The following is a 70,313-nucleotide window of genomic DNA, read 5'->3' as shown; positions in this document are numbered from 1 at the left end:
TACTTGCTGATGAGTTTTTCCTGCATTTCGAAGAGCAATGGCCCGTGCACAAATCTCAGACTCTGAAAGAGTAGCTTTTCCACCCTTACTCTTGGCCATAGTAACAACACTTCCAAACTCTGTTTGTGAGTGTAATACATTTTGGTCAAGCAAGAAATTTATTTACTGAGACCTGACAGTTTGACCAGATAAACAATCAAACAGTACCTGACTGGCCAGGTGTAACCCATTTTGGTGACAAACAATCAAACATGTTGTCCAGTGGGGAGAACAAACTTTTGTGACACATTGTACATATCCTTTACATATGCAAAAGCCTTTAACAAAGCAGCAGGCAGTACACATGAAAGCAGCAAAAATAACGTTGGGTGTCCTAGTTTTAGTTATTAGTACTTTTTTTCACCCTCTGAGCTCAAACGTGTGTTTCGTTAGAGATATGAACTCTCTGTGAACCCGGCCATGCTGCTAGGAATGGCTGATACTGCTATATAGCATTAGTCACAGTGCAGCGTTACTGGAACACATCTCAGAGAGCCTTCTCATGGTTCACTAATTGTCCACCATATCTTCACCATGTGGTGCACAATCACATATACTTTGTTTGTTAACTGCTGCAATTGGTTCACATGATCTGAGTGTCTTAATGCAGATCACCTGCCCTGACTGTCTCCTGACCCGGCTGCAGAACACAGTGTGTAATCCACAAATCCTCAAACACAGTCAACATGAAACGTAGTGCGGGTGGAGGGTTTTTATTTTGCAGTCAAGATTTTTGTCCATACCTGGGATCGCTCTGGAGGATCAGCTGAGGGTTGTGCTTCCATCTGAATTTTTGCAAGTTGAGGTCAAAGTCTGACTTCATTTGTTTATCTGTGACACACTCTGATGGAAAAAGTCCAAACTCCACTATAGTCACAGTTAAACATACAGTATATTACCAGTCACACAGGTTAAAAAAAGAACTGATAACACATCAGTTTTTTTTATGTGTGTGTGCACATTGGTATTCAAGTTTTGACTTACTGTTTTGATCTGGTTCAGGATATGACATTAGAAACATGATTATTTATACCTCTGTATGCATGATCATAACAGTACTTAGGATTTATTACAGATGTGTCTTGATTCACTCATTTCTGTACTGACAGAGAATGATCATTGGTGGAAGAAGTACTAAGAAACTTAATTTAATTAACAGTAATGATACAAAAACCTCCATTAAAGGGCAAAATCCTGCATTTACATGCTACTTGTGTAAAAATAAAGAAGCATTATCAAGATTCAAAACCGAAATGTGTCATTCTGCAGAAGAGTCACCCTTTGCAACTGATATGTTATTACATAGTAGATTAATACAGATGAATCAGTTTGTAAGCAGCATTTTACCATTGGTGTAAAACATTAAGTAAATTTACTCAAACACTGTGATTAACCCTTTAAGAGCCACCATTGTGCAAGTCTGCCAGGACATATTTTTACATTTTTACATGCTGTAGTACCATTTTTTGGAGTATTTTTATTTGCTTTACATCAAAATAACCCTGATATCCCAAATTTTAATATGTATTGACTTATGTCTTAACTACTACAAAAAATTGCTTAAAAGTGCAATAAACCTTAAAAAAATGAAAATAGTTTTTGTTTTTTTCACATATATTTAAAAATACAGAAATTGCATAGCTGTATCCCTCAAATTTGTAAATGTAAAAAAGTTGCACAATATCCTTTGGAACCACAGGAAATTTATTTGGAGTCTGTACATAATTTGCTTTTTGAGATATGGTCAATTTTGTAACCTGTAAAAAAAAAAACGAAAATAAACAAAGCTGCAAAATTTGCAAAGAGACAACATCAACATCAAAACAAATTATTTACAATAGTGCAATCAAATTTCTAAGTGTGCCAGATACTTATGAACACACATATTTCATGTACAAAACCATGGTCAGACCATAAAAAGTGCATTTGAAAATAAAAGAAAATCGTTTTCACTGAGTTGAATCAGAAACAGTATTTTGATGGTCTCCTGGTCCAAGTACTTGGACAGGTCTGATGGAGAAGGGCTGTCCACATATTCTGACAGAGGTGGCTGGACACCTGGCCTCCTTTTCGGCAGGCAGGAAATGTGGCAGAGAAGGTAAGCTGTCAGGTTCCTTCTCAGTTTTCCAGCCAGCTGTAGGGAGCGCCTCTGGCCCGGAGCGCTCGCTGGTGGAGCGGCTGCTGCAGCGTCTCCTGGCTGGAGGCCGGTCTGTCCCTCTACCTCTCGCTGGGATACCAGGACAGCAGGAGACCTCCATTCTCTCCTCTTCCTCCTCCTCCTCCTTCACAACATTGTAAATGCTGCACACAAAAGTTACGTGGTACGTTAGCTGTGCGCAGCACATGACTTGTAAAAATGATGCGTATTTTGCGCGGAATGCTTTCGGCGGCGTTCCATGTATATTATACTTTCTTTACTTTCTCCAACTCAAAACAAACAACTTCTCATGAATACAGACTTACATGTCACTGGAATGATCAATTCCTTCCATAAGATCGGCTTCATCCGCGCTGGTGGCAGAATCCGGGCCAGACGAGTGGCTGGACTCTTCATCCGACGCTGTAGTTTGCTGGAGAGCTTCGTGCCAGATGTAAAATAGTTTGGCGCGACCAGGTTTTCGCGGCTCCTCAACTAATGTGTGGAAGTGTGTCAAAGGTGTGTGTGGTGGGTCCGTGTACGGATCTGGTAATTGGATTTTCCGTTCTGAAACGGGTATTGAAAAACAAATAACGAGTGGTTATTTGATTTTCGTTTTAAAATACAAAAATTAAAATTGAAATACAAGGCGTTTTTCCTTTTCATGATCAAAAAAGTATATACCATTTTTTTTTACAAAATGCTTTGATTTTCGTTTTATATTTAGAATAACAAGGAAGTAAAATCAGTAAGAGACAGAAACGAAAAAAGGTCCGTTTTTTCATTTTCTCAGACCGGAAGTGGTCATCAGCAAGCGTGGAGCCAAACGACAACAAGATTCTCAGAGGGCGGAGCCAGAGAGCAGCGATTGGTCAGACCATAGATAATATAGAAAACAGCGCGCTAGCGTGTCTACTCTATGTATATCTATGGTCGGCACGTCTGGTAGCATCTCTGGCTGCTGTTGATATTGTTTTTGGAGTAAAACACGGTAAGAAGATAAATACTTCTAACCAGTAGCGTTGTTTTGTTGTACGTTAAGTCAGCGACTTGTGAAGAGTTGTGTTTTGTCGTGTTTGAGCAGTTGGTCCGGACGCGTTAGCTAGCTAAGCGGCTAAGTTAGCTAGCGGGCTAATTAGCACAGGTGGCTAACTTACCGCTGAACACCTGTGTTAGTTGCTGCCACAGCTGTCCGTCATTATTAGAATGACCTTCTCAACCTGTATTTCTCTGCTGTGTATTTCAGCTTTTAAAATAGTTATTTTACTTTAAGGTTAACTGAAACCCGTTCAGCTGCACTGAAGTTTAACATTCAGCTGGTTTGAATTAAACCGCCCTTAACATTGCACAATATTACCTCTCTGAATCTCCATAATTTCATTAAATTCCTTCTCTCTTCCACTGCTCAAGTTCAATCCAGTATATAAAATGACATTAATAGTGAATAAACTAACAACCAGCCATTGTATTTATTTATTACTGCATGTATTTGTAGTAAAACATGAGTTGAAACATCCTACTTATGGATCTAGAACTGCACAAGCCGTTCATTTTCAGTCACCTGACGAGATAAACTCCCCTTTTTATGTGAGGTTGAAGCAGAAAGTCTGAGTTAACAAAGAAAGTTCTTTATAATTTGCGATACCTGTTATCTCTGACTGAGGCTTTAGTTTTAGTTGAGCCGATTTACACGTAGAAACTTTGTTCAGGAAGATTTTTCAGTAGGACAGAGGACAGGCTGCTTTTTACACAACCTTGTAAGAGAATGTCTGTCAATGCTTTCAGCAGAATTTAGAAACAACACTTCCTAAACAGATATTTTGAGGCTGTGAGGTTGAACGTTTGAGAGTATATCAGTGTGTTTGTTTGTGGTCTTTGTTTCTAGGTGGAAGGTGAATTAGTGAGGATGACTCCTGCTCCTGTCATCTCTAAGCTCCTCACACATCTTTACCTGCACATGAAGAAAATCACTCCTGTAGAATGCAGGTATGTTTGTCATTATTATAAAAAGATGTTGCCTGGTGACCTGTCAGAAACCCATTATACAGAGTCAGCCAAAATAATGTTTACACACATCAGGAAAAGAAAAACTTGCATAAATATTTCAATACCAAATTTATTCAGACATCACGAGATTAATAAAAGTTATCTTTGGCCTCTACATGGTGATGGTGTTGGATTGTCAGACCGTAATGTTGCAGCTCAAAGCAGCTTTTCTATCTCAGTTCATTCTGACATTCAGCTATGAATCAACACAGCAGATGGTGATCCATGCTGTGGAAGTCTCACATCTCCTGATTTAATGGAGCTGCTTTGCACTTTTTACACTGTTTATTCACCAACACTTTATTTAATAAAAGTCCCATCTAGTTTTTATGAGGAATGTGATGTTTTAATTTCTCTCTGAATAACTGCAGTCTAATGGAACAGCTGGAATTGTAACATCTGTCCTGATACTGATCATGAAGTATTGATCAGAATACTTATGGTTAGCAGTCATCCCTGAAGTTTTACATTAAAATCTTTACTTGTGTTGTGAACTTTGGTAAGAAGCAGAAATGTTAGCGTTGCCATGGATACATGAGTGTTAAATTCTGTCCATGTTTCCATTTTGGGAAATGCAGTCCAGTTCCAGAATGTGGAGGAATTTAGTCTCACAATCACAGACAACAAATATTATTTGAAAGTCGGGTTATTGTTGTTTATCAGCACAATACAAAAAGATTAATGTTAGAAATAATACAGTTAAGACTCTAGAATATCATGATTTATGTAAATTTACTTCAATAATATGAATGTTCAGGTTAAGATTGTACAGTGATATTATGCAAGTTTAGCTGATTAACGTTTATGACTCTGCACTAAAATATTATTTAAATTTACATCATTATTATAATATTTAGGGTCAGACCCTACAGTATTGAGATTAAGAAATCAAATATTCTATAAAATGTAAATACACTGAACTCATTTGGATATATTTAAGTGAGACTCTACAATATTATTTTCTGCTCCTTCAAAGTTGACAACACAATGAATTAATTCCTAAAACACTCAATGCTGGAGAGCGTTTGTGATGCTGAAGTAGTGATCAGTTTTTCTGTTTCTTCTCTGGAGATACACAATGAGGGACGTCTGCAGAGACTGAGAAAGAGTCTCACCACATCCTGACATGAGGAAAAAGACTTTATTGAAGACTACAATGAGAAAAACTATCAGACAGCAGACGGCTGCATTCAAGGTGAGCTCTGAACATTTGATCTGGAACAGGAATTCAATAACGGCAGCATGAGCTTCATTTCAGTCTGTAGCTGCTGAATTCATGGATGAATCATCTGGCACTAGAGAAGAAGACCATCAAACATCCACGTCAGCTGATGGAGGTCCAAGAGTCTCACCAAACAAACAACCTACAGAGTGAAGACCTCAAATCTGATTGGACGGCCTCTTATTCAGCCACACGTGAACAAATGCCTCTAAGTTGATTTGTTTTCTAAAATAAATCTAGTTTGAGTCCTAATCTATGCCTGTGTGTTTGCTTCTTTACACCGCTGTTAACAGTTTAGGCTGTTAGATTGTTCCAGATAAGACAAGTACAAGATTCTTCAGAGCCGTTCTACTACGAGCCTGACAGGAAGAACTCCAACAGCTACTGAATGTTCCTGTGGTTCCCTCAAGGCTACAGGAGGAGTCCTACGAGGACGAGCCGGTCCACCTGATGGTGGCCAGTCGCTGTGGTTCAAAGCCAGCACCGACTACGTGGACTTCTACTGGACCACACGGAGGCCTTCAAACCGGACCAACAAGTTCAGCGACTCCCCGACTCGTGGGTCTGAGGACGCCGCCGAGCCTCGGTCCAGCCGGCCTCCTGTCTGTGGGTGTTTGAGTGCTGAGAAGTTTGTGGATGTAAGTGAACGTGTCTGTGTTGAAACAGCAGCTTTGGACTCAGTAACGCTGGTAAAAACCAAGAGCATCCTTTATTTGTGATTTCCACTAAAAAACTGATGAAAATAAGGTTGCCAGGGTTCTGACTGATAACAGATTATTAAATAATGAAAATAATCATTTAAATATTCCTTTAAACAATCCTTTTAGGTCTACATTTCCTTTACACTGACTTCTTGGTATATGTACAAGTATTTTGGGTGGAATATACCATTAAGCCCGATGTTCAAGGGTTCTTCTGGGAATATACCATTAAACCAACCTTTTAGGTAAATGTTCCAGGATGTTGAGTAGAATATACCATCAGATCAACCTTTTAGGTCTACATTGGAAGATTTTAGAGTAGAATATTACTCCAAACCATCCTTTAGGTCTACATTTAAGGTGGAATACTCCGTTAAACCAACATTTTAGGTGCATGTCCAAGGATTTTTGGTGGAATGTTCCTTTAAGGTGGATGTGTGAGGACCTTGAAGATGGAATACTTCCTGATACCAACCTTTTAGGTCAACATTCAAAGATTTAAGGTGAAATATTCCTTTAAATCAACCTAAATTTCATGTTTTGATCATTATCAAGTGAGAAACCTCAATCCAGACTCCTCATAATGACGTTTGAGATTTATGCTGCTGTTATTTGTTTAGTCCAGACTAAATGACAGAAATCCACAACTGTAATTTTATTTCAGGACTCAGTTATTAAATGTCAAAACAATCCATGTGACTCTAAAAACTCAACAGCTTTACAAACTCTAAGATTAAACTCTCCACAAGGATCCAAAACAAGTTGGACTTCTACATGAGAGCCTTAATTATTCTTCATCTACTTCCTAAAAAGTTTGGTCAATAAAAAAAAGACAAAAACTAATATTTTCAGTTGAACTAAAGACAGACTTTGTGATTTTTCTGCTCACATGTTGTGTTGTTGTAAACGTATTCTTTCAAATAAATAGCCGCCTAACCCCCTGGAAACCAGCGTTTGTCCTGTTTTTGTGTTGCTCCTCGGTGACCCCAGACAGCCGGGTCGTAATGTTTTTTGAGCAACACACCATACTATGATGTTTTTACAATGATGGTTCTACTATGGAACCAGTTTGACATGTTCAGGCGTTCTTTGTGTGAAAACTCAGAGATTTCAGGTATCAGAAGGTGGTTTTCAACTTTCTTTGTTAACTTTCTGCCTCAACTTTAAACTAAATTTACTTGACTAACCCAGCCCTCTGGACTTCCAGTAAGCTGTGTTCCTATTGGCTGTCCAGGTGGCTGCTAGGTGTTATCAGGAACACCTGAGCAGCTCAGTGTCTTCCTGCTTTTAGCTGCAGACAAACATTTCCTCTGCTTCCTTCACCACTGAACCGGGTTTGGCTCTGTTGCTTTAATTTGTTCTTTAGGCGTTGGCTTGCAGCTTCCAGCAGTAAAATCGTCTTTAATGTGTTTCTTGGTGTGTTTTAGGGCTTTGTACTGGATAGTTGTCTTGGTAAATGTGGTTCTTTAGCCACAGTTAGCACATGGTGCTAATGTGTGCAGTGATTAGTGGATTTGGTGCAGCTGAGTTGTGTCTTTATCTTGGCTGTAGTGAGTCTTTAGAGGTTTTTGGTCAGACACATTCTGTATTCTTGTTTGTGAACCAACATTGGTTGTCCAGAAGGTAAGAGATCTTGTCCTGATTCTCTGTTTAAAGAGGTTCTCTGGTAGGCTGCAGGAGACTTTAGCGTTTGGGTTGTGCTAGTTTGGTTTTTGTACGGTTTCATTTGGACGACTATGTTGAGGCCCCTCCATGTGGTTTAGTGAGGTTTTCTGCAACAGTTCTACAAAGCAACCTGCAGCAGAAGAGACTTTGAGAGTTTTTAGGAAGTTCTGGAGACCAGACTTTAGAGCAGCAGAAACATTTGTCAGCAGTTTGAGCAGGAGAAGGTGAGCTTCAGAGTAGAAATGAGATGGAAACCTTCTTGACCCGTGTGGTGAGGTCCTGTACCAAGAGTTTGAGCAGGTTGTGAAGAGTCTGTAGTTCTTTGGTCTGAAATCACAAGAAGAGTCGACTCATTAAAGGAGACAACAGGAGATATTGTTGGTTCTTCTGTCGCTCTGCAGTTTCCTTAGACTGAATATCAAGTTTATATTTTAAATGATTTCCCATGTGAGCCCAAGAAGACTTCAATAAACTCCCTCCATCCCCTGGACACAACATATTTTATTACCATGTTAAATCTTTTTTAAAAATATGTTTTTGAGGTTTAATCATAGTTTTAGCATAGTTTTTTGTCTTTGCTTGTTTAGTTTTGTCATCTGTGTGAAAGGTGCTAAACAAATAAAGTTGAACTGATAAACTGAATAATTGACTAACTCATGATTATGACAACATAAGTATTTTCATTGTGATTTAAGTGTTTAATTTTTAAGGCTGAGATTAAAATCTTGACAGAAAAAAAAATAAAGACAAACTACATTAAAAATAGCAATTAAATCAAAGGAAAAAAACATTTAATACAATAAAACTTTTAAAAAGAAAATTAAATATCAAATATAATTAAATGATATTAAACAGACAAAACATTTAATTAGATAATTAAACAGAAGATACAAAACATGTAATTATGAAATTAAACAAAATTTATTAAACAAAATATTAAACATTAAAGATGAAATATTTTAGATAATTAAACATTTAAAAAAATACAATTAAACAAGAAGAATATTAAACATTTAAACTTTAAATAGGAATTAAACAGAAAATACAATGAAGCATTTAAAAATAAAATTAAACATTTAAAGGTGGTAAAACATTTAAAAAGAAAAACCTTAAAGATTTAATCGAAAAATTAAACATTGGGAAAGAAAAGGAAAATTTTCAAACAAGCCGATAAAATATTTGAAAATACAATTAAACATTAAAAAGACAAAACATTTGGAAATCAAATCAGACATTAGGAAAGAATAAAAGGTGAGAAAAGAGCAAAACTAAACATTTAAGAAGAATCAAACTAAAGACAAAACATTTGAAAAGACACCAGTTAGACTTTAGAAGATCAAATTAAACAGAAGAGACAATAAAACGATAAAAAAGAGCAAAAACAGATAAAGGTCTTCAAGTGTTTTCTAGTCTGAACTGAAAACATCAAGTTGTTTCTTTAAACATTTCCTCTTTCTCTGTTCTTGGTTTGATTGTGGACAGATTTACTAACAACTCATTTCAGAAAACTGCTTTCCAGATAAAGTCTACTAGTAGTTGAAAGCATCAATCAAACTAATGTTACCTTCTGATCTCCACAAACTTTACTGTTCAGTGAAGAGAATCAAAGTTTGTTGAGGATTTCTAAAAAACCCACAGGTGAAGGTCTGAGAAGAACTCAGATGGATGGTCTAAATGTGAAATCAAGACTCATGGTCACAAGTTTTAAGGCTTCTGTTTACCAGAAAGTTCAAACTAATGGAGAAGTACTGAGAAACTTTTAAAACTTCAGTCCTCAGACTGTCTAAAGGTTCAAACTAACAGAGAACTACTCAAGAAGTTTTAGGTTTTCAGTCCTCAGACTGTCTGAAGGTTCAAACTAACAGAGAACTACTCAAGAAGTTTTAGGTTTTCAGCCCTCAGACTGTCTGAAGGTTCAAACTAACAGAGAACTACTCAGGAACTTACAGGATATCAGTCCTTGGACTGTCTGAAAGTTCAATCTAACAGAGAACTACTGTGGGACTGAGAAAATTTCAGCCCTCAGACTGTGTGAAAGCTCAGGTCCTGAGGACTCGGGAGGGCTGGAGGCTTTGGAAAGTCTTGGAACTGAGGGTTCAACCCTCCAGCACAAAGGCTGAAGTCCAACCTCCTGAGAAAAACGGTCGAGTCGAGACTCAAGTTAAAAAAAAACTCGAAAACGACAAAAAATAGATGATAAATGCGCAAAAAAAAGAAGAATTAGTATCTGAGCAAATAGCTCAGGGGATAAGAAGACAGACTACCAAGCGGAGGGTCGCAGGTTCAAGACCCACCACCGGCATTTTTCTTTCTTTGTCTTTGTCAGGATTTTGATAAAACTTAAGAAGGGTCTGGTCTTGAACCAGCGACCTGCAGCTCCATAGGCAAATCCTTAACTCACTGAGCTACAGATCAGATAAAAAGAAATAATTTCGTCGTCCCTTTGGCATCGTAGTTTCCTAAGTGACCACATAGGCGGAGCCAAGGCGGAGTCTGGGTGGAGTCAGGGCGGAGAGTAGGCGGGGTGGTGGGTGGCGGCCTCCCTCCTCTACTCCCCCACCTCCCCCCACCACCCACCACACCTTCCCCCGCCCGACGAGTTGTTCGAGTCTCCACGAGTTCTTCGAGTCTCGACAGGTTTTCCCGAGTTTCTGGAGCTTCCACGAGGTCGGAGGCAGAACTAGTTGTCATGAAGAGGTGTTGAAGTCGGCCAGGATGGACTGACTTTTTACAGCGACTAGAAGCTGTAACCACCATCCATAAAATCCATGGAGTCGCTCCAGAGAAATGAAGGGAGGTCAACGTTTATCAACCTCCATTCACATGTTCAACTTGATATCTTTGAGATTTTTAGCACCACAGACCTTTAGTATCACACTTTATTATCATTTATTAGAACTTTAATGGAATCCACCATCAGATTTAGTTTTTGTTGACAAACCTTATTCTTGTCATTGTGGGACTGCAGTATTTAAAACTCTTCTTTCTATTTGACCTCATGTTTATTAGTTTTAGTTTAGAAAGTTATTTTAGTTGTCCATTAGTCTCTTAAAAACCAAACAATAAATTGGATTAGTCAAGAGGTTGTAATTTCTTACTTTGTCATATTTTAGATATGACAAAAAAATATAAAAATAAAGCATCTTGAGACAATTTGACCTGTAATTGGCATTATATAAATAAAATTGAATTAAAATTGTATATATCTTGTAATGTTGGAGTAATTCAGCCATATATGTTGGAAAACACATTTTCTTTGTCCATTAATCTGTTGATTTTTTTCTCCAGTAATTCATTTATTGTTTTGGTTTATAAAATGTCAAACCCAAATATATTAAGTTTACTGTCATAAAAACCAAAAAGATTTACATTCATGATGCAGGAATTAGGCAGTTTTTCACTTTTTATCTTAGTTTAGTCAGAAAGATAGTTGATAATGTGTGAATTGTTGCAGCTTGTGAGCCGTAGAAGGTTTTAATCTTTGGGGCCGAGTGTCAAAAAACATTTAGAAACAAACATCAACAAAACACTCAAAGATGTGAACATCATTTGCATGACAATGTCAAATTAAAGGACATTTATTTCCAACGTAAATGTGTGATATTCATCCTCTGGAGCTTTCTCTTCACATCGTCTTCCACCTGGACTGGTTTGGTCGGGAGCATGTGCAACAAACATTTGAAAAACTGCACTTTAACATCAATGAATGACACTGAAGTTTAATCTCTACATAAATGAGACTGAGTCTGGATGTGCTGCTCTGTCATTAACTCTTCAGTTTAGGGAAAGTTCAAACAAAAGAGGACAGTTCAGATAAGACTTGAGAATGAGCTTATTTTGAACAAACATCTCAGACTTTCTGAGCTTCAGCACCTACAGCAAGATATTTTAACAACAAGCAACTCAAGAGATCCAGAAGTTGGAGAGAGTTAGCTTTAGCTGAGCCAAAGAACATGTGGGATGCTAACCTAGCAAACATTTCAGACTTTCCTCTGTGAATTCTGAGAAATAATTTACTATTTAATGACAGAGCTACACATCTTAACTCAGTCTCATTAAAACAGACTCTAATTCAGTGTCATCCATCCATATTAAAGTGCAGTTACCCAAAATGTTTGTTGCATGAGCTCCAACAAAACCTGTCCAGGTAGAAGGCCACTTTGACAAACAGGAAGTGGACGATTCCAAGCAGATTTATAGAAGGGGGAACCGGACTGTACTAAGTGTGGTCGAGTATAGAGGGGTGTTTTGTGGGTTTTTAAGGCTGATAATGATTATTAGTGAGACATTTGGAGTATATTCATTTGGATATTCATTTGCAGTAAATGAAAGTATTTAAAATCTTGGAGTTAAACTTACAAGAACACAAACTCTAACAGAAAACTTTGTTGATACGTTATTGTTTTGTTTACAGATGTTAAGTTAAAGGAGTTTTATCCGTGATGTATAACCAATCAAGTCACTCCAGAAGACAGAGCGACCACAGGTAGATAAAGGTTCAGAGCCAAAGTAGCACCATTTTAAAATTTATTAATGACCATAAATCAGTAAAAAATAAAATACTGATAATCAGTAAATCAGTCAGCCCAGAATTACTACAATTCTAGAATGTATGTCTCTTTCCTTTGACTTGTTATTTGTACAATATACGATGTATATGATGGTGTCTTTTCATACCAAAGGCTATACTATGATGTTTTCTAAGAGACATACGATGCTACTCTGTTTGTTCTGGCCCTGGGCCACTGCACTCCTCCTCTGTTGTTTTCTGGATTGTACTCAGCTGCATGCCTTCGTCCACCCGGCCTCCGTTGACTCGTCCCGCCTGCCGTCTCTGGAGCTGAAGCTGGATTGGAACAGACCAAAGTACAGTCCAATCACGATGCCAGCTGCCTCTCAAAAGGCTCCTTCATCTGGCAGGTGGCGGCACTTCTTCTGAGGGGAAGCTGAGCTGGCCCGGCAGAACTTTGGAGATGTGTTCCAGTGGTTGGTGGATGTGTGGGGAGATAGAGAGGGACCTTTGAATTGTTCAGAAAGGAAAACAGGAAACCCACTGGTAGTTTTAGTTTAGGGTGCTACTGCGGTGTGTTTTTGGGCTTGAAGAGGTGAACAGGAAGAGTTTTTTTTCGTATTGATTATCTTTTACTTTGTTCCTGGTTGGAATGCCCATCAATGTCAACGTGAAGTTCACTTTTAGATCTGTTTATTTATTTTTATTTTACTACCACCCATTTGCTTTTAACCCCCTCACATGTTGTGTTGTTGTAAACTTCCTCTTTCAAATAAATACTCGTCTAACCCTCTGGAAACCAGCGTTTAGACTGTTTTGGTGTTGCTCCTCACCTACTTCAGACGGCCGGGACAAAACAACGTTTTGTAGACCAAAGGCCATACTATGACGTTTTTTGGACGACATGCTACACAATGACGTTTCAAGAGCAACATGCTATACTATGACATTTTTTGAGCCACATGCTATACTATGACGTTTTTTGGACCAAAGGCTGTACTATGACGTTTTTTGGGTGACATGCTATCCTATGACGTCTTTAGAGCGACATGCTATACGATGACTTTTTTGGGCGACATGCTATACTATGACGTTTTTAGAGCGACATGCTATACTATGATGTTTTTAGAGCGACATGAGATACTATGACGTTTTTAGAGGGACATGCTATACTGTGACGTTTTTAGAGCGACATGCTATACTGTGACATTTTTAGAGCGACATGATATGCTATGACGTTTTTAGATCGACATGTTGTAGTATGACGTTTTTAGAGCGACATGCTATACTATGACGTTTTTAGATCAACATGCTATACTATGACGTTTTTAGATCAACATGCTATACTATGACGTTTTTAGACCGAAGGCTATACTATGACATTTTCAGACCAAAGGCTATACTATGACGTTTTTAGATCAACATGCTGTACTGTGACATTTTTAGAGCGACATGCTATACTATGACGTTTTCAGACCAAAGGCTATACTATGACGTTTTTAGAGTGACATGCTATACTATGACAATTTTAGAGTGACATGCTATACTATGACGTTTTTTGGGTGACATGCTATACTATGACGTTTTTAGAGCGACATGCTATACTATAATGTTTTTAGAGCGACATGCTATACCATGATGTTTTTCGGACGACATACTATGCTATGACATTTTTTGGACCAAAGGATATACTATGTTTTTAGAGCAACATGCTATACCATGATGTTCTTGGGACGACATGCTATACTATGACATTTTTTGGGCGGCATATACTCTGATGTTTTCTTGAAAAAGATACTATTTTGACAATATACTGCACTATGACATTTTTTGAACCACATATACATGACAATTTTAGGCAACATCCTGTCATTTTGCACTTTTTGAACCACATAATAATCCGTTGGGTTTTTTGCCGACATGCTATAATATGAACTACAGGCCATACTATGTTATTCTTGAAAAGTATACTATACTTTGACATTTTCTGAACTACATCCTATACTATGGCGTTATACACAGACTGCTTTGGTTACATGTTGATTTATAATCTAGATTTTTTTTCTGTTTTGTTTTCTGACGGGATTACCACAGACCTGACTGTGAACACCGTTGACACCCACCTGAGGGAGATGCTGCCTAAGATCTCAAGGCTGCTTGGTCGTGGTCTTTCTGGTCCTGCTCCAGAACGCCTTCATCAACTACGTCTTCTTTTGAAGAGGCCCTCAGATGCTGCAATCTCTGACCTTAAGGAGGAACTGCTACTTTCACTCTGTAACGAGACGGCGGTTATTTTAAAGACCCAGCTCCTGGCGGCTTTGAGTGAAAGTTTAACACCCATCAAAACGGAACTACAGACAGTTAAATCTGAGCGGTCGGTCAGTATTTCAAACATCAAGTTCGACCCGGCTGCCCTAAAGCACGCTGTGGGTGAAACGGAAACGTCACTCTCCACATCACCGATGACATTGTCACACTCCAAAGCAGAGCACCTGTCTGCTGAACTTTTAAAAGTGGACTATAAATGTGAAGAATGTGAGCAGCAGCAGACTGTGAGCAGCGGAACAGATGTGATCAGAAAGAAATCATTTTCTTTTTTCTTTTCTTTCTGGTTGACTTGATGCTGTCAGATGCAGATGTTGGAGCTGATTCTGATCTTTCAGGATAAAAAAGCTGCTTTTCCTTCACAGACTTTTCAGGAAAATATTCTCTCAGGTTTTCTCTGTTATTTATATTTTTATTATCTGTGATTAATTCATTATTGCTTTATTGTAAAAATAAAGTTTGAGGCATAAAGACTCATTTAGTTATTTTAATCCTGAAATCTTTTATGTAGCAGAACTAAACTTCCTTCTTGTACTTCTGATACTAGAACTAAACGTGTCTTCAACACGGATCATCTGCTTTTAATGAATCAGCAGCAGCATCACAACAACAAATGAGACAATTTTCAACAAATTAATGAAACTGATGTCATTTAAAACTATCAGAGTCTATTTTAGTGTCAAATTAAAGCTGAGTACTGACAACTAGAACATTAACGTTACTGTTTTAATCACATTTAAGTTTCCTGAACGTTACATTAATTTCAACCAGCCACAGTTTTATGAACCACATTACAGGAACACAACACACTTCAGCTGTTTACATGAAACTCAACACATTAGCTTGATGCTACGTTAGCTTTAATCAGGCCATGACTGAGCAGGTAGCTCGGTTAGCATCGCTAACATTAAAGCTAATATTTACTATGCTAACTTTCTTCTCTGGTCAACACACACGGAAACAAACTCCACCAACATCTGGAGTGCATGGCACACATTACATCTGACACTAAAGCTGCATATAAAGTGCATTAAAAGTGCCACCGATACGAAAATAAACATTTACTTACCGAACTATCAGAGTCCTTTCAGTGTCTGCTGGTAGAATCAGCCGAAGGTAGAAAACTGGTTAAAACAAGCCAACGGGCAGGAAAACTGTCTGTGGAAAATGTTGTGCTGCTCCACCGATAAATAAACCAACAGTTATTATATCAGAATTAATCCAAACGAGGAGAGCAGAGTCTCTGCTGCCTCCACCATAGGACCTGTCAATCATTCCAGACCGGACTGTCAATCAAGTAGTCCCGCCCCCTGGCTTCGCAAAACTTTAACGCTCTATAAAAAAAATCAATATTGATTTATTTTAAGATCGGCCACCTGATCTCTCATTTTGACCATGAAAACTCACGAAAAAAAATTTATATACAGTCTATGCACCGTACTTTGTTTGGCTCCACACTTCCTGATGACCATTTCCGGTCTCAGAAAATGAAAAAACGGACCTTTTTTCGTTTCTGTCTCTTACTGATTTAACTTTCTTGTTATTCTAAATATAAAACGAAAATCAAAGCATTTTTTAAAAAAATAATTGTATATCCCTTTTTGATCATGAAAAGGAAAAACGCCTTGTATTTCAATTTTAATTTTTGTATTTTAAAACGAAAATCAAATAACCACTCGTTTCTTGTTTTTCAATACCCGTTTCAGAACGGAAAATCCAATTACCAGATCCGTACACGGACCGTGGTGGATGTCTGGTGTGTGTGTGGGCTGTGTCTGAATGTTTTTGTACAAAAAAAAAAGAAAAAAAAAAAAGAAAAAGTGGGACTGAAACGAATGAGAGCTCGTATCTGTGCAGGCTACAGCCGAAAACTACAGTTGTAGTTGTCGGCTGAAAAACGACCCTCCCGGCAACAACGTCACTTCCTGTTGATAGGGACGGGAGCCTCTCCGGTATGGACACATAAGAATCATGTGACAGGTCATGGCCACAACGTGATCACGCTTATTTCAACGTAAGAAGTCCTCCAAATACTGGTGGTCTGGTTTATAAAGAGTTTTGTTGTGTGCGCTTTGTTGTGTATTTTTACAAACCCATCACTGCAACAAAAAAGCACCCTGAGACCTGGTGAATGTGTGAAATGTTAGTGTGACTCCCCAGATTTTATATGCAAAAAGAATTATCGATCTATCTTATCTGGTTTAAAATCTACAGCCAATCAAAAATCAATATGCAAAACGTAGCACCGGCGCTACGCTGGGTTCTAAAGGGTTAAGTACAATTCTGAGGTACTTGTGAGTATTTTAATTTAACGCTACTTTCTACTTTGCTCTGTTCCACTACATTTAGTTGTTGTGGTTTAGTTTTACTTTATTACTTTGCATCAGATCAGGACTTTAAACATCTGTCACGACATAATGATTGATATGAAACAGTGAATTACTATATAGTAAATGAAGCCATATGGTAGTATTTAAAATGAAAATTAGCTCTACTTCAGTCAGCTGCAATATTTACAGTTTGCAACAATAGTGAATACATCCCTGTGCAGTATTGCATAAAACTCAAATGATTTTAAACTATGGCACCTAAAAGTAATTTTATTACTCTTAGAAGAGTTTTGCACTTTGTTTTTTTTAATATTTGTTGTTATGCCATTTTAGCCTGAAATGGCCCCACAGTAGGAACTCAATGCAACAGAAGTCTAAAAAATGTTTTTTTTTTCTTCTATGTTCTGTCATTCTTTCAAGGACATTTTTTTCAGCTGCTCTTTGCTGGAGGAGCTGTGTTGCTCTGTCTTTCTTTTTAAAGTAAATTAAAGAGAAAAAAATTGAAAGAAAAATAAAAAGAAGAATCAGGATTCTTTATTTGGCAAAGTTATTGAACAAAGTTTCATCTCTCAGTTTTGTGCCAAAGAGCAGGCATAGGGGATTTTCTTGGACAGCATCCACATAGACTGACCTTACCACTGTCCTTCACACTGTCTGAGCTGCGACAGAATCTCTGATTTCCATTGATAACTTCTGTGCCAAATCTGAAGCACTCACCCATCTGTTTTTCAGAGCAGATTGTGCAAGTTACCCACTGTCTGTGGTGTCATTTTAGGAGGATATTCACTGCAGCTCTGATGACTGATAATAATAAGACTTGTTCTAGACCTCCTGATTACTGCTGCAACTGTGCTTCCACTGATTTTAGTTGGTCACTGATCTTCCCGTATTATTTTCCATCTTTGTGAAAGCTGACCATCAGATTTTTCAGGTCCTCTGGCAATTCTTTTCAATGCTGAACCACGATGCAGACATGCAGACACAGTTCATAGGTCCCAAACTGAGAAAGTTCTTGTGTTTACAGGTCATTTTCTACCACATTCATGTAAGTAGGCTGACTGGGGATCACAGCTGTACTCAATTTTGTTTGCGTGATTGTGGTTTCCTCACTTGTATGTGAGTGATCACAGGTGTATCCACTTGCAGATACAATTCTGAATCACTTGACATTTAAATTATATTACACAGAAGTGTGCTCACTTCTGTTGTATACTGTAAAATGATGCTTGCATGTTGATGTCTAATGACCAGGTTTTTCATTTCCATGTAAATGTCATAACCTGAATAGGCTTCAAAACTATAATACTGATATGCATGTCACACCAAAGTCATTTTTAACGTAGCTGACAATTTTGAAAGAACTCGAATGACACAAATCATTAACTTCACACATTTGGTTTATTTGTTTCCATTTTGAAAAGTTCATAAATATTGTCAAATGCACAGAAGCAGTGACAGTGAGTCTTTCAGCAGCAGCAACACATGTGCAGTCTGGTTGAAGCCACAGTCCAGCGTCCTGTAAGGCTCTGAGAGGCAGGACGATCACACACTCAGACAAGTCAGTCAGTTCCCCCCATTATCTCATAGTTTTATCAGTATCTTTTACAACATTAAAAGTGCATTTATCAACCCCGAAGCATTCAAACATCTCCCTGTTTACATACCACATACGACCTACTAGTGCTGGCTTCATGATCCATATTCATACATACATCTGATCATTGCTGTAAACTACAGTAGGAAGAGCTGAAGAGAGTTTTCATTGTCCCCTGCAGCTGAGACACAGAATGGCTGCTGCAATATTACAAAACCTGTTTCCTAAACAGGGGTTACTACTCGCAGTACATATGTAAAGTTCAATGTACAGATGTTACAGAAGACAGAAGCCGTTATCAAATCACAAACTGAGGACTCCATGAAACCAAAAAGTAGACACCAATGTGGTCTATTTTTGGCACTGCTCATAGTAGCACCGAGACATGGCCTTCAAATGCCACAAGAGAAAGCAGAATATTCACAACCAAGCTGGGTCTCGCAGAGGAATCTTCACTATTTACTGTGGATTTCAGTTAAATTTCATGCTTCCATTCCTCTGGGACATCCAGCCTGTACTTTTATGGCACTTTACAAGGATGTATTGGCAAAAAAATCATCAGTCTTGTATCAAATCCCTCCTTAAAAATGCTTTTGCTTACATACAGTACAATATTGACTTTACATTGCTTACTTACTGTTGTTCTAAGATTACCAGCTCTGAATGGTAATGTCTAACACAGCATAGGGCATCGTCTGTTGTGCACTCAACATGGCTGTTAGTATATATTGTAACCTGTGTGTGTGTGTGTTCACATATGTGGTATGACACTGGGCTAAGGCACCTAAATGTCCCCCAGATGTTGAGCCAGGCTATTCAGTTCAGAGCAGCCACACAGCTCAGAAGGGAAAGCACCCATATTATGTGCAGATTGTAATATCCGAGCTTACGCCGCTGTGAAAGTGTGTGATTGTCATTCCCAGATTTTCCAACGCAGCTGAGATAGGCTGACATCATTTGGAGTAACGCGGGATCTTAAGTGCGCTGCGGCATTGCGCACGTCAACTTATTTTGGCGGAGACAGCTCTTACTAAATGGCCTACAGACTTTAAGCACAATGCTTTATTAGACTGAAAGCATGAGAAAACGTTTCAGGGGGAAAGTTATGTTAAAATCAAGGGTTTGCACTGAACACACTGAAGCTGCTGGTACACTCAAGGATAAAAATTAAACAATCCTATTTTAACCCCTTTTGGAAAACAAAAATCCTGGAAAAAAAAATGTTTCCTTTTAAAAAATATCTCATGGTTCATCCTATCACAAAAAGACGAGGATCAGAGAAGTTGGACAGCATATAAAACCACTGATAAATCCGTAAAAAACAGTTAAGAAAAGAAGTTCCGGTAAAAGCCACAATTGTGCTGAGCCCATCCTCAACACCGCTCCGCTACTCGGGTGCTTGTGTGTGTGCTTGGGCCAAAAGACAAAACAGACACAAATAAATTATATCCTGATACTGCCATTTGTGTTGGCCTTCCTCCTTCATCCTCCCACAGCATCTGTGTGACACACGACATAAGAAGGGAGACTACAATGTAAAGGAGGAGTGGATGAAGGAGTGTTAAGTGTAGCTTTTCTGGGTTTAGTCTGGAGTGTATGGTGGTTGTTGTGTTGGAGAGATTACAGGTGTCTTCCTACGACTGTGGGAGGTGCTGTCTGATAATCTCTCTGGACTGAGGGGGGATCCTGTCTGGAAAACGGATCGAAAACTCCACGATGAGGTCACCGCGCTGCGAGGGGTTCTTGGGGAAAGGCAGGCCTTCCCCTCTGAGTCGCTTCACCGTTCCTGGCTTGATGATGTCATGACAGGGCAGCGAGATGACACGGTTTTCCAGCGTGGGAATACTAACTGTGCAGCCACACAATGCCTGGAGAGGAGAGGAGATTGAGAGGGTTAATATCTTTGGTAGGAATGAAATGCCAAAGCCATGAATATCTCAGTGACTTAATGTTTCCATGAGGTAAAAGCTGCAGTTTATCTTCCCCCAGTACATCATCATAACTTTGCGTTGTGTTTATTTAGCCAGAAAAAGTCTCGCTGAGATTAAGACTATATTTCACACAAGCGTCCTGTTAGAACAACAGACAGCAACCATGTCCTTACAAATGGACTACAGCACTGCGGGGTCTAGAGAGCAACATTTGGAAGAGGAACATTAGGAAAACATGACTTGGCAGCGGAAAAGTTTTCCTGTCTTTGTATGTGTGTGTGTGTGTGTGTGTGTGTGTGTGTGTGTGTGTGTGTGTGTGTGTGTGTGTGTGTCAGCGTTGGAGGGGCTGCACATTGCACAGGGGACTAATTTTAGCAACGGTCTCATAGCCGGGGCTAATGAAGTGAGGCAGGAATCGGCTGAGCTCGTAAATAGTTGGAGGGCTTGTCAGATACCCACACACATGCACAAACACACACACACTAAGCCTCACCTCCTTATCACAATGCCTGATGAATCCAGCCTGAGTGTAGCGAGCGCTAAACTAAACACAGGAACCTGTGGTTATCACGACTCCACAGGCTTTCCAGTGAGCATCATTCACCAGATTGGCGCTCAATAGGAACAACTATTTCAAGCCACAACTCTGTGAATGAACGACAGACTTTTCTCATATAATGCACTTGCAGGCAACTGTTACGAAATCAATCAATACACAAAAAAATAGAGTCAGAGAATAAATGCCATAAAGGCATGGAGAAAGAAAGACGTTGACTGTGGATGATGATTAAGAAAGACAGAAAAACAGCAACTTGGAGACTTGATTGTGCGTTATCAATGTCATCAATGTGTTTGGGATGCTGCCCTGTACTGCTGTGATGATGTACTCTAAAATAAAATGAAAATGATCTAAAAACTGACATACTGTGACTACCTGAACTCTGATTTTTAATAACTGGTCACAGCACTTGTTGCCATTTGAGACTTTGCAACAAACCAGGTGTTTTGAGCTAAATGCTAACATGTTTTAGAATGATAATGATGGCATGTTAATGTTGAGTAAGTATAAATACATCGTTAACAATCACAGCTTAGCATGTTTGCTAACTAGCAGTGACGAAAAGTTAGACCGCTTGAAACTAAAGGACGCGTCTTCAGTTTTACAGGTATTTAACCATAAATCAAACCAAAGAACGGCGCCAGTAAGAGGATCACTTTAGTCATGATATCATCTGGTAACCATAAATGTTTTGGCCATTATGTGTGCCAATTCATTTGCCGATATCACACAGGTTAAATTAAAACTTTCCCCTGCTCATGGTCCGAAGTGTTGGGAAAGGTAGGTAGTCCCCACAGTTACTAGAATTCATCTTCTTTGCAACATACAAACAGGTGCCAAATTAAAGGGAAAAACCATCATTAAGTGTCTGAATAAGGTGCTGAGCCACTATGTGCTGCGAGAACAGCTTTAAAGCTTCTTTGCGTTGATTCTCCAAGTCTCTGGACTCTAATGGAGGGATGAACACCAGTCTTCAAAAAGATATTCCTCTATTTGTTGTTTCGATTGGTGGTGGTAGAATGCGCTGTCTAACATGTTGGCCCTAATTGTCCCATAGGTGTTAAACTGGGATGAGATCTAGTGACTTCAAAAGCCATGGCATATCATTGTCATCACTTTCATCAAGCCATTCAGTGACCCATATCGCCCTACGGATGGGAGCACTGTGATGACGGCTGTCATCAGGATAGAAATGTTTCGCCACAGGATAAAGGTGACTAACAATTTTGGACTGATTTGTTTTTACCTTTCCCTCTAAGGGGACAAGTGGAGCCAAACCATGACAGCAAGGTGTCCCTGACAGCAAGCCAGAGCCATCAGATCCCATAACTGCAGAGGTCCAGCATTTTGGCTTTTCCTTTAATTTGTCACCTGTCGGTAGATATTTGCACTAAATTTTCATGGAAATCTATTAATTGGTTGTTGAGCTTTTTCAGTCTGGACTAAAGTGGTGAAATATTCAAAACCAAGTAAGTGGGATGGACATCAAGAGTTAGAGTCTAATGATTTCAAAAGAGACTGATTAAGATGTAAAGTATGTTCTATTTAGGATCAACCTTTGCAGAGGACCTCTCTGCTTAGCTGTGTCTCCAATCAAATTCATCAAGCTAATAGCTGCTCAAGGCAACTGTTTTAATAAATACAAAAGCATCACTTCAATTACCCCTCTAAGGTTTTTTCCACAACACACCAGCTCCTAATGCCGTTCATTTATATTCAACCAGCCTCTCATGATGTAACAGAGCTTTTCCCTGCATTGGCACATGATTAACCTCTGAGACATTGTCCGTGTCAGTTCTCGGCCAACGCTGCATCAGGAGAGTTGGGGGATTTTCTTGTCTGGTCTAGTGTTTTCGTTTTAACAAACAGGGATGTACAAGTCGACTGTTGATGTTCGGTCAAGCAGAGCAGCTGCCTCAGAGGACAGACAGAGTTTTCCAGCCATGACATCAGCGTCCTTTTTCCCCACTACATACATTACAGTGATTTAGGCCATGACTGTAATTGGAGACTAGTGGTTCATCCTCCTGTTATGAACAGTTTCATTGACTAACACAGTCTTACACACAGAGACAGGTTGCCATGACGCTCAACACACAATGCCAGCTGATCCGAGGGCACTCAGCTCAGACAACAAGGCTACAGAAACTGACACAAACACACACACTTTTTGTGATATTTGTATGAACACTGTCTAGATTTGCAATTTTGCGCTGGGAACATGTCCTAACCTTAACTATCACAGTTTCAAGCTTAAACTGAATTTGGTTTTTGCTGTGCAGATGATACTAAAATTGTTCTAGCCATCCAGTGTCATCACAACAGTGTGGGCTGTCTGCCACTGAGCGTGTCCTGAATGCTGAAAGCTAAATTTAACTGAACTGACAGGATTACAACACAATAGCCGCTGAAAAATGCACGTGCTGCCTCACTTTCAGAGTTTCAACATCCTCTATTTTCCTGATTATGAGAGGTTGAGCTGTAAAAAGCCATCCACTGAGCCTTTAGAGCCCCAGCAGCCACAGTTAGCACATACGTGTCTTTGGATGTGGGTTTTGCTGCTAAACTGAGCAGCAGCAGTGACAGGAGGTTGAAGCGCTCTGCCATGGATGACAGCAGCACACTGCAGAGGCATCATTGCCATAAAAATGTCTCCCTATAGATATATGTTGGTTCCAGGGAAAGCAGCATGTCGTACCCTCGCTAAGCTCCGTAACTGCTTCTGATTGCTGTCACAGCGACGACGCTGCAGGGCTGAAAGTTGCTTCACGCGGCGCCTCCCAGGAGCTTACAGCATGGTCAAACAAGCTTGGTGGCACCAAACTAAGTCGCTCATCAGGGCGTGCTTCAGGCAGAAAACAAGCAACAACAGAGCAACAAAACAGCAGTCAAAATAGGAGAAAATAAGGATGTTTGCTTTACGTCTTCACATTCCACCTCTGCTTTTGTGACGTGGAATGAACACTTGCAGAGATTTCTGCAGATGGAAACAATCATCTTGGCTGTATTATTGACTGCTGCATCGTGTAGTTACATCAGCCATGTAGCAGGGTGTCTAGTGTGCAGCATGCATGTGGTGCTGAGTGTTCACTGCAGCATTTAGCATCACATCTTCAGGAAAGCAGAGCAGAGTGGAGCAGTGGAATATGAGCTCTTGTTTGCTTTGGATACTGAATCATCTGACCCACTTCCCTAATATTCCCCAGATACCCCCCCACCGCAGCCACATCTCCCCTGCTCTCCCCCATCTCGTCTTCAGCTGCATCAGACTTAATTCTCTTATCTGGCTGCTGGAAGAGCACAGGGTTTTAGCTGTGGGAGTTCTGCAGTGCAAACTTAATCACTGTGCGGGCTTGATCAAGCACCATCTCCTGCTTAGTGTGACTCAACAAACTCTAATGTGCTCTCATTAACTAGGCTTCATGGTGTCGCTGTGTGCAGCCAGGCACCTTTGTTTTCCACTGCGTTACTTCTGCGGCGATTTGGGCTGCTTTGGAGAAAAACTGTTCAGACTTGGCTTGAGTTGAGTGCAAATAACTCCCCCTCGAACATTAAAGCTTGTGCAATTCACAGACGGAGCAGAGCTGCGCTGGACCCGTTGCCCTCGCAGGAGCAGCTAATTAAATGTCCTGCCAGTCACAGTACTAGCAGCCTGGATTGTCACCACAGTCCCACTACAATCCATCTTTAACTGCTTGCAAATATTCTTGAAGATGCAAGAGTGTGTAAGCTTGCATGTGTGTAGCTTGATGACTGTGTGCCCGCTTTATGCGTCTATGTGTGTGTGTGTTTTTTTTACACAGCAGTGCAGAACAAATGAGGACGATGGCTTCATGCCGGTCACACAAGGACACCACATTCCCGCTGCTTCTCTCGCACTGCAGCGACAGAGGCTCTGTTTTGACTGATCCTGCCCTCCAGCAACGCCCGCATACACTCACGCCTCAGTGTGTCTGACAGGACCACACACCCAGGAAATAATCCTACCCTTAAATTACAGCCACGTCCCTCATCCATTGCTTGCACAGGTTGAGTGACAAGAATAATATGAACAAAAGCAGCAAGAAAAATGTGATGTCATTTTGGGATATTCATGTAAAACTTTGCAGGTTCAAGAATGCATTAAATTTCTGCCTGGTTTGCTCCACTGGGAATCAAACTCCCAACCTCAGCAGCATTACCTCCTGGTCTACATGCAACAAAGCACCGAGGAGGGAGAGAAAAGAAGACAGCAAGACAGGAGAGAGAGAGGTTAGATCAAAAGTGATGGCGCACCTCTTTTAGACTGATCTTGCAGTTATAAATGATATTGGAACCGTCTCTCTTGAAGTGGGCGTGCCCTTTGTCTCTAAGCACAAAGGCTATGTCGGCAGGAATGTTCTCAGGGGTCTCGTCCCCCTCCTTTGGGAAAGTAATCTTGGTCCCCTCCTTCCAACCCTTCTTGATGATAATGTTGAGGATCTTGTCTTCGGTCCTCATGCTCCGCCCGTCCGGGTTCAGCCTGCGGCGGGTGATCTTCATGCGCTTGGTGCAGCCGTGGAAGATCTCCTCCAGCGAGACCTTCAGCTCGTGGACCACTGGAGGGTCCTGCTGCTTCCGGCTGGTCCCCAGGCGCTCAGACGGTGGGGCCCTCCTCCTGCGGCCCTCCCCTGGGAAGCCATTGTTCATCCCTCCTGGAAAGCCGAACTGTCTCCCAAAATGAGCAAAAGGGTCATCCTCATCCATTTCCATGTCCTGCTCTGCGTCGTTGGTGTGGTCGTTGTGGAAGGAGAAGCCGTTGGAGCGGCTGTGGCTGCGGTTGGAGCCGAAAAACATGTCGAAGGGGTTGGAGCCGCCGAAGAAGGAGGCGAAGGTGGCATGGGGGTCGCCGTGGAAAGTGTAGTGGTACGTCGAGCTGCCGGGAGCACCTGAAGAGCTGCTGCCTCCTGTTTTCAAACCTGAGAGAGGAAAGAGAGAGAGGAACGTGAGACATCGCATGCACATGCTCACACATCAAAATGAACTCAGAAACCAGACGCAGGACCTCGCTTTGAAAAGACAACGTGTGGGTAACGGTAGAGAGAAGAGTGGAGCCCACGTGGGCGGGAAAAATCCCACAGCATCACCGATCTTCCAACAGAGATGGTGGAGGAGGAACTCATGAAATACCAGGTCACTCAGTCCAAAACACACAAATACACACACACACACCTTTTCAACAGAGACACATGCACAAAACACCCACAAATGCAAACTACAGCAGTCGCTGCTATTCATATCTGCACCACGTAATGATCTTAAGCCATCTGTCTGTCAGCTAGCACACACAGTTATACACACACTAATACACACACTAGACTAACAGCTGAGGTAGACTATAAGGTATTAGAGCTGGTAAGTGCTGTTGACACCAAAGATAACAGACAATCGCACGTTCCAGCGCACGAGCATGAAAACATGGTGGAGACGGCGTTATTACTTCAGTGTCTGAAACCCACCAAGATTCACCACCGTGATATTAGATAGTGAGTGTGTTCCAGAGCTATTCCAATAACAACTTAATCCATCATAACGCCTGTTTAACAGAGCTGCTCTGCCTGCACTCTCTGACCTCTTTCACTCAGTGATTCACACACAGACTGACACACAGACAGGAACAAACCCACATATGGACTAGTGCTCCTCACCTTCCTCTCCCAGCTGATCGTAGACGACCCTCTTCTTGGGGTCGCTGAGTACCTCATAGGCCTCTGCGATCTCCTTGAACTTCTCCTCTGCGTTGGCATCCTTGTTCTTATCAGGGTGGAAGCGCAGTGCCATGCGGCGGTAGGCCTTCTTGATCTCCTCCTCATTGGAGCCCTTGGGGATGCCCAAGGTCTTGTAGTAGTCCTTCCCCATAGCTGCACTCCTCAGACTGGGAGCCCCCTTTTCTTCAGTTCAGGCTGTGGTCAGTCACTGGTGAGACAGAAGGCAACTGTGAGGGTCTTTTAATACTCCTCTGGGGCAGATACTGCCTAGAGCAGGACACTAAATCTGACCTGGCAAAGGTGCAAAGAGCTCTCTTTCAGGCTTTTACTGTGAAGTCTTTAGAGTTGTGAACACCGAGTGCTGGTTTCACCAACTGTTGCTATGGGGATTGTGGTTGGTGATGTAAAGTCAGGTGGGGAGCAGAGGAATCCCCTTCATCTGCTCTATCAAGTGGCTTCTCCCTATGACTACCTCAGCCTGACAGGTATGAACAGCCAGGATATTTCATCATTATCAAGAAATCTGTGTGATTTTGCTCTACATGAACAAGACGAACCGGGCTGGTTGCAGATCCCACAGATGATCTGCCTCCACCTCTGCTGTGTTTAACCAGCTGGGCAGAGAAAAACAGGAGAAACACTGCGGTGCCTCCGAGCAGGACTCGGTGATCTCCTGGTTGGACCAAAAAGCGCACAGAAGGCGAATAAAAAAAATCTGGTTACATTTAGGACATTGTAACACGCTGCTGCTACAAGGAGACGAGAAAATCTACAAAAAACGCAAGAAAAATCTACAATTTACACCCGATTTCCACCAACCACTGGGTTATTCCGACTGATACTCGAGGCATTGTATCCCACACAATGAAAACCAAACATGAGTGGCAGGAAACACCGACTGGAGAATTAAAATGACAAGAAATGAAGGATATTCCTACCAGAAAAAAGCTGTACAGTGAACAGGGAATCAGATCACCATGGTCCGGCTGCTCTCTCGGTCTCTCTCCGTGTGTCTCCCCCTCAGCCCCGCTGTCTGTGCTGCCGCCCCGGCACTCTGGGTCCTTATAAATTGACGTCAGGACGCCGGGAGGATCACAGGCTCGGAAATAACCGGTGACCAAACACTGAGGTGCACTGACGCTTCACTGGAAAACCTCGGACAACTGCCCACACAGCCATAAACCTATATATCCAACCCTACATTACTTCAGCTGGTTATTTTAGGCGAGAGAGATTGTCATCACTGTTTGATTTCAATTTGGAGAGAAACAAATCCAAAAAAAGTTGCTTCAGCTAAATTATCAGGGACTTAACTTATATGGTGCGTAAAATTAACATTACGCACCAAAGTAAAGGTCTGCTCCCCATCCACGATCTTAATCATTCCGGGTTTCACCTCACCATGATTAAATCTGCACCATTTGACCCAACAAAAATAAAAAATACGCATACATTGATTTTCTTACCGAGCCTTCTCCTTTCCTTATTGTGTCCGATCCTGGTCCTGCGTCTGAAAGCTTGGAGAGCAAATCCAGCCCTCTCTATCAGCCAGCAGCCAGCAGGGCTCTTTGTTCACAAACACACTGAGAGGCATTTAGGATTCAGGTATAAATGGAGACTTTGCTTTGTACTATCCTGTAGGAGTGCAGAGGTTAGTGTGAGGCTGAGCTGGTTCACTGTGCAGGGAGACACAGTCATATTAGGAGAGAGAGAGAGTCCTGACAGCCTGATTTAAAAAAAAAAAAAAAAAACAACTGTGTCGTGCAGTCGTGCCTGGATTGAGTTGGTATAAACACCGCTGAGTCATGTGATGACTCCACACACACACACAGACACACACGCATTTTCATCTTCTATCTTTGTAAATAACGAACTTCTATTCAGAGTCACATCCTACATTCACAGCATCAAACATTCAAACTAACCCCTACTTTGAAGATGTTCTTAAATCTAACTTCTCATAGTCTTCTTGAAAACTATCAGGCACTTAATCCCAACTTTGGTTCAAAGTCTTGGCCTTTAAACTTCACCACACCTCAACTACATTATTAGGAGCAACACCAAAATCAAAGCTAGATGTGCTGTGTTTTAACCCCAGCATGAACCCAAAATAACCCAGCTAACCCCAAAGCTTCTAACAAAGGAGGACCTCACATTAAAAAGAGCTGTACCAGGTTTGCTACCCTATCATTTTAGGAATATTCAAAGCTCAAAAAATGAATAATAGAATTCAGAAGTAAACAGTGGATTTCAACATGCACTGAAGAAGTTTCTACTTTAAGGTCCTCATCATATCAGCTTGTGTTTTTGTTGTGAATATTCCCATACAAAGATTATTTGTACAAAAATTTCTGGCTTAAAAATGGCTTAGCTGTAGCTACAGTGTTGCTTCTTAAATCAGGCATACATGTTCAAACCAGAAACAGATTCTGAACAAAGATAATGATAAAATCCCCAACCTGCAAGCCAACAGGATCGAATCTGTAGGTTTAAGTGGGAAACCTTGGAAGTCTGAATCAGTGTTTTAGTTGCTGTCATTTGTGTACTGCAGTTTAAAGATGAAACTCCTAAGCTATGGTGCTGACTGCTTATTTCACTCATGATGTGTCTGTAGCATTTAAGAAACATCCATCCATCCATTATCTATACACCACTGAATCCTCATTAGGGTTGCAGGAGGCTGGAGTCTATCAGAGCTGACAGGTCGCCAGTCTATCACAAGGCTACACAGAGACAAAAAAGCATGCTCACATTCACACCTACGGACAATTTTAGAATCGCCAATTAACCTCAGCATGTTTTTGAACTATGGGAGGAAGCCGGAGCACCGGAGAAAACCCACGCATGCACAGGGAGAACATGCAAACTCCATGCAGAAAGATCCCATGCCCAGGCTGGAACGTGAACCGTGGGATCTTCTAGTGCTATCTACTGAGCCACTGTGCAGCCCCATTAAAGAAACACCATATGGAAATGTTAACAAGGTAAAAACCTTGACTGTCACCAGAGGGGAGCTTAAAAGTTGAAATATTCCCAACCAGCTGACACATAAAGATGGAGCTATCAGCCTCCCTGGAGATCTGAGGTCGTGGGGCCATTGCCCAGCCTTGATCTGCCTCACAGTTAAAATAAATACTGTACCTCAACCTAATACTTTCAACAGAAATCCCTTAATCACCAGTCCCATAATCTAGAAAGGAACTAAAATTACCCTGTTCAACTAAATTTCCTCTTACTGGAGGGTTCTATTTGCTGTCACAGTAGAGAGAAGAGTTTCCTGCAACAAACTATCACACATTAAATCCTGAAGGCTAAACATTCCTCCCTGACTTCACAGCCGCTCTCCGTCTGGAGCAGATCAACAAACAGCCTACCCGGCTTTCAAAAAAATCACATGTATTACAACACTGGTGGAGGTCTGAGTCATTATTGCTGACTTTTACCGTTAAGTGCACAGGAAGGTACACTCAGCGGGGTGAAGCGCTTCTGCTCTGCCTGGTCCATCCAAAAGGGAGAGAGAATGACAGAGAAATAAAGACTCATTTGAGTCATCGCTCCCCACCGTCCTGGCGAGGAGGTGCAAGAAAAGGTGGGTGTCTCAATGGAGGAGTCTGTCTGTCACACGCAAATATACACACTTGCATGTATTCACACATACAACATTCAAAGCAATCACGAAGAGGAATCAGTGTGTCGTATAGCTGTACAGGAGAATACAGGGGGACATTCCTGTGTCCGGCTAAGTGTGTGTGTTTTGGCAGCAGGGAAGGACTTGGAGGCCAGTGCAGCTGTCCCAGAAGAACAACTGGTTATCAGGGAGTGTTATTCATGCTGGGGCCTTGGCTCAGCCGGTGACAGACACAGAAGCATGCTGAAATGCACTGTGGGAAACATCCGGTTAAAGTGAGATCTGAAATCTGTATCTGTCGGTGCCGAGTCAACGCATATGTTATACAATCAACTATTCTTACTCATTACTGCCAGAGGTTCTTGCATAACTGGTCAACCCTCTGAGAACATTATCAAATCTCTGCAGTTGTTTGTTTTATGTCTGGGTCCTAATAGCCAACTGATGGGAGCTCATCCACGTGCTGCTGTGGTGCTCAGTGTGCACAGAAACAGCCCAGGAACAACTATTCCTAACCTGACGCTCGGTTTCCATGGTGACACAGGAATCTGCCAGACAGTGATGTGTCTGCCAAGATTACTGTCTCAGCAACGGGCCTTTTGAGCACGTGCATAATGTATGCAGTGAATGCGTGTGAACAAGGGATGCGTTTGAGAGGAGATATCCTATGAGACCAATGTTTGAGATCAAACTAAAGCCTAAATACAGACTACTTTTGGGCGCTTCACCACCTGAGCTGAGGGACGGGAGGACAGAAGGTCGATCAAGCGGCGGGACACAACAGACGAGGGGCTCACAGAACACACCGGAGGCCGTTTTTGAGAGCGAAGAGGAGGCAGCGATGAGCGTCTTTGAGCATCTCCCACCTCCCCTCCTTTTTCCTTCCTCTCGCAGCCTCAGAACACCCCGTCCTTTCCACCTCCTCTCTCACTTCTACCCTTCCTGTAACCATAGATACCACTGTTGCCTGAAGAGAGGTTTTCTCCCAGACAGACGTGGTGGTGTCAAATGAGGATGCTGGGTGGATGCAAGCGCTCATGCACACAAAGGCAAACAGCTCAATTTATAGACACCCTCCTGAGCGATCTTTGTTTTTGTTTCTTTTTTCGCGTGGAACACGTACTGTTCCTTCGCACAGAGAACAACAGAATGTGGATGCCAGTCAAATTACTCCACAGCAAGGCTGGTCACCTTAGGTAAGGAGGCTGTATTATCAGTCTGACCATCTGCACCATTATGCATATGAAAACTCAGATGTAACACCAGTTTGCTGTGTTGTTGAGGCTGCAATGTGTTGTGCCTCTAATTACTGTCTGGATCTCTTTGACTTTCTCCTTAATTCCTTTCAGCTCAGTTAGATGTGTCTCCAGCGACCAGTCCTGGGAGCTGAGATCAGTCTTTGTGCTCTCAGAGGCTGCATGTAATACATATGGTCCCAGATTACTGCGTTAAACTGATAAATACCAGCTGTGAGACGTTCAGTTCTCTTTATTGTGCAGCCTGGCTCTGTAGCTCCTCTCCTGCAGCAGCCCTCCAGACCCATTCCTGATCAGTGACTCATAAAAAAGAAATGCTTTTGACATTAACAGTCACCACATAACACCAGCATTAAGACAAGCTTCAGGCTGCTGAAGTGCAGCTCGATTATTTTTAAGACGGCACAGAGCAACAGAAGTGGTGAACTGACAAGGGTAATTAAAATGTGAAAACTGCTTTGAACGTACAGTAAGTCCAATTTAAAACCCGGCCTTTATCCTTAAACGACTGTCCAGATATGTACTGGCTTCAACAGCATCTCTCTCCCGCTTTTTGAGTTATACCAGCAGAATAAGCAATTTGAATTACTACTTTATAAGGAAGTCAAGTGCTTTGGCACATTAGTGGTATTTTGTGTGTCTTTCCATGCATGTGTTATATCAGACTGCAGTTTTTGTACTTAACAGAGAATGATGAAACAGCCAGAGTACATGGTGAAGAAGGTTTAAGTAGCTGAGCAGATTAAAATAACATCTCTTTGGCAGAAACGAGGAAAGCACTTTCGGCTGGACATGAAAATAATACTGGCAAATAATGTTACTAAACATGATCATTACCTACAGGCATCCACTTATTTCATCTGTATGTGTACAGTACCTAGGATTGGCACATTTCAGATTATAGCTCGTAGCCAGACGCAAGCATCAACAGCAAAAGAGTTGTAGCAGGCAACGACCCCCATCTAGCAGCTTTCCTGGTATGATCCCTGCCCCATTTTGAGAAGGTAGTACTAAACTTATAGGCCTATTAGATCTGTCCTTCAACTTCCTCCAAATAATCTGTGGACCCTTCATCTTTTTTCTGTTAGATTCCACACACAGGTGTGATACTCGCACCAAAAGCCCAGCGCTGAATTCTGATTCATGAATTCTGCTTCAATAAATATATGTAACAACCTCTTAAATCAAGAATCGAACAGATGGTGTTCAAAACCGACAGGCAAGTTATGGAAAGAGCAACAAGGCAAAAACATGAAAGAAAGTAAAGTGCTAAAACATGTCAGAGATTAGCACATGAGATTGCTTATGCATCTGACTGATTTTATGATCCTTCATTGTCATGATCAGTCAAAAGTTATTTTTCACAAATGCACCATGTCAGTGTCTGTCACACAAAGTCCTCACTGATAAGACATGAAGCTCTTGCTGATCATTTCATAACAAAGGCAGTTCAGTACCAGTGTTTCTACTTGAATCCTTTGTGCTCCAGTAAGATTTTGTCTGCGCAAAACAGAAGTTTATTGTCACTATATGAGCCACAGAAGTGTAGCCTCCAGCGTCTGCCAGGTTAAGTCACGGTTAACGGATAATGTGCAGGTATCTGAGGTCGGGGTATAGAAGGTTGGCTAGAAGGGCCAGCAGTCGGGGTCCATCTTTAAGACAGTGTCCTGGGTAGCGGATGAACTGGACAGCCTTATTCACAGAGTCCTCTAACTCAGCGTACTGCTTACTGCCGGGCATGGCCTCCAACATCCCCAACGTCTGCATCCACAGGGAAAAACAAACAAGAAATCCAAGTTATTTTTAGGAGATAATTGCACACTAGGAAATGAAAACACTGCAGTTTTTTTGCATACTTGCTGTGCTTTTGCAGAGAGCTGCAAGTCACTGGTGGGTTGCAGTCGAAGCTCAGTCTCTGATGGCACCTGGATGGACAAGAATGCTGCCAGACTGCGCACCACCACCCTGAACCTACGCGTACAGGACACACCCGTTAACAGTTGCTTTATCAATAGTGACACATGACTATTTTACTGTTTGGACTACAGGTGCTTATAAAATGCATGTGGGCTTACCTATTAGAAACAGGAGACCGCTTCCCAAAGCCTATAGCTCCTAGCAGGCCAGAGTTCAGTCTTTCTTCTCCCAGCTGAAGCAGCCTGGTTTGCAACCTCATCAGACCCATGACGACTCCTGACACTTCAGTCTGGCTTGCCTGCGGCTGCAGCTGCTCCGCTGAGAGGTTAAGTGCTTTGTGCCACCAAAGGAAGAGCTTGGCTTCATCATCGGGACCACTAGACACAAAGAAAAACCTCCACATCAACATGTATAATATCCCTGCAGCTCAGAGTACATAAGCTGATATGTGAAATGGACTTTTAAAAAGCAACTAAATGAGAGAATGAGGAGTTCAAACCTGGGGAAGACCTGAGTGGTCCATGTGTTAATTAGAGCCAGAGTCCTCCTCTCATTGGCTGCTGTGTATTCTGTGTTGAGGCGCTGCAGGATGAAGGCATAGAGCGTCAGGAAGCTGCCTCCTGATTGGCTCTCAGAGAGGAAGTCATCCACTGTGAGCTCTGGCACCTGCAGCGAAGCCAACACAGGACCCCAACCTACAGACTCCTCCTCAGCTGAAGGACAAACAGGGTAAAAACACTTGTAAATCATTTATATCACAATAAACCTGTAGTCTGAAGAGTGACACTTACTGGCTACTTGACCAACATCCAACTGACAGTTGAGAAATCAGACAAAAACTCTGGACCTACAGTTCTGTCTTCTGTACCACAGTTGAAGTTTATGTGTAGCACGGAGCTAAATAAAAGGAGCGCCAAAAAACCTTTTACTGCTACATTTCTTACCATGGTTGAAGTATGCTGTAATGCACGCCTCCATGATGCGTGTCATGTGTCGCACTGAGGCAAGACAACGGGAGCAGGCCGTGAGGAGAGGCAGAATAGGAAAGCCCCTCCCCTTCCTGTCCAGCCAGGTAATAACGTGAGCAGCAAGCGCCTCGCCGGTTGAGACGCCCACTCCATTGAGCAAAGCCAGAGCGTCACTGAAGAGACTGCAGAAGGCCATGTGCCTCTGCTCCAAACCCACCTCTGTACAGGAAGAAAGACAAACAGCTGAGGTGATAAATGAATTCATTACTGATGATTGGTAACGTTGATGAGGAAGGCTGCCAAGACGATTCACCTGGTGGGTTGAATGTGATGACGCTCTCCAGAAGTGTCTCCAGCTGAGCCTCAAGGCTGTTGAGGGTGATGCCGCCTCCTTGTTCCAGAGTCACCAGAGACTGCACACACCAGCACACATAGGCTCCGGCCTTCAGCGTCTCCTCCTGACAGAAAAAAAGCAACAGAGACTCTAGTTTTTTGCTTTGTTTTTTGAGTTACATACATGAATAAATACACAACAGTCTTGCATATGTTGTACACATGATAAGAGATATTAAGTATGTCTCATCAAACTAAGGCCTAAATGTATTCCTAGAATGCACTTTTTTTTTTTTTAAATACTTCTAGTATGAGCTTCAAGTCATTTACAATTTCCTACTGGGTGATGCAGCTCATCTTATGTAACAATAGTTCTGTTAACTATAGAGGAAATGGCTGCCAAACCTTACTGAAAGGGCAAATTTGTCAAATTTACCAAACAAATTCATGCATTTCTGATACTGACATTGAGTTTCAGATTTAATGTTGAATGCATCTAATTTCTACAGATTTTGTAGATTTTTTTTCATAATTAGCACATAATGTTTGACAGAAAGGCTTAAGGAGGAAACATTATTGGATCTTGAAGCAGAACTGTGTAGAGTACAGTCTGGAGGACTGTGAGGATCTTGCCAGTATTTGTGATCTTTGGAACAATCTCAGTTGGTGTATAAAATGTCCTACTACTTCTCTAAATCTACAACAACTACAAGTGTTACATTAATGTAATTTGGCAAAGTAATACAAGACTGGCAAAGAAAACTGAATTGTTTAAGTCTAAATTTAGCGTGGCTGTTTCAAGCCTCCCACTTTCTCACAAGATGTGCCTGCCTGGGGCACTGAAGATGCAGATATTAGAGATTCACGAGTTCTTATAATCTCCAACATAAAGGCTACTGTGTATATTACAGCTGCTCTGACAGTCATACTCAGTAATTTCCACTCACCATTTTGATTGACTCATAAAATATCAACTATCAGTTGCTAAAGCAGTTTATACATTTATGCACTTATGAAAACATTTATTGGCCAGTTACAACAATTCCTGACTTTCTGTATGTGTCTGAACATAACTTGGACTTTTTAATACTGAACCAGAACCAGGGGGGTTTTTGGCTAAATTTCTGGGCTTCAAACCTCAACTGGGCTTCCCAGTGCTATATTGAGTACTCACCTGGTGTGGAGCTTCATTGGGACGGGGGTGGAGCCCAGCAGCACTACGCAGTGATTTCAGCAGCAGCTGAGGAGCAGAATCAGCACTGAGCAGCAAAGATGAAGGGTAGTGGGTGCTAACATATCCCAGAATGCTCTGGTATGAAGACAGGTCCAGTTGGTGCCAGGGCAGAGAGGTGGACTGAACCAGCAGACTGAGCAGAGGGGAATCCTGGAGGTTGAGGAGGAAAAATGATGAAGGAATGAAGAAGGGGCAAAAGGTCTGACCCTGATGGGATACAGAAATAGTCTCGCCTCACCTGTTGAGTCAGAAGCTGTTCCTCCTTTGCCAGAAAAACGAGCATGTACAGCAGATAGACCAACATGGCGTGTGACTCCTTCTGCGTACCCATGTCTGGTAGAGTTGGGTATGTTGTAGAGCTCGGAGGTGTTTGTAAGTGGTCACTTAGGACGCTGACCCAGTTGACTTCACATAATACTTCTCCCATAAAGAGGAAGCAGCTCTTGGGACTTCCTCGCTCCACCTGCAGGCACAGAAAGACGAGAAAACAAACTAAAAAAATCTATAGTGTCAAAACACAACGCCAAACAACACAAATCAAATCTGTTCGGATGTCAAAAAATTATTACATGTTTAACTCCTATTTAATGGAAGATGCGCATTTATGTCTAAATTTATGACTTTACAGTCCCAGTCATCTTGAAAGCAGTCATAGTATCCTAAATACCAGCCCACTGACATAACAAGTAAAACAGGGAATGACAGAGCCCCTCTCAAAATGCACACTGTTGCAGAAAAAAAGAGAAATTTTATAAATGATTACAGATTTATCTTGTAGTAAATTTCAGAATGAAAATGTTTAATATATTAGAAAAATTAACTGACCAGGTAGTTTGCCATTTCTCCTGATCTCTTCCTACTTCTACTACTCTACTTTCTTTAATTTTTTGGTCTGCTTCACCATTCTGGGAGAAGAAAATATGATTATCAGTCTATAAATTAGATTATTGGATTATTATGAACACAAGTTTGCTATTTAACTATTTCATTAATCTTTACAGAGTTTATTTGGTAGCACTTATAGATTGAAGTGGGTCTTGAGAAACAGCCTTCTTCCAGGAACACTGTGTTGAAACTACAATTATGGGAACTAAGGCTAATAATAGAAGCTGGGGCAAACATGAAGGTCTCAGATTAACAAGCTCCCCTGTGACACACATGTCTAGATCAGTGTGTTTGGGGTCGGGGGGGTCGGGAGTCAGAAGGTCGAGTATCTCACATTGAAGAGCTGCTGCATGAGCTGAGTGTCAGGGTGTAGGTGTCTCCAGGGCAGGCTGCGGAGGTGTGTGTGGTACAAGTACAGCAGGTATTCGGGTGTACGGGCAGAGGTGCAGCTCTCACAGTACTGCATCAAACACAGCCACAGAGCACCTCTCTGACCAGGAAGCAGGCGATCTATAACATACACAAGGACAGCAAAGCTAAGCAGATCCATTATTATCTATGAAAAGATCACCAGCACTGAAACGGTTACTCGTGTGCGAACGCCGGACAGCTGAGAACTTACCTCTGAATTTGTGATGGAGCGTGTCAGTGAGCTGAGCGTACAGACTAACCAGACATCCTGCTGCACTCGCATCTGTCTCCAGCCAGGGGTAACACTTGACATTGCTGAAACAAAGAGACACCGATATTGCCATTTTCCAGTTTCTTTGTTTGTCCGTTTATATTTTCTTCACCCTGTTAAGTGTTAAACTGTTCTCTGCCATTTTCAAACAGGAGTGCAATCTTTATTGACTTCATTGTGTCAGGGCAGACTTACAAGCACTGCAAGAAGTAAAGCAAGTATTCTATTGTTTTCCTCTTCGAACAATGTCGTGTTTGTTCTGTATTTTGTGTAATATATAGTGTGCTTTAGAGATGTATAAATTCTCTCTCCTGGATCAGTCGATACAAAAACTACAACTCCATAAGCCTCTGCTATTGACTTGCAAAAAGAAACCAATCTAATCTAATTTGTTGAATACGTAGATTGTTTTATCTGGGGCCCTCTCTGGAGTGTGCTCTTTCTCTAATCACATCTGTTTCACATCTGCCTCACTGATAACAGCTCTCCTTTACCCAAAATCAATTTCTATCTGAAAGCTGAAATTGCATCACACTTACCCGCCCTCACCAGAGTCCAAAGGAAAGATCCACGCCTTAAATAACTTCACAATTTTACTGTGCAGATCCTGCAGAGCTGTGAAAGTGCAAGACACATTTCTTTTTCATAACAACAGATAATTAATGATAATCACAGAACTAAAGGTTAAAATTTGCAAATGATCACATGCTCACAATCCACATGTACCTTTCATTACTTTGCTGCTGCCCACCGACTCTCTGGCACAGCTGCTGAGCTGCACGCTGATTAGACAACCAATCAAATGGTCCCAGAAAGAAACAACGTCAGTGATGTATGGAGTCCAGGCAGAGTAGAGGCCAAAGCTACGGAGGTCTGGCTTGCTCAGACGACTTCGTAAGAAATAATCGCTCAACCAGTCGACTGTCTCATCCACCTGTTAGAAACCAATAAAACATGACAGTATTGTTGGTTTAAAAACAAATGTTAAAGCATCATACAATTTAATGAAACACATAGATCAACATTTTACAAGCACCTCTATAACCAAATTGAATAAAACTGAGATGAGCAGAATTGACTTGAACTAAACTGAACTTCTGCTCCCGTTTAACCTGCAAAGCATTTGCTATTATCAGACAAGGAGGTTTGAATCCAATAACAGCACTACTATTAGGTACCTGCTGAGGAGAGAGGCTGATGGAGGATCTGTAGGAAGTTGCTGGGGGTCCGACAGTACGGCCGGGCACATCAGCAGGGCCGACGGGTTGCTCAGCTTTGCTCTTGGTGCTGCGGGATGGAGGTAAGCAGCCCAGCACTCGCAGAGTCACTTTCCAGCATTCTGGACTTAGCAACTGGTTTGATGAGCCTGTTGAGGGTAAAAATTATTTTGTTGAAACTGACCATCCAAACCGAATGTTTTAGTTTTTTAATGATTGATTAACAAAGAAATAATAATGATTTGGAATCATCTCATCTTATTAAAAAACATATTCTGTTTGTATGACTCGGCCAACAGATGCACACTTTAAACTCAGGTCTGATTCTACAGATTGATGGAATGATTCAACTAACTTCAGTTCCGTTCATTAATCAGCTTAATCTTTTGTTGGTGGAAAGATGAGTGGGAGGCATTCTTTAGAGGGATGAATGTGTTTTCTCTGAATCACTTGAATGAAGGACAAGAGAACTTTTCTAAGCAGGTCTTGCTTTGAAAAGTGCATTACCAGGCAGTGTCTAACGTAACATTCCTGAAATGAAAAGATGCTGTTTAAAGTGACACACAAGACTCTCAAATGTGTCTGCATTCATGGATGGAATGTACACTGTGTTTTATGACATCCACTCCTCAATCAAATCAAAAATTCATGCAATGCTTTGAAGAATAGCTGGCACAGGTTGACTTTAAGAGGCACTAGTAGCTCAATATGAGCAGTCTAGTGCAAAAAAAGAAAAAGCTATTTGATGATTTTAATAAGTCAGTCATTCTACATTTATCCAGAATATTTGAACAAACTTACTGGTCATAAGCAGACGTAGGCAATCACTGTAATGGTCGGGGAAATGGTGCCGTAAAAGCCAGGTCCAGTGTTTGGTGAAAAGGTGAAAAGGTGTGAGAAGTTCAGGCTCAGGGTCTCGGCCGCAGACACAGAGAGCTCCGTGAACCAACTCCAGCAGGCGGGTTCTCTCCGAAAACGCAGGATGAGCTTCATGCAGCCACTGGGACAAATCAAACTACAGGGGGAGATTAGGCAGAAGTGGATGCTTTAACTGGAATGATATGGATGTACTGTATACATCGACATATTTGTTAAGTTTGTTTCATTTGGACTAACCTTAGTGAGCAGCATAAAAATGACATCAGCACTGTCAAGGTGTAGGGATGTCACTACATCTTGGTAGAGGAAGACGAGCTGATTGGGAGCAGCGTTGGGAGTGAAGAAGGGGGAGATGAGAGGGCAAAGGCGCCTCTGCTCCAGGATGGTCTTCAGGACATGACCACATTCTTCTGCGTTTCCCTGGATAAACACCTACACACAATATAAAAGTACAATAGAGTTTAGTTCACATACTTAATTTAATAATGAAAGAAGTTCACAGTAACTGCATAGAAGGACAGAACCTGCCTCTTTTACCACTTCTGTACACTGCACTGTATATAAAAATGTTATTATGACCAAAACACCAAATTGGAAATGATTCTTAAGCACTCTAGTGGGACTAAGCTCCTGGGAAACATCCTGGCATAGCCAGAGTGTATTTGTATTTGTGTAATCTAAACAAACCTACCAACGGTTATTATAAATCTCACTGGTTTGTGCCCTGCACGGATGTTTGTTACAGTGTGTGCGCACCTGCCCCAGTATTTCCACACATGAAGAGAGGTACTGCCGTGTTGGGGGGTGTCGCAGTGTGTCCTCACACACAAAGGAGACCACCGTGTAAAAGGCTGACACACCAACTTGCTGCACCGCCAGAGATTTCTGTGCTTTGTACATATTCACAAGAGCCCTGCACACGTAAATCACAGTGCACACATTAGTCAAAATATCTTTGTTTCAAACAAATATTAATTTCTTTCAAATATGTCAAATATGCAGTGGTATTGGCTAAAATATACAGCATGAATAATCTGTCTTGATAGAATAAGATCTGTGTGTACTGACGTGATAAAGTTCTCAGTGTGGACAGCAGCCTGGGCCAGGATTTGTGGTGGAGGAGCCATAGCGTCTGTTTGAAGCTTCTTGATGTCTCTTCGCAGTGATGTTATCTGAGTCTGCACAGCTTCCTGCCTCTGGACACGCTCACACTACACAGTTACACACACATACACACTGATGAACAAATCATGACAAAGTGGTACCTTCAAATGTGGCTAGCATGCAGTGTGAGTGGTCGTACTGTGACAGTGATGTTTGCGGGTCCCTGGCAAGGCTGCCCTCCTTTCCCTTTACACTCCAGGGCCATGCTGACTTGCTCTGGCCGATTTTTAAAAAGCACAGGGAAGCTCTCAAGCAGCTCCTGCTCCATCGCCACCTGCTGTGCCTCACGTGCCACTGCAATCCTGACACCGAGATGAAACATTGGGGAATTAGCTTGTTGATTTATGTGTGTTTTAATGTGTGTATGTCACTGATAATAAGAAATTATTTAACGCTATATGATATACCTGGCTTGCTCTTGCAAAATGCTGAGGTCTTGCTGTAACAGTTCAGCAGCAGCTTTGCAGTCAGTGAGGCAGGCGGTCGGGACCTCAGGCACTGGAGCTTTGTGCTGCTGCAGCTCAGGAGGTGAACGAGGAACTGGATGTTTCTGCAGGTTGGACATGATACGCTCTCTTGCTGAATAAAGAGATACACAGAGCACAACATCAAGCACAGCTCTTCTTAGATTCATGTTTTTAATCTATAGTCCCCTACAAATAGATACAACAAATTAAATTAAGACAAACTTGAAATTGTTCTAAATTGTTTCACAGCGGACTTTTTACGTGTCATAGCAGGAAAGGCACATGTGTGTTAAAGATGACAGCATCAGACCTAGGGGAGGTCCAGCTGCTGTGCACGCTGGTTTACTGTCAGGCTTTACTGGCACATTTGTTGTTCAAAAGATCTTAAGCAGAGGATATACCTTTTGCTCAAAAACTCAAAATGCTGGCACATACATGAACTATTTTCATCCTTATGTATTTTTATGTATTCTTTGCCAGTTCTTACTGGGAAAGATGATTCAAATGGAAGCTAATTCTCATTTGTTTCGGTGGTAGCATCCATTTTTTAGAAAAAAAAAAAGCACTCCAGGGTTGCGCAAACTTACACCTATTCTTTATGTAACCGACTGTAAAACTGATATTCTAAATACATTCATGTTGAAGTTTTCATATGATACTAAACTGCTGTCTTTGTAAGGCGTTGAGGATGATCCTAGTATTCATCAGTATTATACACAGAATAGTGGATGGATGTGCAAAGAATTCACTTATCAATCCAAAGATGATGCATGAAAGAATTTCTTGAAGAGACAAACTTGTATCCTCCAGTAGTTACTGTCCATAACACACCAATTTAAGGAGTTTCCTCCCATAAATATGTGGGCATTGATCTGGATGCTGCTTTGCTATGGAGTGCACACATAGATGTGTAGCAAGGCACAACAAGGCATTCATTTTCTCAAGAGACTAAGATCATTTGGAGCAAACAAACAGATCTCGTTATTGTTTTTGAAATCAATAACACAGAGTGCTGTGCATGAAGGAATCAGTGCATGGCACAGCTGTCTCTCTGTTAAGCTTAAAGCTCTACTAGTTCGATTGCTAGATATTTGTTCAAAGCTTGTGGTTCAAATGCTTCAGTCAAGTTTTCAAGCTATATGGTAAAAGAACTGCTGTCATCTCTGGCAGGTAGTACGACGCGCAGCTTCTCTTATATTTTAGACAATATCAGCTTTTGACATCAAGCTGTAGAATCCCAGATGCTCAACTGAACAGACTGCAGAACTCTTGTGCACATCAGTATGTTTACACTTAAATCAGCGTTTAAGAAAGTAGGCCCACTGTTCTTTTGTTGACTGCAGGGATTAAATCGATGTACAGCAGCCGCTTATTTATAATGTCTGATGTAATATGTGTTATGGTTAGTGCTGAAATGATTCCTCAAGTAATTCGATTACTAAAATGCTTTGATGCAAAATTTTCTGTCTCAAGGCTTTCTTTAATCCACTATGTAATACTATATGGACAATACAGCACTGATGTCCGCCCATGTTCCGCCTGGACAGTTATTTCTGTTGCAGTGCGCTCACTTCCATTTTTGGTTTGATGCTGTAATGTACATGCCAAGCACGGAATGCAAAATGGAGACGGAGGCAGACAATTACCTGATTAACCACCAGAATAATCGATAGAATACTCAATTACTAAACTAGTCGATAGCTGCAGCCCTAGTTGTTTTATTTGTCTTGTTGTGTTATTGTTCCTTATGTTAAACATAGTATGACTTGACAAATCTCAGAAGACTATTCGGAAAATAAAGTGGCATCATATCAAATTTGCAGTCATCCCTCAACACTACAAAATCGTCCACCATTCATTTGAGACCACATATTTACTGTAACTGACTTCTATGTAATCTTTTGGATGTAAAATAACAATTTTAACTCCATACCATTGTTCAGGCTGGTGTAGTCAGCGAAACCAGGGTTTTGGGTCTGCAGGAAAGTTGGTTCACTCTGCACTTTCTCCCAAAGAGACAAAACCTCCCTCTCATCATACTGCAGACGCTCCTGGTCCACATACTCGAGCCACAGTTTCTACATCAAAACATGACAGAACAAACTGAAACCTTGGTGCTAAATGCTATGCTATAAGTTAGGTCACATTTCAAAATTTTTAACATACAAACACACGCAAAAAAGACAAACACACAGACATGCCCACCTGTTGCCGCTGCATGACTTGTGCCAGTCTGTGTGGGTCATACTCTGGTGGAAGAGAGGGAACGTACACTTCCTGCTTCTGCAGAGTCTCATCATCTAACCACACAGAAAATACACCAAACAACCTGTAGACAACCAATCAGCAGAGAAGCCTGTAAACACACTACTTCACACCTTCCAAACGACTGTAAAGAATGCTTTTAAATGCACAAGTTAAGCATCAGCGACCTACCTGACCAGCTCTGTATGTAGCTGAGGAGAGGTGAGGAAAGGTGGTTGGGGATTATTGGGGCTTTCGTCGCTCTGGGTGTCTGATGAGGGTGTGTGTGGTGGCGGCACCCTGAGGGCCTGGCTGGCAGCGTGGTGGAAGTCAGACACCTCTTGTATTCTCTGCCTCAGATCTCTGAGTAAAGCAGCCTGAGAAGTGGCCTGGAAGAACCTTCGGCCGATACATCCGCCTGCAGCCAGCCTGTTGGTCGACACATACACAGACAGAAATATATGGGAACTGCCTACTTCCTGGATTCTCTGGCTATGGATAATAACATGTGAGTGTGCAACATACCCATATTCAGGACCAGGCTGTCTCAGGTAGAGCTGTAGGAACTTCTGCCAGATGAGGGGAAGGAGAGGGTGGTCAGGTGGTGTGGCTACAGCCTGACATGCCCAGCGGTACACTTGTAGCCGCTGCAGAGATGGTGCTACTGGCAACTTCAGCCTCTGCTGCACCTTCTGGCTCAAACACAGAAACACTGTTAAATTATGGACCAGCATTAGACCAGACTTATCAACACTTATTGCCATATTTCTCTGTGATTCTGCAGTCTATGTCTTTTTGTATTTATATAATTCCTGCACAGTGCATAATTTCTATACTATTTGTTTATCTATTTATGTATGTATCTATGTATGTATCTATCTATGTATGTATCAGTCTATCTACCCACCTATCTGTCTGTCTGTCTGTCTGTCACAGCAATGCAGATATTATGCAGAATTTATGTGCTTGTTTACCTTTAGGGCTTGCTCTGGGGAGCTGTTGGGTTCTGACAGGAGCTCGTGCTCAACACAGCGTCTCAGCTGAGAATCCTCCTCAAACACACCCTCCATATTCAGCACCAACCAGGCAAACCAAACCTATAGAAAACAGCAAGCCTGTCAGGACTGAGAGTTTCACTGATATGATCAATAGTACTTGCACATATTGTTGTTGCTTTGGGGACCCTTACCTCTGCACTCAAGGATTGGCCCTCTATGAAGGAGGGTGTGGCATTACCAGCAATCCAGCCAACCAGAGAGGAGAGTAGACCCCGATCTCCATGGTAACCCAAGGCATTCTGCATGATGTATGAAAACAGAAAAAAATTACAAATATTGTTGGTTTAGCATCTCTCACCGGCTGCTCTTGCTTTTTCTGCAACGTATGACCAATTAAATGTTAATGTAGTGTTTATAGTTCTATTAAAAGCAGTTTAAATTCAGCATCTGCACCTGTTAGACCCAAAAGGGTCCAAAAAACATGCAAACCAAACAAAACTGTGTAAATACCTTATGCTGTTGGTACAAGAGTTTCTGCACACATTCCTCCTGGTGATGATTGAAAGCGGCACAGCAGATCTGATCCATGAGGAATAGGACTGTTTTGTCTCGGTACCACAAGTTTTGCTGAGTCAGAATTCCCACCCAAAACTCCAGCACTGCAGCAGCTCCGACACGACCAGGCTGTGCACTTTCCACCACATGACTCTGAAAGATGAAATAAATACATCTTTACAAGTAGTGTTTAGGAGATTCACTTAATTTCTCTTTCTGTTTTCCTCTTATTTTTGCTATAAAGTGTAAGGAATACTGAGTATGTAAAAGCTACATCACTGACAGGTGAAAATAAGCCCCAACTTCACACATTTCAGTGGGCACATGAGGTTCATGCATATTTTCCAAACACAATTTCAAGCCTCTTCCTTTTGATTACTGGCTTGTAATATTAAAAACACCTGGTGGCATTTATTCAGAAACAAGCTGAATAATTTACAGGCTCTCTCTGTGATTCTTCCACAATTTTTAAGACTTAAATTATTCTTTAGTTAATTTTCCATGTTTTTAAAATCACTCTACTCCTACATTCTCATAGCGTTTAAGGATTTCTTACTGATGATGATTATAAGTAAAGTTTTCATGATGTACCTGAATGACACTGTTCAGCAGACGGACATTATCTCCATAGGTGGTTCCAGTGAGGAGGGGTGCTACTCGGTGCGTGACTTGCTGTGTCACACCTTGTGGACAAACACTGTCGTACTGCAAGAACAACTGGATACAACTCACAAACCTGGAAATAACCGGAAAACACGAGACAATGCAAGTTAGTGTAGTGTACAGTATACTGTAGCTGCAGCTTCGACATGCCATATGAAGGATGTATGTTGCTTACTGAGTGTTGTTTAGCAGGTAGTAACTGAGAGGATAGGTTGGAGGTAGGATGTTATCCAGCAGGTGTACAGCGGCTCTCAGGTGGCGAGACTGAATCAAACTTTTCAACAACCCAACTCCATCCGTACAGAAATGTTCCAGACTGCAAACAGAGAAAAAACACATTACATTAACTTAGTTCAAATTTTATGGGCAAATTAGTCATAAATATTTAGTTTGTATGTGAGAGTACAAACCTATGTCCCACTGTTGTCATGGCAATGGACAGGTAGCAACCAATAGGGATCCCTGCTTTCACAGCTCTCAGAACAGAGTGCATACTAGGAGTGCGTGTAAGCTCTGGAGGTGGGTTTGATGCCAAAGCAGGAACTGCCCAGGCTCCTTTAGCGTTCTGTGCATTTCCATGGAGCTTCAGCCTTAGCAACAGTTGCCATGCCCATTGGCTAAAAGACGCTTCAGGAGATACACCCAAACGAAGGACACTGGCGAGGTAAGACACCTGAAGTACAAGTTAAGACGGAGGGATGGAAAAGCACACAAAGTTAGGATGAATTTACGTCATGAAGCCGTGATCATTCACTCGAACGTCTGTGAGAAAAGTGTGAAGGTGTCACCTGTTTGATTCCCTCTGATATGAGGCCACTATACGGTTTGTCTGTGAGGTACTTCTGATAGGCTTCAGCCACCAGCAGAGCAACCTCACTGTGAAGAAACGAAGACAAGGCCAGAGAGCCATCCTGCAAGACAAGAAGAGGAATTTAACAACAAACTGACAACTGCTCTGGTTTTGGAAATATAATTTTTAATGAACCCATGACTACCTGTGTGTAGCCCCAGTTCAGACCCTCCAGGATGACACAGGCCAACCGGTTCTCCACAGCAGAGAGAGGATGCTGGAGCAACCAGGCTCCAATCACACATATTTCTTCTGGCCGTGGCTGCCACAGACTCAAAGGCAGCTCTTTACACAAGTACAGCGCCACCTAACATGCATAAAATACGCAAACAAAAAGTTTGACATCTGGCAAGTTATACACTAAATGTAGGTGAAACCTTCAGACCATCATGGAATAACAGCACCAACCATTCCCACAGTCTGTATGGTCTCTCTCAGTCTCTCCAGGAGCACAGAGATAACATAGGCATGGGCTGTTGCTATGGCTGCCAGCAACTCCCTCCCCACCTTTGAGTAAGTTTCTCTGGTTGACATGCTCACATAAGACACCTAAAGCAAAAATAACAAAAGAGATGTCAAACGACAAGGAAGGCACTGCTTGTCTTCTAACCAGGTTTGAGGACTCTTTATCCACTGCTTTAAAGTTTATACTTTTCTATGCTACACTTACAACAGAAATGTTTAAATCCAATGCAGTTACAAACTAAACTTCCATCAAGTCAATGGATCAGATTTCCAATGTGGAATATAATATGCTAGTGTATTCCGTGTATTTCACATAAAATAGCTTGGGTAAAAATAACAGATACATTGTCTATTTAAATGGTAAGTTCTACCATTCCAATTCTGGTAAATTTCTTGTATTTATCACTTCCGATATTTAATTCTGCATTTTCTCATACCTGGTAGATCAGCAGAGTTATGGTCGTGATGAATGCCGGGTCAGAGTGCTGAGTAGGCGTAGCCATGTGTGCTAGTGCAGTGAGGAGGGAGATGCCATCAGAGCTGTTCACCTCACACAGCCATTGCTCAAATCTCTCCTGGTGCTTTGGGTCTGTAACAGAGACAGTCAGGAAAAATCAAGATGACAACTCCAGACTGAGAAGAATGACGTAATACATTTTATTTATGCCTGGTTTTAAAATCCCAAAGAAGCAAAGCTGCCAAATACATTAGTTTAAGTAGCTTGAGAAGAGATCAAGTGTTTTTAAAAGTCCCTTAAAAATGTGTTTAAGATACATTAAAAGTTTAATAGAATGATGAAACTGCAAGGCTACCTCCAAGCATTAATATTAAGGTTTGAACATAAATATTTTAAGCAGGTTTGGTCTGCATACTGGTACCTCTGAGAGCCTGAATGCAGGAGTGTGTGTCGCTAGTGCTGAGTGTTTCTAGTCCCGCTGTCTCTGCGCGCTGCATAACATAAAGGACCTTCCACAGCATAGAGCTGGACAAAGTCCCATATGGCATCTCAGACATAAACAACCAAATGCCCAACCTGTGAGGGAGGAACATATAAAATAAATATAAAAGCCTGTAATGTAAATAGTTTCCAGTTAAAATGGAAACTTGAGGCCAATTTCTCACCTTTTGTTTCTGAGCACATGCAAAACAGCTCTGAGAAACACATGATCATATTCCAGCTGCAGTTTGTCCAAAGACAAAGAGTGTGCATGAGAGCTGGATCCACCTGCATCGGTCACACTCACATACTGGGCCCAGTGATCACTGACATAGCACACTGTCATTCTGAGGGGAAGCAGAGCAGACAAGCATAACATTTTAGGTAATGCAAGGCAAACTTTAGTATTTCCCTGAACAAGTGTGAGCTTATAGGTTTTGCTTATGTTACTGGTGCACTGACCGTATGATGTGTCCTATTCGTTTGACTAACTGTCTGTACCGGGCTCTGTTATAGGTTTGTAAGCCAAGAGCCAGAATTTCAATGAGTGAGGAAGCAAAAGCAAACACACGCATCATCTTCTGACTGGAGCAGGCCTGGGGCTCATACACACCTGGAAACAGAGTGGTTTGTCAGTTCAAACCATGAGTGACACAAACACAAAGGCAGACGGGACTGACAGACTCTCTTACCCTGCTTGCTCATTCCCAGCATGTGTGAGTAGAGATGCTGGAAGGGGAACTGGGTGAGCAGTGAGATCAGATCCTCCTCACAGAGCAGCAACCAGCTGCTCTCTGGATCCTCATCCTACACAGAGAACAGCAGGACAACGCAGAGGCTGAGTGACTTGATGTGTGCAACAAGTCACGACTGGATCTGTCTAGCAGCTGTTTAGCTCTTAAGGCTACTTACTTTTTATATAAAAGAGTGATAACAGCTCATTGTACTAGGGAAAAAATGTGAATGGCAAATACAAGTTGAACATAGTATGTTTTCCAACCTAATATGAATCTTGAAGGTTTTGAAAACAAAGTGGTTACTAAGCAACATATTAATACTGGCACCAGTGGTGGTTTTAAGCCAGCAGACTGATATTTAAATGGTCACAGGTGACAAATTAGCACATTTTCTCAGCAGCTTTAAATGTGACTCAGCCGATCAGAACAAAGACCAGAACATTCTGTTTTAAAAATCACCGTCGACATATTTACAACGCTCTGTGACGTTTCTTCTCAACAGACAAACTGTACATTCATTATCAACTGCATCAAAATCAGAGAAGGAAAACAAAAACAAAAAAGAAAAAGACAGCGTTCTGAAAGACAATAACATTAATGTTCTTTCATGCAAGCAGTGTGTAGAAAGTACTACACTGCTAATTTCTAATAAAGCTGGAGTCTGAAATTCTGGAGGAAGTTTGTTGACATTTAGCTAGTTAGTATATTTAGATGACCTTTGCCAGATTTACCATCCCTTTTGCTCAGACTGCTCCCTTATCCCCCCAAATCTCTGCCTTCCTGTCCTCCTGTCCTGTACATGAGCACAAATCTGTATGAGCACAAATGTACAAAGGACACGCTGGAACAGTGTTGTGTGGATCGGTCCAAGCCACTTTGTTTGTTTCCCATTTACAGAGCCAGGGCTATGTACAAACGCTGTACACAGAATTGACAGCTAGCACACTGCTTGGAGATATGTGCTGAATTTAACAGGAAGGGGTCAGATTAGAATACAATTCCTGACTTTACATGTGAAATGTTCCTACATATTTTTCTTGCTTCTTTTCTCAAAATGTGATAAGTGCCTCCCAACTCTCACCTCCTCTCCACCTTCATCCACAAGAGTCCAGTTGCCAGACTCCGGCCCAGAATTTGTTGAGCTCTGACTCTCACATGGCTTCATATGACCCAGAAACTCTACACGGTGCCTGGGTCAAAACAGAGAAGCAACAAGTTAGGAGATGTGAGGTTGTTGAACCCTGAAAAGACGGCTTCTTCTCATGAAGAAAAAAAACACAAGGCATAATTCTAGGATGTATGGTTCACAGTCAGCAGATATGAAGGAGAAACTATGACAGGAACTCCTACATTTACCTGGCAGGCGACATTAGGATGGCAAGAGCTTGCATAAATTGCTGCACCCCACAGGTGTTCCCCCAAAGTTGAATCTGGGACAGAAAATAAAAAAAGCTCCAGTCGTGTTTATGTACAATTACTGACATTATAGTAAAATACGTGTCCCTAAAGTCCTTTTCAGACATTGGTTACATGACATTAGTGATTCCTCACCCTGTTTAAGTGACAGCATTCTGTCACTTTTAAAATAATGGTCCTAATGGTTTCATTCAGACATATCCACAACTGACTGAGAGAACCACAGCACATCAGATGAGACAGTACATCAAATGACGCATATTACATAATGACGCACTTATAAAGAACAGACTGAACCTAAAATAATGCCAGGCTTATCAAATCAAATACATAATCACAATAACTAGTTTGGTAATTTCCTAAACACACTAAACTAAAAAATATCTTGACAGCTGTGATGGAGCTCAGGACTCCACCTGAAACGGCCGCTTTGTAAGAAATAATTTAACTACAGGTTACAAACTGTGACTCTATGTAAAAGTACACTGTGTGACTGGCTGTGCAATCGTGACTGATCCTGTCAGAGATAATTCACAAGTAATTTATGGAGTTTAGACTGTTGTGCCAGGTGGTAAATGTGCGCAGTCTATCTCTTTAGAGTACTGTGCTGTTGTTTGATGCTGCAGATATAATAAATTCAGATGACAGACTCCTACAAATAACTAGAAACAATATACTGAACTTCAGCCCCTGTTAATGTTTTATCCAAACCTGAAATTATATTTATTATTGGTGGGTGTCATTAATCTGAGCTGCTGAAGCAAAACTCCACTGTGTTTTCAGTGCAGTGAAGTTTTATTCATGTGAACATTTGAGATCGTAACAGACATGAAACTGCAGAGCAAGATGAAAAGTGTTTTTTGGACTCTGTGATGGGCTGACATGTGGAAAAAGCCTTCCCTAAATCACACAACTTGAAGTATGTGCTTGTGGCCTCCCATTTGTTTATGCAACTACATGCAGTTCAGACTTGTGTCATGTTGACAGTGATACAGAAATAGTCATAGGTCTGACTTAGTAAGATTGCATCAGCAAATGTTACAGAAAAGTCACCAGGGTACTTATTCAGATACGAAGTCAACATATTTAGATGCCGTCAGATTAACGTAAAGTAGTGCATATCTGAAAGGGGCCTGACTAACCTGAAGGAAGGGTGCAGCCCACTTTCCCACCCCAGCAGGACAGCACAGCAGGTGACACAGCAGGTAAAGATGCTCTCCTGACCCTCCAACATGCAACAGGACAGCAACCTGGAGTGTAAAGCATACCACACAAGATTCATAACAACAAATTGCCTTGACCAGTGGGACATGAATTTTAAAAAGTGGTGTGCAAATATACCAATCTGTCTAGCCAGTGATGGATGTCTGTCTGGAACTGTGTGTCATCAAGGACTCTACGTGTGAAGCTAAAAAGGACACTGATGGCCTCTTTCAGGGGTTGGAGAGAACAAGGCTGTGTTTGGCAGCCTGAGCAATCTGACAACAAAAAGCAAACAAGACAAAGTTAATAACAATAGCAGTATGACACATTTTTAGTATTAGAGGTGTGTCTGAAACAGGTTATTCATGTTATGGCTGCTTGAAGACATATGTAATTTTAAAGTCTCTCACCTTTTAGTAGACGATACAAGTATGATTCCACCTGTAGACGTGACAGCAGAGCCGTATATGCATGCAGCACCACCTTCTGATGCAGCAGCTCACTGCAAGCTTCAAACAGTCTCTTCAGCTCAGCAAGCACACTCTGACTAAAATCTGCCTGCTGGAAGCGATGGTATCCACAGACCTTCGACTGGTCTGCACACACACCCTGCAGAAAAGAAATTTTAGATACCGTTACAACTGCGGATGATTATAGCTTCATGTGCCATATATATTATTGATTGTTGATCCAAAAAACACACCTGAAGTGTGAGTTGTTCATCTCTGAAGCTCCAGAGACGATTCTGTGTGCTCTTGCAGTCAGAGGACTGTGTGTGCAGCTGCGTGTGCGACTGGGTCAGCTGTCTGCGGCAGCGCCAGTAGTTCTGCAGCAGTTCAGTCAGTTCGTGGTTCTCCTGTCGGGCAAGAGAACAGAACTGGGCGGTACACACTTCAACACCCTCCAGCCATGCTCGCAACCCACCGCCTGGCTCCCAGACACTCAGCTGCTCCTGTGTGAACGGCTGTGGAGGAAAAACATGAGGTGTGTAATAGATGTAGCATACAGTCAATGCTGCAAGGCCACAGTTAAGGTTGTAACAATGCAACATATATTGATAACCTAACCTGGGAATACTGACAACTGATTTCTATTGCTGTGACAATTTTTTGCTACTACATTATCATAATACAATATTTATAACCTTACAATAGTCTTATTGAACGTCATCTCAGGGTGCATGAGCTCACCTGCATCTCAGGAGCTGTCTTGGGTAATTCTGGGTAAAGTTTACTCCTTGAAAGTTCAGCTACGGACTCCACGGGCTGCAAACTTGGAGGAGACGATTCCTGCTCAGGAAGTGCCAACACTGCAGGTTCCTTTGCACAGTTTTTTACAGCTTCCTCACAGAGCTGTATCACAGAACCCTCTTCCAGAGTAGGGAGAGATGGGTACAGTGCAGGAGCACTCGGGACATTTTGGACCTCAAACTGAGTTGAAACACAAGGCTGAGTCCATGAGTGCATGTCTTTTCCTAACCCAGTGGTTTGTGGCACACCTTTAAGCTCAGCCCTCTGAGCTTCCAGCCTGCCATCCTCTTCATCCTCTCTTTTCGACTCCGTCAGATGCACCGTGACTTGTGATGTCTCAGTTGGCAAATTCACATTTGACTGTAGAGGCTGAGTTAACACTGATGTGGATAAAGTCTGTGATGAGGAGGTTTGTTGCTTCTCAGAGGGCAGGTCTGATGGCTGTGCAGTGATCTCAAGGGTTTGGATAGAGTCCTGCTGCTCCTCCTCCGGCTCCTGAAATGGCAGACTGAGTGGAATGTCAGTGAAGCCAGAAGTGGAGGCCTCATCACAGACAGCTGAGGGAGCTGTGGCTCTTTTGTCTTCCTCCGCCTGCTTCTGCTTCCTGACCTGCTGAGAACATAAACAAACAATCATACATAAGTGTTCCTCAGCCTCTGCAACTGCTTTCTACATGTGACAATGAAGGCATGTGACTAAAGAAAAAAAAATTGTTATAAATGTGGCAAAAATAATTAATTATGATACATCAGCAGTATGTCTGTAATGAGCTCAGTCATTTTACATCAAAGATTTTTTGTTTTTTGAATCCTTGACTGTTATGTGAGGTTTACATATTGTGCTGCTCTTAAAGTTTATTCTCAATTTTTAATCAGTAAAAGTATGTTAGCCTGGATACTTTTAGCTGTCCAAAGGTGAGAGAAAGAGTGTTTTTCTGTGTGTTTGTTTTGTAAAGGATGGAGAGACTTGTCCTGTCTCATGACTGTACTTGTTTAAACTTGTTGGCTCTTAGACTCCACCTTTGATAAGATAAGGAAAAAGCAAACAAAGGTAAAGAACCGCTGTATAGAACTTGATTTAATCACCTGAGATTTTCCGCTGCTTTTTGACTTGGTCTTCTTTGGTCGTACTGCCTCCATCTTTAGTGTTTGCTCATATCAGCGTTTTCCACGACTCAGATCACACTGACCGTTGACGGAGTCTGCTGTTGGAAACGACGCCGATCAACTGAAAACAGCTGATCAACCAAAATCGATCAGTCATCATACGTATTCTGGATATGTGCAACAACAAGTAGCTGGAACAGCTAGCAAAGTGTCTGAGTCTATCCTGTGATAAGCAGCTAGAGGCTGACTGTGTTGTCAAGATAAACACCGTCATTGGCTGTAAACAAAACGCGCATCTATGAACCGCGGAGGGAACTCGCAGACGGAGAAAGGCAAAGCAACAAGTAGCATGTCGCAAAACGTGAACATAATTTCCATTTCTCGAAAACGAAACCAGTCCTCGCGGACGAAACTCTACTTGGCTAACTTACACAACTGAAGACGCAGTACAAAGGCTAAGCTACGCTAACGACTAGCTGCTCGCTTACTACACTAAAATTCTGCTCAGTATTGTATTCACCAGCGGCTCTAGGTTTTCCATGTTGTTGTTCATATCCTCAAAATAACATTCCAACTCGTCAAAGCAGGTGACAGGCGGCGAAAGCCCCCCTCCGCTGCTCAGCTGTCATTTGTTTTGTTTGTTCCAGGAACTCCGCTATCGCAGCCATGATCACGTGACTACTCCACCTCTCTACGGAATCACAGAATGGCCAAAACTTACAATACGCAATTTTCTCCAAACGGTAGAATCTTACAAAACCAAACAAAAAACACATTTAATCATTCATTCGTGGTGTAATACTGCTATGTTTATATGCGATTAAGCTTAACAGTTGGACATCAATTTAAAAAACTAAAATGTTGGTGTCAAAAACAGCCCTAATAAAACATCATATCAACATAATTTCCCACTTTCACTGAGAATTGTATTGTCCTGTCCATCTGTACTGATTAAAAAATACAAAATATTCATTCATACTTTCAAGGCAAACCAACCCTTTAAACCCCAGTTGGCTTACATGATTTCACATGATAGGAGGATTTTTTAAGACAATTTTTTATTTATTTATTTATTTTTTTTGGACTATCACAGTCTGGGATATACAGCAACAACACTGACTTTTATGCATTATTAGTTTGGACAGCGTCAGATTTAAAAAAAAAAAACTAACAAAAATGTCTTTGTCAGAAATATGACAAAAATCATGGCAGAAATCAAGGCAACATAGAAAGTGGCCATTTAATATAGATGTACCCACTAAACAAAATAATGTTGCGCTGAACACAGGCTTGTGTTATGCATGTGTACGTTATGTATGGATCGTGTGACCTAAATATGTGGCTTGATGTATGTATGAATCGATGGGACTCGGAAACATCCCCACAATTTAATTAATCAGCGTTGGTGGTATAGTGGTTAGCATAGCTACCTTCCAAGCAGTTGACCCGGGTTCAATTCCCGGCCAACGCAGCTGTTTTCGGGGCAGTGGTAGCGCAACGGTTAAGTCTTTGGATTACAGGTCAGAGGTTCAAGCCCCAATGCGGCCACTGTTGGGCCCTTGAGCAAGGCCCTTAACCCTTCCTGCTCCAGGGGCGCTGTACCGTGGCTGACCTGTCGCTCTCCCCCAATTGGGGAGAGATGCGAAAATCAGAATTTTCTTATTATTACTAAGGGATAATAATAATAATAAAAAAAAAAAGTTCCTTGTATCGTTTCCGACGGATAAGTCCCAATAAGTCTGCAGTGGTCGATTTTAAGTAGGATCGCAATAATGTGATCATCAGCAAGCAGCTGATGTAGTGTTCATTAACAGTTAAGATTCAAGATTCAAGAATTTTATTTGCTATTTGTGCACAAAAACAGACAGTTTAGGCACATTGGAACTCTTGTGCGTGGCTTTCTTGGAAGTCAAGTAAAAAAAATAAACAGACAATTCTCAAAAATATAATTTTAAAAAAGAGACACTACAAGAGTGTTATAAGAGAACCAGATGTTGCAGCTGAGGTACGAAAGTTAGTCATTGCTACAGTGACACTGTGCCGCTATCTCACAGTGATACAGAAATCTTTAACAAATCCAGACTATAAGCTGCATAACTGCCAAAATCTAATCAATTGATCCTTGTGTCATTTCTGACCTCCCCTGAAAATTTCATCCAAATCCGTTTGTCCGCTTTTTAGTAATGTTGCTAACAGACAGACAGACAGATGGACAAATGTAGGCCGATCGTCACATAACTCTAACGTTCCTTGGTGGAGTAATAAAGAAAGGATGGGCTGTGATGTGACTACAGTTTGGATACAAATGCAGAGGCAGGTAATGGGTAATAGAAAAGAACATTTATTTTGAAATGTATATTACAACAATAAACTCAACATTTTTCCCTTTAAAATGCATTCACTCGTCATCTATAACCAAATTGACAAGTCAAATGCACTTGACCTCTATGCATTTTATAACAAAGAACATTTTAAGTGCTGATTCTTATTATAATAGCGGCAATTGAACTGACCAGCTACACTGTATGATGAGCTAATCTTCTTAATACATTAAAGCTACAAGGCATTTTCTACAAAGCTGCTCTCTGACAGTATCTAAAACATTTGCATCACACTCATAAAAGAGTCCTTTTTATAGTATCCAATCAATACAGTGTCTGCATTACCCTGGCAAGTAATTTCTACTGAGAAAATTGACACAAAATATGGGATGTTAGAGCACAAGGCACGAGACAGGGAGAAACACTGAACTTTTGGCAGGTTAAACAGTATATTGACAAAAAAATGGAAAGCCCCTCAGTAGGCATTGATTAAACCTCTAAAAACTCATTTCTGTGTACCAACTAAACATGTTTACAAATGTTTTTCCTCATGAAAAATAATCCTTCCCTCACTTAAAATTGCTTAGATGTAAAACTCTGTCTGAATGTGTAGAACTGCAGTAAGGAGTCTGCCTCTGTCTCTTACACCTTCACCGTTTGCAACAGCTCAAGCAAACCAGTTAACCCAAGACTCTGCTGAAACACTTTAAAACTGTTTTATACTATACAATGGCAAGTTGTAATATTAGAGTTGAAAATGCTATGGAATGCTTTGACTGCTTATTTTTTTCATGATATGTCTTCCAATCTAAAAACAACAACAACAAAACTCCTATGGACATACTTACAAGGCAAAAAACTTGATTTTCAATTGGAGGGCACATTGTGTATCATAATAAACTTCAAGAAAACACAACTGAGCTTATATAAACCCATCTGCTTCTGCTTCTGGTTACTGTAATAATGCAACTACTCTGCAATTATTTGGTCAAAATAATTTGAATGCTTTGTCACTTGTGATTAAAGAAGCAAAAAATGCAGTTTAGTTTTATAGCCATAAAACTAAATGTGATGTTAGAGTGTTAAAGTTACAACATTAATAATGCACACTTAATAATACACAATAGTTGTAGATTAGACAAGGTTACTGAACTTTTGGTAATGTTTAAACAGAAGATGACCCTGAAAATGGTTGATAAGTTTTGTTCTCACATATCAAGTAGAAACATGTATTGACTCATTGATTCACTGAACCGTATGATAACTTCATCCATCGTCTCTCTTCTGATTTGGTGTATTCCAGGTTATTTAAAGCCACAAAAGTCTGTTTGCATTGGGTTTTTATGGAGGGTCGGTGGAACACTGAACATTGGGGTTATCTCGTCTTCTGTGTCCTGGCTGTACAAAGTGTGTAAAGGAAGTTGTTCTTGATTGTATGTGTGAGTCGGCGCCTCCTTGAAGACTTCAGGTGTGTGGTGAATGTATGCTTGGCTCAGAGCCAAGCTGAGGATCTCAGTCTTCTCTTTGTTGAAGCGTAGCTCAATGCCTCGACGGCGAGCCAACACCAGCTCCCTCTGTGCCGCCTGCAGCTCCACCCCGAGCATCCCCGGTGATCTCTGCTCCCGTCCGAGCCAGTCCAGAGCCATGCTGCTGCGCATGTACTCATCCAGTCCTCGCTGAGAGTAATAGGCAATCACACTCTGAGGTGGAGGAAAGAAAACAGGCAATCATCACCGTATAGACACACATGCTGATGCTTTAATAAAGTTTGCTGTAAGCAGGAATGAGATATCTAACTGGTGAAGCCTGTACCTGTCGAGAGCACTGCCTTTCCCTCAGAGCCTTCAGCGTCCCGTTCCAGTGCAACAACTGGAAAATTGTCATCATCTCCTGCAGAGAGACGAGGGTCAGAAACAGACACAGACTGAGAGAGAGAAAATCTTGTGCAGCCCCGAGAGGAATGACTTGAATAACAAACCCAAGCATCCAGATCAGTGTATGTAAGTCTGACAAAGGTGGCATATTGTTTTAATATTTCTTTAACCTTTACCTAAACTGTGGCTGATTGGTGTGACAAGATATTATAAATCTAGGCACACCAAATATGCACCAGGCAGGTTTAGCCCTGATTTATACAACAGTGCCCATGAAAACAGCTGCCATGTGTTAGGAGCCAGTGACATTAGTGTTAAACAGAGAGAGACTATACATTAACTAAAATTGAGCTAATGAGGCCCAGATGGAAAATATTACACGTAAACTGTCTGGATTTGAAGTCTGTGTTGTACCTGCTGGCCTGTTTACCAAGTTTCTTATGTTACTTGTTTATGATTCTGCCTTACTGCCAAAACTGTTCGATACCTCCTGTACTGTCTGCATGGATAAACTGTAGGAACCACTGTCAGCTTCACACCTCATGGCTGATGTTACGTGTGTGGGATTTTCTATATGTGTGACTAAATTTCAGCACATGTATGTGTGCATGTGTATAGTGTGTGTATTACTGAGAAGTTCTCCATCTGTATGAGTTGTGTTTTAGCAGGAATGATAATGAACCCATTTCCTCCTGCTAATAACCCCCTGTCTGCAGACATGCTTATTTACACAAAGGTAGAGATATTATGCGTTTCATAGCACGACTCCCTGCCAGCGACTGAGAGAGAGCAGGAATGGGGATGAATAGGTAAAAGCAAACTAGGGGTGTAATGACTCCAATGAAAAGTAGATTTATCACCCACTGGTTGTGATTTTTATTGTGTGTGGTTTAATTATCACTAATTGGGTCAAATTATAACACTTACATCTATAAATACACTACTCCACAAAGCCGAAATCTTTCAACTGAATAGATCTTTCATATGATAGCTACATGAACCAACATGATTTGTTTTATTGCAAACTGGTCTCATGTTTTACCTGGAACTCCAGCATGGTCCTTCCTATGTAGGAGTTCAGCAGCAAACTGTAGGTTCCTATGCTGGTGCTCGAATCACATGCATCTTCTAAACAGACCTTTGCACAGAGAACAGTGCGGGTTAATGTGCATGTTAAGAAAAATAAAGTGTAACACTGTGTGCTTGCACTAGTTTACACTTACAGCACTGTCTCTGGCAGCCTGCTGCAAACTCTGAGTGATGAACTGATGGCTGATTCGTCGACACGGCAACTCGTTCACAAGCGAGTTCATCAGAGCAACACGAGCTGCATCCCTCCGAGCCTCTGCTTGAGTGTCACACACCTGAGAACATTTTTTTTTTTTGAATAAAAGAGTGCACAAGGGGAACAGACAGAACTTCAAAAAGAAATTTCAGGGTCAGCTGATACGTTTAAGTTTAAGACTGACTGACTTGACTCCATAAGTCCTGTCCATAAATAGGCACACACTCTTAGATGTTTAATGATTTTACACTTCACTACAGCTAATCATGGGATCAGAACTCAAATCGCCATTGAGATTAAGACATTAGAGCCATTCACAGATAACCAATCACATGCCTTCTCTGAGCTGGGAGGGGCTGCTGTCTGGATCACAATGAACCCTTTGAGAAGCATCATGGGATTTAAAACTGAACAACATCAATGTCAAACAACCTTAAAAGTGAGTGTGACTGTGTGGGTGACCTTCAAAAGAGCCTCAAAGCATTGAACACAGATTGTGAAAGTTAATGTGATTCAACTTCGCAAGTGTTCAAATGCTTTTGGTCAGAAAAATGTGTGAAAACTTGTGGTGTTTGAGTTAATCATTAGATTAAAAAATGTCTTTCATGTGGTGAAACAAAGATTTAATCTGAAACAAAGAGCATACCAGTTATTACTAATAGCTGATGACTTGTCTTAATTACATTTACAGTTGATATTACAGATTTAATGGTTTTTGCTCTTTTATTTTTAGCATATATTGAGAGACAGGAACATCATCTGCATCAAGTATCAAAAAAATCCTGACTATTACTTTATCTTTGGTTACATGTGTGCTATTTCCAATAGCACATTAAGGATAATTGATTCTGGGTCATTGTGGCAGTGCAGCCAGTCAAATTAACTATCAAGTGCACAAATGTTGCTGATGATGCCAAACACACCTTGTAGTTACCAAAGCAGCTTCCTCCAGGAAGAGTGACATAGCAGACATACGGAGGACCAGGGGAAGGTGCAGATTCATACAACAGCAGATTCTCTGCCTGACCAGCTGCGTTCCCACTAGAACCCTCTGATCCACTGGAGGAACCGCTTAACGGACCCGTCTGCTTCTGCTCCCAGAAGTTATGGAGAATGGCCACCACATTCACTGCATACATATGGATAATACAGCGAAGACCAACTGCTATAAAACGTTGATCAAGGAGACTCAGTTTATCAGTCCTGATTTCCTTTTAACAATTGAAACATTCTGAAAACTCTTTTGTGTGATTATATCAATGAAGTTTGACTCAGTGAGAGTGAATGTTAACCTAAATATACAAGCCAGACATCTGTATATATCAGCATTCCCAGACAGTGTTTATTTAAGTATAGTTAAGTGCATAGGAGACACCTCAAGACTTACACAAATCAGCATTTTCTAACACTTTCAGCTGAATCTGACCCTGAAATAGATCTGGATGATTCGTGTTTCCACAATTTTCTGCCACACAAGTCAGTGCAGTTCAATTTATGGCAGATGGAAAAGCTGACTGACACTTGTTTGAGGTGTTACACCGAGCAAAATTCAAAAAATCAGCTGCCTGTTGTGTTCTTGCAAATTTTAATGCATCAATTCCAGGTTTGTGGTAAAGACATGTATAAGTTGTAACACTTTTAACACTTTGACTTTCAAAGTTTCTGTTACTCACAGTCTTTTGGGCCGGCGCCAGTCTCACTCTGTGACAGATACATGATGCTCTCCTCCACCTTCACCTCACTCATCCTCACCCAGCGTTAAGTTCCACTGCACCCTCAAACACATTCAATTCTACTTTTCTCACGAAAAAACTCTATCAACACAGCACACACGTCCCTCGAAACGACCAGCCACCACAGCTCAGGATGGAACATCACATGGGAAACTCCAAATCTAAAGACGCCCCCACTCGCCCTTTCTCCACCTCCCAAACTCCCTTCCTCCTCCTCCTCCTCTCCTGTGTGAACATCTCACCAGGGTTTCTCTTTTGAAGCAGACCACCTTTGTCACTCTCACTGCCAATTAGCTCAGAGGGCCCCTCTCTCCCTCTGCAAATGCTCACACACAGAGGTGCAGAGCTGGAATGCTGAGACCCTCCCCTCGGGCTGTGCAGCTGGCTAATCCCTGAACAGAGTCGGACAGTTTAAGACCTGCAGAAAGTTGCAAAGTTGATCTAAGCAGCAACAGTGTATATATTTGTTTGTATGATTGGTTCCAGTTCAGTTGACGATTCTTTTATGTGTCAGCGTCCGGCATCATAGGGACAATTCCTCCCAACATGTGGTTTCTCAGATATGTGGGGGGTTGGATATTTTTGACTTCCCACTCAAATTTGAGCCCAGGGTCTGAGCTCCATTCAACCTCTTCACTGTGAATGGCCATTGTTAAAGTCTGAATTCACCCGCTTTCTAAAAGCCTCTTACACATAAATTAACCAAATTCTGAAGAAACGTGGTTTCTTAGCTCCCGAGTTCTCGCATCTTTTCCAACTGTGTGCCTCAGTCTGCGCGTATACAACCAGTCTATTTCCTGAGTCTTTTCATGAGGAATGTATTGGTGTGTTACCACATGCAAGCATATGTATAATAGTTGAAGACCTTGAAGCCAGTAAGTTTAGCATCAACAAAAGCTCTCTTTGAATTCTGTTTGAATCTTAACTCCACATGCACATCAGTCATTCTGTCAGCAGTATAGAGATACAGTCTGAACACGGACTTCAATAATAACAAGTTAATCTACACTTTTCTGTCTATTACAGTGATTTGGAGGCTGTTACGCAAAAGATGAACATCACTTTACAAGAATGTGCTCAACTTTATGTTTCATACAGCACATCATGAAAAATAAAATGTTTTTAGGGTTGTTGTCTCATGTTCAGAGAAGTTCCACTGTTTTGAAAAAGAAAAACACACCTCAACCATAATTTGTGGTTTAATTGTTTAATCATAGCACTTCATTATACTAAATAGTCCATATTTACATTTGACTGTGTAAAGCTAGATATTTATTTGTAGTTCAAATAGAAAAATGGTTAGTTTGACCAAGTGGGGCATTTAACACGAAGAAATACAAATTGTTCGTATTGACTTCAGTGTAGCTTAGTTTTGCCATTCCTCTTTGATTTCTTCATGATTGTACAAAACAGCTAAGTTGTTGCCCAGACACCCTTTTGTTTGATACCCATCAATCATCACATGTTTACAACTCTTCAGACAAAGGAGCAGAGGCACACCATGCGGCATGCCTGTCAACCAAACAAAAAGCATGTTGACACGAATTCCGTCTGTCCATCTCACAGTCCTATTCATCCCCAGAAGGAGGCACTCTCCATGCTAGACTTGATGTTATTTTGGTTCTCCCTCCTGGACTTGGTCACCAAGTTGGCCTCTCCCTTCTGCAGACGTCTCCTCTGTGCTGCCTTCTGCTGTTTGGTGAGCTGCCTCCGCACCTTCTGACGGACTACGTCCTGCAGTACACACAAAAACAACAGCAGGTTACTCCAGATCAATGTTTGTCTCTGCAACCAGACACAACACTCTGTAGACATGCTGCATCTGTTACCAGTCACTTTCTTTTACAACTCCAGCACCACATGAAAGCTCTTTAGCAACACCTAGAGGACATTTGAGTCTTTGTCAAAATACTCATCTTGTGAATGCTACATTGCCCGACAAAACATCCAAATATTTATACTTTGAAGTGATCAAATTAGCTGGACTGCTTGTATTTTATAGTAACAGGCTCTTTGTTCCTACCACTGATTGGCCCTGTAAAATACATTACAGCAGACAGTTCTGTGCATCTATAGTTTACTTACTGGGGGTATTGTTGAGCAGCTCCCTATGCTGCCCATTGTGCCCTCACTATCCGTCCTCTTCCTCCTGTGTTCAGCAATGTGTAGAAGACTGTCCGAGTCTCTGCAGGAGGAATAAAACAATCTGAAGCTATTGCAACACACTTCATAACCAAGCACAGTAGTTAAGTGTAGTTGTGCAATTCACATATTTTTAACATCTTGCATAATATGACCCAAATTATGCTGTTATTTTGCTTACTGTCTTAACAACTTGGGCTGTGTATGTGATTTCCAGCATTGTAGCATAAAATAATCAGAATAAAAGTGCTTAATTTTGTATTTTTTACTGTGTTAACGTTCCAGTTTGTTCACCTGAAGGGTTTGAACTCTTTGTTGCAGGCAGAAAGATCTGTCAGCTCTGGGCACTCATCATCTGCTTCCTTCAGTTCTTCCTCTAACGCCTCCGTTTCTTCATCCCCTCTTGATGGAGATGTCGTTTCAGTCTCTTTCTCTTCTTCCCTGTTCTCACTCTTTTCCTCCTCCTGGTCTTGTATGTTTGCATGTGTATCACTGACTTTCAGTCCCTCCAGTTCCAGCATTGCATGTTTATATTCCTCCATGTCCAAGCTCTCCTCTCTTTCTGCTTCCTCATCTGTTTCTTCTTCTTCATCCTCCCCCTCCTCCTCATCCCCATCATCATCTTCCTCAGGTCCAGCAGGGTGTAGCAATGCACCATCTCTCTCCAAATCTTTGGTGAAGCCGCTGGCTGACACTTCAACGTCCAGAGAATAAGATCGCCTGTAGGGATTAACAGGAGATTAGAGATGGTGTAAGATTTGCTTTCTTTTCAGAGGCAACGGACTGAATATGGATTCAAAATGTAATTTGTTCAAACTGAAATGTACACTGTATACATCCAACACTAGGTCACTGTATGTGTGTGTATACTGTAATCAAAATATATGAGCAGTTACCTGATGTCTTTGAAGGTTGGAAAGAGCTCGCTCTCGTAATTGAATCGCTTTGCAAAGAAATCTCTGATACATTTGACATCTCGGTCAAAGTACCTAAACACAGAGGTTGGACAAGTGAACGACATGTACATTTTTACTGTTTTAACAATTTTAACTGTTAATTTTCAACTTTACAGCAGAGAGACCAACCATTCAGCGTTGGGATGTGATGTAGACACCATTTGAGGGAAGTCGATCATAGTTATGTGGTCCTGGTCATCCAACATAAGGTTAAACTCGTTAAAATCTCCATGAATCAGTCCATTATTGGCCAGTTTGACTATGAGCTCCATGAACTCACTATACAAAGCTGATGGATCCTGCAACTCATGCACTTGACACCTAAAAGAGTGGGACAATATATACAAATTGGATAAGGAACAGAGAGAGGGAAGGTTGTACTATTACTGTTGTAATGTAGAAAAGCAACGAACAACAAGAACAGGTTTACTTACAGAGGATATCCATTGATGAGCTCCATCACTACAGCGTGTCTGTTATAGTCCACAGGTTTGGGAACAGGAAAGCCTTGATCATACAATGCCTGAACAGAGAGAGGATATAACTTAAAAGATCCACAACACAAAACTGGATGCTTACTGCACATCTTATGAATTCCTGGTGACATTTTTTTCTATTCCACATACTTCCTCTGATTTAGCGCATTACCTTCATGTAGGCAAACTCCTTCATGGCAGAGAGGCGGGAGAGGTACAGCCAGGACATGTTCTTCCTGTGTTTGTGATAATCTCTCTTGTTCTTCAGGTTCCTGAAGGAGGTGCGACCCAACCTATGCAGCTTCAGAGCGTACTGGTCGCCGTTTGGACTTGCCACAATGTATATATCTACAAAGAAGGTAAACAGAAACAAATACTTGTATAAATGTAAGAGATCTTGACAATGACTTGCAGAAATCTGATAGAGAACACATGATGAAGGTTGTGGGTATATTTAAAACTGCTTTTGCATTTCTTTTTGGAGGAGTTATTTAAGGTTGCATTGTTAATATTACTCCATGGTTGTAGTTAAGAAAGTTAGAACAAATGCTACACCACAAGTCACATTTGAACCAAGTAAGGCTTCTAATAGAGATAAATTTTGATGATATAACAATTTTGTGACACTGTAATACATTAAAGCTTCATGGATGGTGACAACATCACTGCATAAACTATATATATAATAAAAATATTTGTACTATGTTACTATTTTCAACTGAAGTACCCCAGTCTACCAAAATGCGGAAGCACAAAATTTACATCCTTTGAGATTTTTTCCTTACCTGACTCTTTTCCTACACCCATCTGGTTGCCAACTGAAAATACCACTTCTCTGGAACACAAAGTCTTTAGAACCAAGTAGTCATATCCTCCGAAGTTCAACCTGTAGCCTTGAACAGCTGAAATCAACATATACATACATACCACATGAAAAAAACAACCTACATGCACTGCCTCTATTACGATAGACAAAGCTGATATTTTTGTGTGTTTTCTTACTCTTGGTGCGTTCATAGACAACAAGCTTGTGTTTCACCAGTTCTCTGAGGATCTTGTTGCAGCCGCCGTGTTTGAGGCTAGCAATGGAGGACAGGAGACTGACTGGAACGATCTCATGGTTCTTCATCCCCATCTCAACCTTCACAAAAAGAAATACACTGTGATTATTAGTCTACAGAAATTCAAATCTGCTTGTCGCAATAGTGTTAAAACTGCTGCACAGCTGAAAGATGAATTGACATGACACAATACTGACTTATCCTATGCATTATTAATAGCAATATTGGGTATAATTATTTCTTCTCTTTATGGCAACGAGGAGATTTCCTCCTATCACAACTCCCATGTAAACGATGAGAGAAATGATACACAGCTCATTCTCTGTGAAAGAATGCAGTTCTCATCTTCTTAGTACAAATTTCTCTTTGTGCTGTCATGCAGCTCATCAAAGAAAAAAAAACAGGGATTTTTGGACCCATTTTAATTATAATTATTCTTTATAATTTGTGTGCACTTCATTCATTTTGTCTATAATGTTGTTTTTTAATTACTTGCTTGACAGACTTAATATTACTATACTGTATACTGTATTTTAATGTTTTTACCTTTGCCTGTAAAGCACTTTGAATAACCTCTGTGTGTGTTACAGAACTATATAAATCAGGAATGGACCTATCATTTAATGTGAAAGTAAAAACAGCACACAGTAAGAGCTATTAGTTTCCAGACCTATACTAGAATAGATCCCAACCTCTTCTGTCTCCTGTAAATGCACCTACATTATCGGAGTTCAATACGAATTCACTGTCAAAAGACTACTCTTGAAAGCCATGTCCATTTCTGCAAATGATCTGATCTGTAAATACATTGATGTGGATTTCTAACAAGGACACTTATCAAACACACATTTATATGTCACATTTTTAAAGTTGGGATTTGTATAATGCAAATAAACCCCATGACAACACTAACATTATATTAAGTGCACTATTACAGATAATGAGGCTGCTTTCTGGCACCTCGTTGATGAGCTACTGGCTAATCTATGCACAGTAACGTTAGCTAACACTGTGTTAAACCGAGGTTAGCCTAGCATTGGCTAACTCAACTGGGACAAAACGGACCAGTTAGCTGGCTACTTACCGCTGTAAGGACTCGGAAGTCATCCCGAGATAAATATCTCAATACCACGACATTCAGCTTCCCCATATTTCCACCAGCGTGCAAACAGTGTGTATAAACTGTTATTACAAGTAATTTTTGACCTAGGCAATCCACATTCTTTGTAAACACACGTGGAAGGCGGAAGCTTGACAAACGGAAGTTACGGTACGTCAGACGTTGTTGACGTCACCGGTATTCCGTTGCTTTATCAATCCCATAGTAAATTGTAGTATACACGGAACTTACATTGACCTGACATGATCAAGGTAAGAAAGAAACGAATTTTACAAACATTTATACATGTTCATAAAAATAACAAAACAATACACAAGATTTACACAGTCCCCTTTAATGGACCATTATAATAAAAAAATGGCATTGGCACTAACAACAACAACGGCTTAATAATAATTATTATTATTATTAATTTCCATGACACCTTTCAAAATTGGAGATACATAGTTCTTTCGAGAATATTAAAATATGCAAAACATTAAAAGAATACAATAAAATACTTGAAATTATGCAAAATATTCTACAAAAATGCCTGTCCGGTTTTTAAAAGCTTTTTTTAACAGAGGCACTGACTAACCTGTTTTGACCATAAGGGGGAGCATGTTCCATAGTTCTGGGTCTAAAATATCAAAAGCATGGTGCTTCTTTACTGCAACCTGGACAGTGGAGCTTTTAAGACAAGCTGATTCTCAGATCTGAAGGGTTGATTTGAAGAATAAGGAGTTAATAGTTCAAAGATGTAGACCGGAGCCAAACCACATAGAGATTTAAAAGTAATCAACAGAATCTTAAATTGAATTCTTTAATATATGAGAAGCCAGTGAATTTCATCTAGGACTGAAGTGATGTGTTCCCTGCAGTGAGTGATTGTGAGCAGTTTTGGTCCTGAGTTGGCCCATTGCTGCATCATTCAGGCAAGTGAATAACGAGTTGCAGGAGTCCAGCTGGGAGAAAATGAAACATTTTTTGGGGAGCATTGCTTTGGTCTTGGCAATATTTCTTATAGTAGGAGTGAATCAGAGTCTTAATGTGCTGATTGGAGTCGAGGTTGTGATCCAAAACTACTCCCAAGTTTCTGGGTGAATGTTTCATGCCCATTGTTAATGGTCCAAGTTGGGGAGTGATGCTGCTGCAAATGAAGTTGGGATCAATGAATAGGACATCAATCTTAACTGTGTTAGGAGATTAGAAGCCGGCCAGTCCTTAACGGTAGCAATGCAGTATCAGACTCTCGAGACTGACATAAACATAAATAAAGAGGAGGTGAGTGCTAATGATATTAAACCGATTACTGTCATTTAACACCAGTTTGTGACTCTCATGTGTAACAGGGCAGCTGACAGAACCAGCAAAAGGTTTTTCTAAAAAGAAATTAACTAGTTTTAATTTCAAAAGGTCTTATTATAAAGGTGTCTCTGGAACTTGCATATCTCTGGACCTCATCTTTATCTTTTTGATTTACATCTTCTTCACTCTTCATGTTGCACCTGTTACAGTAGAACAACAAACATCTTTTATATTAGTACAAACTTTACATTTTGCTAACAAGAAAATGCAAAAAACATACAACATACAATTCAGTTAAAACAATAACTGACTAAGACAACTGAACTTAAATTAAGCTTCTTTTATAGGAATGCATATTGTCTCTGTTTTAGCAGTAGGTTACATTATCAGTGCTTGACAACACAGTTGTTATTTACATACATGCTACTGCTCTTAACCTCAAATCTCTTGATCCTGTGTTTGTATTACTGGTGACAGTTTTAGGACTCATCATTGTATTCTCTGTGAGAAAGAGGCCATCAGTTACCAGTTACTTGAAGGAAACAACAGTGTTCTTTTATTGACAAAGGAATCGTAAATGAACTACCACGCTATCTATCCTCACTTTTGAAACTTGTATATTCATTATGAGCAACCATACCCACTCGCAAAGATTGAGTTTCCAAGGAGATCACATTTATGAACATGAATCTGCTTTCAAATAAGATTTATTATGATGTTTTATAGAATGACTGCTCCTGCTTTTCTTAATGTTTTCCTTAATGTTTTCCTTAATGTTTTCCTGAATGTTTCTGCTTTGTCTTTCTGTAATGTACATGTTAAATGTTGGTTTTATATTTTTATTCTTGCATAATCATTTTCATTATGTATTCTCAGGCCGTCATTGTGAATAAGAGCCTTGCTGTCAATTGCTTTTTTTCCAGATTAAACAAAGAATATTAGTCAATCAATCAATCAAAGGGGAAGTGCTGCTTTTGTGCATGCTTGTTTCCTATCATGGCTTACTGAGGCACTTATATGGAACTGAGCAATCTTTAATTCAGCTGTGCTTTCCTGAATGTGATAAGTCAAAATTTCTGCAGTGAAAAAGGTCCATTAGGTACAGTAATTACAGTAATTCTCTTTATATATTCAATCAGTGTCCAAATAAGCAGAAGTCTGATTGCACAAATGACTGAAAAATGTTCAATAGGCCTTTTCATCCAAAAATATTTCTTGGATTTTACCAGTCACAGACTGGAGCAAGTATGAGAAAAAAAAACAACAACTGAAATGTATGTGGCTGTGCATGCATGATGTCACACTGTCAAATCGAACTGCTGAGAAAAAAGCATATTATCTGTGAAAGCTTACAGGATACAAATATGTAGGTGTGTAGATGTTTGAGTTTGCTGTACATAGTTTTTTTAATTTGATGATGTGTTGGATGTTTTTTTATTTGGTGATTGGTCGCTCTGTTGACATTTGTGTAGCTTTATTGTTTCTTGTAGTCGTGACAGATCACTGCTGTGTGAGAGGAGAAGTTTTCCCACAAGGGCAATAAAGTGTACGGCACTGTAGCGGAAAATGAAAGGAGTATATCTAAAGTTGTGCTGCAGGAAACACTGCATCATCCCCGAGAAGGTCGTGTGTGTGTGTGTGTGTGTGTGTGTGTGTGTGTGTGTGTGTGTGTGTGTGTTGGGGGGGGGGTATGTTGCTGTAGCAGCTGGATTCTGTACATTCCAGGAACAGATAGACAATAAACACACACCAGGTTACAAGTGATCTGGTTACAACTTTGCAAAGTTGAAGCTGCCTCCAGGAAAAACCTTTATTTAACCTTAATCTTTACTTTAGAGCCACAGCACTGATGCTTCTTAGTTTTTTGTCTACAGTGTCATCGACTGGTTTAATATGTCAGTATCAGGAAACCTGGACTACTGAACACCACCACAGCTCATTACGACTTATAATTCTTTCCCTGATTTTATGACCAAGTTGCCTGTGTGGGGCCTGATTTCTAATGTCTTAATATCAGAAATTTATCTACCAGAGCAAAGGAATGAATACAATAAAAAGTATAAAAACACATAGATTTTAATATTACATACTACACAAATACAGAAAAACAGACCAGAGAAAGAGCTGACATGTGGTAGGAGCACTGATGCAAGTCAACAATTTCAACAATAGCTTTCTAATGTTACATTTGCTCCCGGTTGGTGATGTTTGTAATAACA

At 41.1% G+C, this 70,313-nt stretch overlaps 5 protein-coding genes, 1 long non-coding RNA gene and 1 other non-coding gene across 10 annotated transcripts in view; 1 reads left to right on the top strand and 6 right to left on the bottom strand.

The window, feature by feature from the left end:
- The window catches only part of akr1a1a (aldo-keto reductase family 1, member A1a (aldehyde reductase)), a 4,856-nt gene extending 4,013 nt beyond the window's left edge, over positions 1-843 (bottom strand). The window contains exon 1 of the mRNA XM_023294171.3: positions 783-843. The gene's annotated coding sequence lies outside the window, so the exon portion shown is untranslated. The remainder of the gene's footprint in view (positions 1-782) is intronic.
- Positions 844-12,382: 11,539 nt separating this feature from the next.
- On the bottom strand, positions 12,383-16,056 carry LOC129349103 (uncharacterized). Its single transcript, XR_008601965.1, has 3 exons — positions 15,715-16,056; positions 14,444-14,592; positions 12,383-12,828 (listed from the first exon to the last, which is right to left on the bottom strand). It is a non-coding gene; the product is annotated as an uncharacterized LOC129349103 (long non-coding RNA).
- A 2,298-nt stretch (positions 16,057-18,354) lies between these two features.
- On the bottom strand, positions 18,355-28,462 carry dnajb5 (DnaJ heat shock protein family (Hsp40) member B5). 2 transcript variants are annotated; one of them, XM_023297900.3, is made up of 4 exons: positions 28,252-28,462; positions 26,726-26,993; positions 25,335-25,996; positions 18,355-20,437 (listed from the first exon to the last, which is right to left on the bottom strand). In XM_023297900.3, exons 2-4 carry the CDS (start codon positions 26,934-26,936, stop codon positions 20,204-20,206), a joined length of 1,107 nt encoding a protein of 368 aa, XP_023153668.1. In that variant the 5' UTR covers positions 26,937-26,993; positions 28,252-28,462; the 3' UTR covers positions 18,355-20,203. The 2 variants fall into 2 exon arrangements, with proteins under 2 accessions (XP_023153668.1, XP_023153667.1); XM_023297899.3 differs by lacking the exon at positions 28,252-28,462 and adding an exon at positions 27,724-27,956.
- Positions 28,463-32,377: 3,915 nt separating this feature from the next.
- Positions 32,378-54,509, bottom strand: epg5 (ectopic P-granules autophagy protein 5 homolog (C. elegans)). Of its 3 annotated transcripts, XM_023297894.3 has the most exons (46): positions 54,360-54,509; positions 53,819-53,970; positions 52,674-53,345; positions 52,187-52,447; positions 51,894-52,092; positions 51,622-51,758; positions 51,423-51,530; positions 50,221-50,294; positions 49,946-50,054; positions 48,820-48,934; positions 48,590-48,740; positions 48,313-48,474; positions 48,069-48,223; positions 47,628-47,779; positions 47,134-47,274; positions 46,871-47,032; positions 46,664-46,786; positions 46,286-46,548; positions 46,051-46,191; positions 45,804-45,948; positions 45,168-45,365; positions 44,849-44,956; positions 44,634-44,756; positions 44,185-44,351; positions 43,852-44,088; positions 43,621-43,744; positions 43,349-43,493; positions 41,356-41,527; positions 41,088-41,250; positions 40,853-40,995; positions 40,541-40,697; positions 40,022-40,216; positions 39,707-39,920; positions 38,867-39,054; positions 38,415-38,622; positions 38,228-38,303; positions 37,629-37,732; positions 37,341-37,516; positions 36,360-36,584; positions 36,062-36,271; positions 34,868-35,012; positions 34,531-34,773; positions 34,086-34,299; positions 33,745-33,963; positions 33,526-33,640; positions 32,378-33,430 (listed from the first exon to the last, which is right to left on the bottom strand). In XM_023297894.3, exons 2-46 carry the CDS (start codon positions 53,870-53,872, stop codon positions 33,248-33,250), a joined length of 7,776 nt encoding a protein of 2,591 aa, XP_023153662.2. In that variant the 5' UTR covers positions 53,873-53,970; positions 54,360-54,509; the 3' UTR covers positions 32,378-33,247. The 3 variants fall into 3 exon arrangements, with proteins under 3 accessions (XP_023153662.2, XP_054867604.1, XP_035798647.2); XM_055011629.1 differs by having other exon boundaries at positions 53,819-54,501; XM_035942754.2 differs by having other exon boundaries at positions 52,674-53,342; positions 53,819-54,501.
- A 729-nt stretch (positions 54,510-55,238) lies between these two features.
- On the top strand, positions 55,239-55,310 carry trnag-ucc (transfer RNA glycine (anticodon UCC)). Its single transcript has one exon. It is a non-coding gene; the product is annotated as a tRNA-Gly (tRNA).
- An 849-nt stretch (positions 55,311-56,159) lies between these two features.
- On the bottom strand, positions 56,160-61,314 carry LOC111587791 (protein limb expression 1). The gene is made up of 6 exons (XM_035942755.2): positions 60,993-61,314; positions 60,243-60,448; positions 59,258-59,398; positions 59,077-59,172; positions 57,973-58,050; positions 56,160-57,860 (listed from the first exon to the last, which is right to left on the bottom strand). The coding sequence occupies exons 1-6, from the start codon at positions 61,063-61,065 to the stop codon at positions 57,465-57,467; spliced, it is 990 nt and encodes a 329-aa protein (XP_035798648.2). The 5' UTR covers positions 61,066-61,314; the 3' UTR covers positions 56,160-57,464.
- A 921-nt stretch (positions 61,315-62,235) lies between these two features.
- Positions 62,236-66,946, bottom strand: riok2 (RIO kinase 2 (yeast)). The gene is made up of 10 exons (XM_023297898.3): positions 66,772-66,946; positions 65,629-65,767; positions 65,412-65,528; positions 64,799-64,974; positions 64,585-64,673; positions 64,280-64,471; positions 64,091-64,183; positions 63,489-63,914; positions 63,138-63,237; positions 62,236-62,786 (listed from the first exon to the last, which is right to left on the bottom strand). The coding sequence occupies exons 1-10, from the start codon at positions 66,835-66,837 to the stop codon at positions 62,625-62,627; spliced, it is 1,560 nt and encodes a 519-aa protein (XP_023153666.2). The 5' UTR covers positions 66,838-66,946; the 3' UTR covers positions 62,236-62,624.
- Positions 66,947-70,313: the final 3,367 nt, after the last annotated feature.

This window comes from Amphiprion ocellaris, chromosome 6 (assembly GCF_022539595.1).
Source record: "Amphiprion ocellaris isolate individual 3 ecotype Okinawa chromosome 6, ASM2253959v1, whole genome shotgun sequence".
NCBI classification, from domain to species: domain Eukaryota; kingdom Metazoa; phylum Chordata; class Actinopteri; family Pomacentridae; genus Amphiprion; species Amphiprion ocellaris.
Note: the sequence above shows the minus strand (reverse complement) of the source record. Positions and strands in the feature narration are given on the sequence as shown.

Coding starts and splice junctions, on each gene's coding strand:
- epg5 (XM_023297894.3), bottom strand. CDS start 53,872: ATGGAGGCAGTACGACCAAAGAAGACCAAGTCAAAAAGCAGCGGAAAA. Junction 51,531..51,621: donor ATCACTGGCTAGACAGATTG/GTATATTTGCAC, acceptor TTTACACTCCAG/GTTGCTGTCCTGTTGCATGT. Junction 39,055..39,706: donor CCTACGTCTGCTTATGACCA/GTAAGTTTGTTC, acceptor TACCCTCAACAG/GCTCATCAAACCAGTTGCTA.
- riok2 (XM_023297898.3), bottom strand. CDS start 66,837: ATGGGGAAGCTGAATGTCGTGGTATTGAGATATTTATCTCGGGATGAC. Junction 64,975..65,411: donor GGGTGTAGGAAAAGAGTCAG/GTAAGGAAAAAA, acceptor CCTTCTTTGTAG/ATATATACATTGTGGCAAGT. Junction 63,238..63,488: donor AAAGAGTTCAAACCCTTCAG/GTGAACAAACTG, acceptor TTCCTCCTGCAG/AGACTCGGACAGTCTTCTAC.
- dnajb5 (XM_023297900.3), bottom strand. CDS start 26,936: ATGGGGAAGGACTACTACAAGACCTTGGGCATCCCCAAGGGCTCCAAT. Junction 25,997..26,725: donor CGATCAGCTGGGAGAGGAAG/GTGAGGAGCACT, acceptor TTCCTCTCTCAG/GTTTGAAAACAGGAGGCAGC. Junction 20,438..25,334: donor GCAAGATCAGTCTAAAAGAG/GTGCGCCATCAC, acceptor TCTCCTCTCCAG/GCATTGTGTGGCTGCACAGT.
- LOC111587791 (XM_035942755.2), bottom strand. CDS start 61,065: ATGAGTGAGGTGAAGGTGGAGGAGAGCATCATGTATCTGTCACAGAGT. Junction 60,449..60,992: donor TGGCGCCGGCCCAAAAGACT/GTGAGTAACAGA, acceptor ATATGTATGCAG/TGAATGTGGTGGCCATTCTC. Junction 59,399..60,242: donor GCTGCTTTGGTAACTACAAG/GTGTGTTTGGCA, acceptor AAATGTTCTCAG/GTGTGTGACACTCAAGCAGA.